Source organism: Erythranthe guttata, chromosome 10 (genome assembly GCF_056151865.1).
Source record: "Erythranthe guttata isolate IM_541 chromosome 10, IM_541, whole genome shotgun sequence".
Classification (NCBI taxonomy): domain Eukaryota; kingdom Viridiplantae; phylum Streptophyta; class Magnoliopsida; order Lamiales; family Phrymaceae; genus Erythranthe; species Erythranthe guttata.
In genome coordinates, this window is record NC_142542.1 from 11,417,493 (window position 1) to 11,489,581 (window position 72,089).

The 72,089-nt window shown below is 34.3% G+C and overlaps 4 protein-coding genes, 2 long non-coding RNA genes and 3 other non-coding genes across 9 annotated transcripts in view; 2 read left to right on the forward strand and 7 right to left on the reverse strand.

Annotated features, from left to right (window-relative positions):
- The window catches only part of LOC105976944 (phototropin-1-like), a 7,454-nt gene extending 7,337 nt beyond the window's left edge, over nucleotides 1-117 (reverse strand). Inside the window, exon 1 of the mRNA XM_088824648.1 lies at nucleotides 1-117. This exon is cut by the window's left edge and continues 41 nt beyond it. Within this exon, the coding sequence (XP_088680774.1) occupies nucleotides 1-117 (117 nt within the window).
- Nucleotides 118-3,092: 2,975 nt separating this feature from the next.
- On the reverse strand, nucleotides 3,093-5,383 carry LOC105949848 (uncharacterized). Its single transcript, XM_088824069.1, has 5 exons — nucleotides 5,142-5,383; nucleotides 4,862-5,004; nucleotides 4,661-4,775; nucleotides 4,440-4,554; nucleotides 3,093-4,322 (listed from the first exon to the last, which is right to left on the reverse strand). The coding sequence occupies exons 2-5, from the start codon at nucleotides 4,960-4,962 to the stop codon at nucleotides 3,478-3,480; spliced, it is 1,176 nt and encodes a 391-aa protein (XP_088680195.1). The 5' UTR covers nucleotides 4,963-5,004; nucleotides 5,142-5,383; the 3' UTR covers nucleotides 3,093-3,477.
- Nucleotides 5,384-21,109: 15,726 nt separating this feature from the next.
- Nucleotides 21,110-25,097, reverse strand: ARP6 (actin-related protein 6). Its single transcript, XM_012973165.2, has 7 exons — nucleotides 24,278-25,097; nucleotides 22,183-22,384; nucleotides 22,021-22,084; nucleotides 21,830-21,914; nucleotides 21,663-21,713; nucleotides 21,506-21,568; nucleotides 21,110-21,392 (listed from the first exon to the last, which is right to left on the reverse strand). The coding sequence occupies exons 1-7, from the start codon at nucleotides 24,967-24,969 to the stop codon at nucleotides 21,263-21,265; spliced, it is 1,287 nt and encodes a 428-aa protein (XP_012828619.1). The 5' UTR covers nucleotides 24,970-25,097; the 3' UTR covers nucleotides 21,110-21,262.
- Nucleotides 25,098-26,080: 983 nt separating this feature from the next.
- Nucleotides 26,081-26,161, forward strand: LOC148767512 (small nucleolar RNA snoR118). Its single transcript, XR_016034164.1, has one exon. It is a non-coding gene; the product is annotated as a small nucleolar RNA snoR118 (small nucleolar RNA).
- Nucleotides 26,162-47,472: 21,311 nt separating this feature from the next.
- On the reverse strand, nucleotides 47,473-48,585 carry LOC148767513 (uncharacterized). The gene is made up of 2 exons (XR_016034077.1): nucleotides 48,298-48,585; nucleotides 47,473-47,691 (listed from the first exon to the last, which is right to left on the reverse strand). It is a non-coding gene; the product is annotated as an uncharacterized LOC148767513 (long non-coding RNA).
- On the reverse strand, nucleotides 48,080-48,177 carry LOC148767514 (small nucleolar RNA R30/Z108). The gene has a single exon (XR_016034168.1). It is a non-coding gene; the product is annotated as a small nucleolar RNA R30/Z108 (small nucleolar RNA).
- On the reverse strand, nucleotides 48,253-48,346 carry LOC148767515 (small nucleolar RNA Z107/R87). The gene has a single exon (XR_016034172.1). It is a non-coding gene; the product is annotated as a small nucleolar RNA Z107/R87 (small nucleolar RNA).
- A 2,094-nt stretch (nucleotides 48,586-50,679) lies between the features above and the next one.
- On the reverse strand, nucleotides 50,680-59,622 carry LOC105949828 (RabGAP/TBC domain-containing protein). Its single transcript, XM_012973141.2, has 15 exons — nucleotides 59,342-59,622; nucleotides 58,890-59,063; nucleotides 58,185-58,236; nucleotides 57,986-58,093; nucleotides 57,664-57,748; nucleotides 56,801-56,855; nucleotides 56,275-56,667; nucleotides 54,844-54,903; nucleotides 53,892-53,990; nucleotides 53,666-53,776; nucleotides 52,376-52,447; nucleotides 52,152-52,268; nucleotides 51,911-52,060; nucleotides 51,252-51,352; nucleotides 50,680-51,125 (listed from the first exon to the last, which is right to left on the reverse strand). The coding sequence occupies exons 1-15, from the start codon at nucleotides 59,402-59,404 to the stop codon at nucleotides 50,798-50,800; spliced, it is 1,968 nt and encodes a 655-aa protein (XP_012828595.1). The 5' UTR covers nucleotides 59,405-59,622; the 3' UTR covers nucleotides 50,680-50,797.
- A 2,757-nt stretch (nucleotides 59,623-62,379) lies between these two features.
- Nucleotides 62,380-64,192, forward strand: LOC148767516 (uncharacterized). Its single transcript, XR_016033859.1, has 3 exons — nucleotides 62,380-62,722; nucleotides 63,639-63,678; nucleotides 63,947-64,192. It is a non-coding gene; the product is annotated as an uncharacterized LOC148767516 (long non-coding RNA).
- Nucleotides 64,193-72,089: the final 7,897 nt, after the last annotated feature.

Below are 72,089 nucleotides of genomic sequence, written 5' to 3' on the forward strand. Positions count from 1 at the left end.
TGACGATGGCAGGTGGGGTCGTGGTGGAGAGGGCTGCGGCTGTGGTTGTGCAGTGCGGAGGGTTGTGGTTATATTTGCTTGGGTTGAGTTCAAAATAGCAGATCTAGGGTTTCCCATCTTCTCTTACTCGTTTTCTCCAGTAGCAACGAAGGCCGACGATGGCGGGTTGACTCGTGGTGGAGAGGGCGACGGCAGGTGGCGGCGACAGTGGTTGTGCGGTGCGGGGGCTGTAGTTATGTCGTTGAAACCGTATGTTTGACTAATTGAATCTGATTTTTTTATTTTTTAAAGTGATTTGCTTGGTTTGTGTTCAAAATAGCAGATCTAGGGTTTCCCAAAGCTAGTAGGTGAGTATAGATGCGGCGGCTGCGATTAGGGTTTGGCGGCGGCCGCACGAGATGCTAGGGTTGGCGACGGCTGGGAGTTGTTGGCGGTAGGGTTCAGAATAGTACACCATAGTATATCGTAGTACATCATAGAACACCATAGTATACCATTGTATTTTTAAAATCCATAGTGTATGATAGTATACCATTGTATTTTTAAAATATGATGTATTATTTAACAAAAACAAAAAATAATTTTTTTCTTAATTTTCAATAAAATATTAAAAATAAGAAAAACATATAAGTTGTTTATAATAATTAAAAAAATTTGAGTGAAAAACGAAAAAAATAAAGATGACAAAGTGTGAAAAATTAAAATAAAATATGTTAAATGAAAAAAATGAAGATATTAAATACATAATAAAAAATGATAAATGCAGTTCGAATTTTACTTAATGCAAATTTTGAATTTATGAGTAGAGGTGCACTTTTGGAATGAATTTTATAAATGATATGAAGCAAATGTTTAATTGGACTTATCATTTAGTTCTAATTAGATTTATCACTAGGGACCTATATCTTAAGACCCTTTTTAATAGACACTCAACCACCTAAAACGATATATAATATGGATTGGAGGGAGTAATAAATCAAGCAAATAAAATTTACCAAGGGAGATAAGTATGCATAAAATTTGGAAGATTAATATACATTAATTACAACATCTAATGCACAATTAGGGGCGGAAGTAGAACGGATTGATCTAGAATTGGCACTTTTAAGGAAATCCTATTTTTCATAAGTGAAAAAAAATACTTCTAATTATTTTCCAAAACAAAAAAAAATTGGAACTTGAAACTTCAGAAGTAAGAATGCGTAAGCGTGTTCTAAAATCAGAAATTTTGGATCAGAATCGGCGAATCATAAATTTAAAAAAAAAAATGTTATGTTAGGAAATATAATAATAAAGATTCGGAATTTTTTTCAAAAAAATAAATTGAATCAGAAATTAGAACTTTTGGAATTCAAAAGGAAAAAAAGATTGCTTCAAAATCGAAATTTTTTTCAAATCGAAACGGCGGAATTTGAGAAATCCGTTCGAGTTTCAACCCCTAGGCATAAACCCAAGTAACAAGAAGCGAAAAATAATGGAGTGAATTTCTTGAAAAGGAACTTGTACAATCGTTGTGAAGAATAAAATTTGTCCAATTTCAATATTTCATAGTTGAATTATGATTTAATAATAAGTTGTTTTTTAATGCATAAATCGAAAAGACAATAATGGAATAATGGAAGAGTAGAGGGGGAAAGAAAGAATTGAAGAGTGAGTGAAAATAAAAAGAAAAGCACATCGATGGGATGACAAATGTAATGTTGGGTTGCATTTAGGAACATGAAGTGACATTTTAAGTCAGTTGCCAACCAATCTTTTTTCCGGGACCACTTTTATGAGCCAACCCACTCCACTCTCACTCTCCCCTTATTTATTATTTGTTTCACCTTTTATTTATTTATTTATTTTTTTTTTTAAATTCTTTTCAGCATCACTACTAATGTCATTGTGCTAGGGTTCTCTTTCAAACCTTCACCACACCATGCCAAATTGCCAAATTGCCAATTGTCAATTGCCAGTGCCAATACCAGCTGAATATATATTTGCAAACAGTGGGGAAGTCAGTGTATAGGGCCGGGGCTATAGGACCCCCTCAAATTATATATTTTTTTTACAAATATATAAAATTTATTCTATTTGTATTGTGCTTAGATAATTTTTAACAATTTAGTTTTATTTAAAAGTTGGTATTTTTTAAGAAAACAAAGAAAAATAATAAATCAATCTAAAAAGTAAGATACGGAAGTTATAAATTGTGACTTGGAACCAGGGCCGATAAATCATTGTTCTACCTGAAAATGGAACTTAGCTTTCTTAGTAATAACAAACACATATCTTCCTTACCTTAGTAAGAGCAACTTCAGTGCTAAATATCAAAGTTGGATTATCAAATGCTCATTTGATATTTAAGATAATATGTTAAAATACATTTAAAATTCACCTACTACAACCATAGTTATCAAATTTTATTATCAATAGGAAGTTTTTTTTATAATTTTATATGTAACTGCCACATGTCAATTTGTGAATGTTGGTTAGGGGGTTAATTTTTGGGTAACTCAATCTGCATGAAGGATTTTTATATTCAAAGAAATAAAATATCAAAATACAAACTCATTTTAATAACCCTTTGGAGAATAATTTTTAAAAATTTTAGGAGTCAAATGGTAGTTAAGAGATTTGATAATTCATTTAATAACTCCAATGGAGTTGCTCTAATATACTAGGCAACTCTTGAGTAATGAAACTAGTATAAAACAACTAATCAACATGTGCAACTATGTGTTATAGAGATTCTTGCACAAAACTTACTCCAACAATTCATATTACATTTTATTCGTGATAGATCAACAAGGCATAGAATGCAACACAGCTCTCAAAATTAATTAAGTATGTTCAAAACTACCCTACACAGAAGAATCTGCACAATAGCCAAGTATTAGCAGTGGCTAATGTTGTTCTTATGGAAGACAGATCTTATCGAAGGCAAACACATTTTCAAGTATGTAAAGAACCAACTAGTCAAAAACACTTCTACGTCAAATAACTCGAAACTTTCGGGAGACGAGTACGATTGAAAAATAATTGAACTGCCTCCTAGTGAAACTTAAAGTTCGACAGCTACAGTGACAATATATACTCATGATTGCTGGTTATGATATGAAGTCAATTTAAATTGCATTAGAACCAGAACACAATTTGGTACTGAGTATGCCATAATTTTTAACAACTTACTGCTGGCAATCCTATCATACTCTAAAATTCACCATAAACAGAAACTAACTCCTAAAAGCTATAATACTTAGCATCATTACCGAAATCGAATTTTGCATACCATCGTTCAATTTTGCAGAAAACTGAAATACATCACTCCGGTACGAAATTCGATGCAAGCCCGACTTTTGTTTCGCCAACTTCTTCTGGTACGTACAACAAGGAATCCCTATGCATGCAAATACATCTGCCATTTGTTTTTCTCCTACTTTCTCAGAAAAAAAAGATACAACTACGCGACGCGAATAAATGAGGCGATTTTTCCTACCAACCGGGTCTTCTCGTTTGATCAGCAAATTTGTTAGACGACGAATCTTGCGACCATAAAAATTGATCATTTTCTATATCTGCTGCATTAAAAGGTTGCTTACGTTTCCTAGAAACAATATCCACACTCTGATTCTCACGCTCCCTGCTTTTAAATGCGGACTCCATCGGAAAGAAAGAAAATTGCTTCTCTTCATCTTGCGAAGACTTTTCCCTGCTCGAATTCGAATCAGAAAAGACACCCAACCGTAACGACAAGTCAAAGCCCATGTGAGGTCCCTTCCCTTTGTCGTCGTTATTTGAAGATGCTGCAAACGTTTCTTTTGCAACAATATTATTATCACCACCACAAGGGAATAGATTCTGCAAACACCCCGCTTCAGCATTTTCCGAAACTGACGAGAATATCGGCACCCCGACAATTATAGTATCAGATTTTTGAGGTGCATGGAAACCCAATTGAGAAACTTGGGGTTTGAATCCCATTCCGTAGTACAATGGATATACCGAGCCTCGGTTCGATGGAGCATTAGGGTTAATGCCTATGGAAGGAAGTCTCTCGCAAGAAGAAGCGATGTGATGGTTAGTATTTGGTATAATACTTTGGTTATTCTCCCAAACTAAACGAGGTGAATCCATACTCGGGCCCATCTTCAGCATTGACCTGTTGGATGCATGCAAAGGCGTCACATCGGAATTTCTTTCATGGGCATAATTCTCGTTCGGAAGTTTGGATGACATGTCACTGCCTTCTTCGTGCGACGGCCTTAGGTAAGTTCTTGGATTGTTGTGCCTTTGGCTCCTGGATGCTCTTACTGGTACACAAGCCAAGTTAAGTGCAGCTGAAAAAACACAACCCCATTGCACAATTTACAAGTTACAGAGTGGAAATAAATCAAAAATGTCGAGTAACATTAGCATAAAGTTTCGAAGATTCGTTCCTACTAAAATTAGCACACCTTCAACACATGGAGGCAAAAGGTCCCCGGTCTCTGTGCTCTCGTCTTTCCGGATGATGGTGTCGACAGCATCATTAACACGGATCCACAGCGTTTCGACATTCGAATATTCAGCCTACTCAATGTGTAAACAAAACATAAACACAGAAACCACAAATAATAATTAAATGAAAATCCAGCTTAAACAAGAGAAAATTTAAAAAGAGGGACGAAGATTAAACCTCGGAGTTGGCTTTGGAGTACATGATTTCCTCTGCTTTCAAGACCACAATAGGCAGCTTCTCTTGCCATTCTTTATTTTTCTTAGTGGCAGCAGAGTGATTATCATGTACAAGCCTGTTCTTCACCCACATGGTCAACAATTTTTACATCGAAAAAAAAAAAAAAAAAAAAACCCATGAAAAAGAAGCAAAAACCCATACCTGAAAATCTGCTGGATAATCAACCCTCTCATGGGTTGGTGTCTTTCGCTATGCCAAGCTCTTCTAACACACTCGTACGGTCTAGGACCTGGCCTGGGCATCTTCTTTTCAGCTAAACCCAATTACAAACACTTTGTGTGCACCTTTAAAAAAAGAGAAGAAAAAAAATACAGCAAAGAGAGAACCAAAAATTTCTCAACAGAGCAGCAATTTCTTCAGAAGAGGGTTTGGGGTTAAATTGAATATAAAAAAAAACCACAAGTAATCGCTCTCGCCGTACCTTTCATATAGACAATAGGGAGAAAGAAAAGATGCTGTTCTTTTTTAACATTTCTCTGGTTGGGGTTTGGTTACAAATAATAATTGTTTCAGAGTGGGTTTTCAGCTATGGAGAAGTGGGGTTGTTTTTTTTGATGGTGTGATATGCCCCCCCCCCCCCCACCCCCCACTCCTCGATATCACCCTACCACCCACCCTACCCCCCCTACCCTACCCCCACCCCCCTCATGAAAATGTCTGCACAAATTTGATATTCCTTAGTAAGTAAATAGTAGTGGGCCATAATAAAGAAGACCGTTGAATTAGAGAGAGAGAGAGCTGGGGAAAAAAGGGATGGTTTGGGTTTTGGGTTTTGTCTCCATAATCCCTAATCCTACATGTGCTTGCCACACTGAAGTTGATGTGTAAATGCTGGGGGAGCAACCTAACCTAACTTCTTAACTCTCTACTAATTCTGTTTTTTTTTTTTTTTTTTTTCTAAAGGGACTCTCTCTATTTACGATGTTCGGCAAGGTATTAGTAATTTAGTACCGCGCCGATAATATTCGCGAACATAATTTACCAAACGTATGGTTATATCTATGTTAGGCAAGGTATTTGTACCGCGTCTACTAGAGGAAAAACGGTAGTTAGTTAGGTTAGTTATTACTTAACGGTACAGGATTCGTTTATAGTTGAGTAACCTAGGGTTTATAGGTGTTGTGGTTAGGTTAGTTAGTAAAGTCTATGGTATAAATATATGTACAATATGCGTCGTAAACTCACTTGAGAATATTCAATTATCTTGAATTAATAAACACCATTGTTTCTCTCTCGTTTCAACTCATGAATCAAGATTCGGTTTTTAATATGGTATCAGTTTGACGGTTTTTATCTTGATTGCGGTTTTTGTTTTCCTCTCAAGTTCTTTCCTTTTCCGCTGCTTTTTCAATGGCAACTCATCCTGATCATTTGCCGGTCGATTATCTATCGAGTCCGTTTTATCTCCATTCCCCCGATGGTCTTGGGATCGTTCTGGGTTTACAGTTGCTAGTTGTTGTCAATTCTCGGTAATGGAGCGGGGCTATGTCTATCTCTCTCATTTGAAGGACAAGCTTGACTTCATTAATTGCTCGGTAACACCTTGCGCCATTAGCGGAGTCGGGATTTTAAGTCTGTAGGTGCCGAATGTATTAAAAATATTCTAAGGAGAGCCATTAATGCTATTGTATACAAAAAGAAATATATATATATATATATATATATATATATATATATATATATATATATATATATATATATATATATATATATATATATATATATATATATATATATATATATATATATATATATAATAGGTGTTTAAGAAATGTTAGGGGGCCATGGCCCCACTAGCTGTATGTTGACTTCGTCACTGCTTGCGCCGATGATCCTCAGTTTCTCATCTCAACACATGAATGCGTAACAATAACATTGACATATTATGGATTATGAATTCCGTTTCCAAAGCGATTCAAGCGAGTATCATTTATGGTAATAAATGCCCAAACATTTTGGGATGATCTTCGCACATATTTTCAGCGATCAAACGGCCCTCGTGTATTTTAATTACGCCATCATCTTGTGATTTTTTTTCTCAAAATCGGCTCTCTATTAATTTCTACTTCACAAAGTTTAAAACCATTTGGGATGAACTTACCAATTTCCTTCCCATGTGTACGTGTGGGGGTTCAGAAGCTTGAAAATCGTTATCGGATGAGTATATCATGGCGTTCTTGATGGGCCCGAAGAACACTCTCTTCATGTATATCTGAACTTGATTATATCGGTTGTGATTATGTTTCTTGTGTTTCAAATGCTCGCAAAATGTCTTATATTGATTTTTTTATGAAAATATTAGCGAGATCCTCCTCTAGTACCTTTTTTTTTTTTTTTAAATAAAGGTGGGTCAAACCTCTTTTTCTTTAGGATTTGTCTAGGGTGAGATACTTCGTGTTCTAAACTTAGAGGGTGTTTGGCTAAGCTTATTTTAAACAGTTGATAAGCTCTTACATCTGATAAGATGTTTTTAGAGCTGATAAGCTGTTATATCTTATTTTTAGGATTAATTTATAGAGTGTTTGGATAATGAGCTTATTTCCTATTTTTACTCATTATAAGATCTTAAATAAAAAGGTGGGGTAGAGGTACTTATTTAAAAATATCTTATTTGGTCTTCAACAGCTTATTTTTAAAAAAATTAAGATCTTTGTTTAAAAATTTACCAAACACTTTGGAAGAGCTTATAAGCTCTTAAACATCTTATAAGCTATTTTTAACTTCTTATAAGCTTAGCCAAACACCCTCTTATATGGGATATGCCTCAATCACCATTAATTTTGTAAGAATAAATTTGGACCCTAGAAAAATAACATGACTGGTGTTACAAATAATATTGGAAGCATTTTACCAAAGTATCCTTCCATTATTTTTTTATTAAACCAATATAAAATAAATTACTATCGAATTGTCTAATTTACCCCTGACTATATTTTAGTAAATAATTAATTTAAATATGTTTTAAAGATTCGAGTCGGGTCAACTCAGTGAGTTGGGCCGAGTTTCATTTGATGCAGTCTGGTCAACTTAGTGACCCAGTTTCATTTGATGAATAATAATTGCCCAACAATGCATTAGTTGGGAATTGAACTTAAGACCTTTCACTACATTTAACAGCTAACCATTGAAGCATATTAACTTTTACTAATAAATCTAACAATCATTTTATATATTTGCAAGACGCAATGTAAAGTGATAATAAATACAAGTATTTAAAAAATGTTAAATAGAATATTAAATGCGACATTCATTATTTTTAAACAATTTTAAATAAATTATTAACAAATTTAATATAATAAAGTTTAAAAAATATATATATAAATTAATAAACCCAGCTATTGAAAAATATAAAGAATGCTCAATTAAAGGGTTAATTGCAAATACCACCCCTGTGAAACTTCTAATTGTCAAATACCCCCCTGTCAAAAAAAAATTCACATATAACCCCTTGTGTAACATGTTTTGAAGCACACTGCACCAATTGTCATTTTAATCTTTGACCAAGCATAAAAAGACGATAATGCCCTGGGCTTTATTGCAATTAGTAAATCATATTAGTGTTTTAAGATTTTTTTAATAGTTTTTCAATTTTAAACAAAAAAATTCAAAATATAATAATAATAATAATAATAATAATAATAATAATAATAATAATAAAATATAAAAAAAATGAGAATAAGTCTGTTCATCTTATTCCCAGCAGCAGCCCCCACCCCCCACGCACTACCCCCACCCCACTGTGCCACCACCAAGCTCACCACCACCACCACCACCACCATCACCAAGCTCACCACCACCACCACCACCATCACCAAGCTCACCACCACCACCACCACCACCACCATATCTTCTTCAGATCCACTCCACGAGCCACAAGCAAAAAAATTTCAACATTTTGAATACATTTAATCCGCTCATTTTAATGGCCCGATGAAAAAAAAAATTGGACCTAACTCTCGATTTCTTCCTATAAATCTACCAAATATGGAGGATTGAACAATCTTCTCACAATTGAGGTCGCTGCCATGCGACGGCGGTGGGTTGTGAGACCGGTGCGGCGGCAACGGTGATCCTTGGAGTTGCAGAGTCTAGAAAGTACTTATGTCAGTGGTTTCTACAGATTTTTTGGGCTATGGGTTCTACAGGAAGATTTTTCTACATGTTTGACAGGGGTGGGTTTGAGGAAGATGATGAAAAGAGTGGGTTTGAGGAAGACGAAGAAGGAAGGAGAGGAAAGAAAGAGAAGGGGAAAAAAAAGAAGAAAAGAAAAAAGAGGCTTTGGGGGTGTTTCTGACATTTCATACGCAAAAGGGGAGAAAAAATCGCACTAGCAGCGCGTGAGGGACACGATTTGTTCCGAGGGGTTTCCATGCTTTGACTTTTGATACACAGGGTGGTATGTGTGAATTATTTTTTGACAGGGGGGTATTTGACAATTAGAGATTTCACAGGGGTGGTATTTGCAATTAACTCCTCAATTAAATATAAACAAATGCATGACTTAATACAAGCTCGCGTAGGTTATTTAATCGATAGTGTTACAAATTCGAATAAAAAATAGGGGAAATTGGCTAGACACCCCTTATTCTGGACTTATATAGGTAGAGATCCGAGTTGTTAGATCAATATAGGCATAGGTCCTTTATCACAAAAAAATAATATAAATAAAATAAAACAATTAGTATATGGACATAAACACCCTCAATTAATAAGAAAACAAATCTCATATATCACTACCTCTCTCTCCAATCTTACGTATCTTTCTTCCTATATAATCTCTCATCTTTCTCTTCCTCTCCATCTCGTGTTTCTCGCTTTTTCATCTGATTTTTTTCTTTTCAATCAACACTTTTCGATATTTTTTTTCCGATCAACTTCTTTCTTTCTCTATACACTTTTTCGATTACATCAGTTCGATTTTTTTCCTTTTAGAATTCGAATCCTTTTGGATTATGTTGTAGGGAAGAAAAAAAATGGGAGCTTTACATTATTAGATGATTTTTCGGTGAAAGAGTTAAAAGCGGACAACAAACATAAATCGATCTTTGCTTGCACACAGTGAGTTTTTTTTCTCTCGTTTTGTATTTATCTGTAGTGAGTTTATAATGTATGTATGTATTTCTAATTGATTTTGGTTCAATAAATAGCAAAAAACAAAAAAATGAAACAGTAAAATCAAATTGCAGCATTAAACATAAACTGCAAATTGCAATCGATAACAGTAGATTTTGATGGAAACTGCAAATTGCAATTTTTGCATTGATAGAATATTTTTTATAATTTTATTGTTGTGTTTTGCATTTTTATGATATGTATGATATTTTTGTTTTGTATTTTTATTTTTATTATTAGCATTTAGATATTGCATATCATAATTTCATTTTATTGTTTGTAATTAGATGATGCTGATTTTTACTTGTTCAGTTTGCTGTTTGCATTTGGCAAATTCATAGGTAGTTTGTTGTTTTAAATTCAATAATGCAAGTTTTAATTATTAGTTTGCTATTTGCATTTTATATAGTCATAAGCGGACACGTCGGCTGCGGCAGTGGCGCGACGTTCGTAGCGGTGGTGCGTTTATTACAACCTGAGTTGCTACCAAACAACAAATAATTTTTAAACAGCAAACGGCACGAAGACAAATTGGGAAACAACAAATCGAATGAAGGAAAACGGAATGAAGGCAAACTGCAAACGACCTTGTAAATTGCAAACGCTCAGACACCCAAACCTATGGAAGGCTTTAGAATTTGTCGAGATTTAGTTTTGAAGAAACAAGGAAGAAATCAATATCAAGAGATTTGCAATTTTAATTTTCGGATTTGCAGTATAATAGGGAGGAAAATAAGGGATTTGATTTAAAGGATTTATTTTACCATATATTGATAAAATATATGGGCACTTTTGACAAATTACAAATAATCAAATCTGCTGAAAATTAGAGTTTGTTAGATGGATTTTAACACATATAATCTCTTATAGGAGGACCTATAGCAAATTGCCCCTAAAAATAAGATTAGATGTTTATTTAGAAGAAAAAAAATAGATTATAACTCATTCCAAATAGTTTTCTTACTTTAAAATAAAATTATATATTCAAAATACTATATTGGAAATTTTCTTTTACTTAGGTTAATCAAATAGTAAGATTTGATTGATTAAACTCAAATCCTTTCAGTTAGTAAACGTTAATCAAAGATTTGATTAATCAATGAAACTTAATAATTTACAAGAACGTATTAATTGAAGTAACTATTTATAATTAAAGTCTAATATCTTTTTAATTCTATTTTATCATAAAAATAATAAATTTAATTCCTAACATACGTAAATTTAAGACTTGAATCGATTAAGCTCAAATTACACCGTTAGTTTTCAGACCTTTGACCTTAACACCGTTTTATCCCTTACTTGAAAAATTGTCTAAATGTGGCCATCGTCGTTAGTTTTCAGACCTTTGACCTTAACAACGTTTGATTCAAGTATGAAAATTACTAAAATGTCACCCCTCCAGTTTAAATAATTATTAAAAAATTAAAAAAAAAAAAAAAAACAACAAAAAATAAAATAATAAAAAATTCAAGACAGCGAGAAAAAATAGTCCACGAAGCCAGCCACAATTTTTTTTAATTTTTTTTTATTAATAATTATTAAACTGGGAGGGGTGGCTTTTTTTTTTGTAATTTTCAAACATAGATCAAACGGTGTGAAAACTAACGACGAGGGACACATTGAGATAATTTTTAAAGTACATGGGGCAAATCGATGCAATTGAGAGTAGAAGGGGGTAAAGTGATATCGAGCCAAAGTACAAGGGGGCAAATCGATGAATTGAGAGTAGACGGGGTAAAGTGATATCGAACCAAAGTACAAGGGGGAAAATCGATGCAACTGAGAGTACAAGGGGGTAAAGTGATATCCAACCAAAGTACAAGGGAGTAAAGTGGAATTTACCTTTTTTTTAAATAAAGGTGGGTCAAACCTCTTTTCCTTTATTTGGGATATGTCCATCTCTTTTTTTTTTGGAGAAACTACAGATAAATCTCTAATTCAAAATATAAAACACAAATCAGTCTCTAGGTAGTTTTCCCAAGCAAATCAGTCCATACTCACGCGCCTAACATGCAGATCAATCCCTGATAAAATGTGCAAATACTAAAATACCCTTTACTTTATACTATTTTTACTTAATTTATTTTCAACATCCAACGCGCCGTTTGTGTTACACGCTCTTTGCCCGTTACATTTCAAAAATCAAACAACAAGAAGGAAGCCAAAAAGGCGCAGAAAAAACCACCGTTATCAGTTTCTACCCATTTCCAGACAAAGAAGCAAAAGAGAAGAAACAATTAACAAAGAAACAACAAAGAAGGAAGAAACAATAACGCATCACTCCAACTTATGAAACAATTAAATCTTCAATACAAGTACTTGAATTTTTTTTTACCCCAATACTTTTCAGGCGTAGAGACACCAAAGACAGTAGACATACTACCCATACACCAAGCACGGATGAGCACAAGGAAGACGTGGAAGAAGAATGAACTCTTATAGTCACATACATTACTTTTCGATATTTCGATTTATTTGTTTTTTACGAGTTATTTCCCTTCGCCTCACGGAGGCTTATGACAATTCTCATTTCCTATTAATGATTAAATCAAGTTTAAAGATAAAGGAAAAGTAAAAATAAACAAACCCATTTCTAGACAATGGTGAAGCAAAGGCAACCACAAGGTTTGATTTTTTTTTTTTTTTTTTTTCATTTTCTTGGAAACATTTGGGTGTTGCTTAAGTTTGCAAAAAGGTTTATTTATTGTAGAATTGCATGATTTTGAACATATCCACTCGTGGGTATTATGCCTCCACTTTATTCGGTGTTTCCCCTAATCATTAAATCGGTTCCAATATCTGTTGTTTTGTTGTTTGGATTTGCAGAGATCATTTATTTGTTGTCGAATTTCATGATTTTGTAACACTTTCCTCCTGGGTATTATTCTTCGGTGACATTAGCATGTCCCCAAAGCATTTTGAGTCCTAACAAGGGTTTCATATAGGATATTGGAAATAGGCTTATTGTATTTTTCGTACTGGCTCTATAGTATGTGTCATGCGCAGTAATGGTATTAATAGTGCATTTAGATGGTATTGACACAGGGTACTCGAAGTACTGTACCGAAAGCATTTAGTCCTAACAAGGGTTTGATGAATAATGTTTGATGGTTCTGTAGTATCTGTCATATGTAATAATGGTATTGCTCTTGACTTCGGACGGTATTAACACAGGGTACTGGAAGTTTAATGTTTGATGGTTCTGTAGTATGTGTCATATGCCATAATAGTATTGCTAGTGCCTTTGAATGGTATTGCTAGTGACTTTGGATGGTATTGACACAGAGTACTGGAAGTATAATATTTAATGGTTCTGTAGTATGTGTCATATGTCACAATAGTATTGCTAGTGCCTTTGAATGGTATTGCTAGTGCATTCGAATGGTATTGACAAAGGGTACTGGAAGTATAATGTTTGATTGTTATGTGTCATATGCAACAATGGTATTGCTAGTGCGTTTGGATGGTATTGAACGAAATTACTGAAAGTACTAGTAGTGGAACTTTATAGTACGTTGTATTTGTTATAATTGTACTTTTATGTGTATGTAATTGCAGAAATTGATGTAAAAGAAGATAGCAACAAGCTAGCAGTAGGCTGAAGGTGCTCACCGATCGCTTTTCAAGTAACTATGGGCATGTTGTCATGCTGTAGACAGTACATATATTTGGTTTAAGGCAAAAACTTGCGATATCAAAACACTTCGCCCTAAACTAGCAATTATCTTTCCGAGGCATCGGGTAGTAGAAGTGGAAGTTAGAGATGAAATAGATATAGCATTATTGTGAAAAATCTGGGAGTGGAAGTGTTTTGGGTTTTTTGTGTTTTTTTCTTTTTCGTGAACAGATGAATGTGTTTTTGAGCCATAAACAATCTGTCCTTTTGTTGTAGAGCTAATAATACTATTGGTTAACTCTACTCGTACTTTTTCATTGTATACATCGTACTATATGTTTCGATGAATTGTACTTACCTTTTGAACACATGGTACTTTATTTTGCGATGAATTGATTTTGTATAAAGAATATAAGCGTACCATAAAAATGAGCAACAAATACTTTCTAATCTATTCGAAGATACCCTGTCAACACTAGACTTGTACTTACTTGGTGAACAAAGCATACTATATTCACGATACTTCACATGTGTATTCACGAAAAACTTATATTTTCCTCAAATGTTACCATAATCGATGTTGATCGACTCCCACATTGTCTCTATTCTTTTTTAGTAGTCTTAAAATGAAAAATTGTGTCTTAAAATGCGATTATATGGATGCATTGGCCCCACAATAATATATAGAGTGTAAAAATACTATATGAATGTCAAACATATACTTTATCAATGAACAAAGTGTACTATATTCACGAATAACTTGTACTTCACCTGTGTATTCACTGTACTTACTTGATGAACAAAGCGTACCATATTTTGTGATAAATTTAGTTATACCAATTTCATTGACACTTTAACGATCAATAAGTATGGGAGATGCATAAATTATGTTTTAGATGATTATTCTAAGGTAGGTGAGCATTATTGTTGCGTTTGGAATACAAGATCCCATAAATATGTTGAATTTCAACATGATACTCATATATTATACAAGATACTCATATAAGTGTACAATGCTCAAGTGTAAAACTAATATTTTCCTCAAATGTTACCATAATCGATATAGATCGACTCCCACATTGTCTCTATTCATTTTTAATAGTCTTAAAATGAAGAATTGTGTCTTAAAATGCGATTATATGGATGCATTGGCCCCACAATAATATGTATAGTGTAACAATACTATATGGATGGCAAACATATACTTTATCAATGAACAAAGCATACTATATTCACGAATAACTTGTACTTCACATGTGGATTCACTATACTTACTTGATGAACAAAGCGTACCATATTTTGTGATGAATTGAATTGTACCAATTTCATTGACACTTTAATGATCAATAAGTATGGGAGATGCATAAATTATGTTTTAGATGATTATTCTAAGGTAGGTGAGCATTATTGTTGCGTTTGGAATACAATATCCCATAAATATGTTGAATTTCATACATGATACTCATATACTATATAAGATACTCATATACGTGTACAATGCTCAAGTGTAAAACTAATATTTTCCTCAAATGTTACCATAATCGATATTGATCGACTCATACATTGTCTCTATTCATTTTTAATAGTCTTAAAATGAAGAATTGTGTCTTAAAATGAGATTATATGGATGCATTGGCCCCATAATAATATATAGAGTGTAACAATACTATATGAATGGCAAACATATACTTTATCAATGAACAAAGCGTACTATATTCACGAATAACCTGTACTTCACATGTGTATTCACTATACTTACTTGATGAACAAAGCGTACCATATTTTGTGATGAATTGAATTGTAACAATTTCATTGACAATTTAATGATCAATAAGTATGGGAGATGCATAAATTATGTTTTAGATGATTATTCCAAGGGAGGTGAGCATTATTGTTGCGTTTGAAATACAAGATCCTATAAATAAGTTGAATTTCATACATGATACTCATATATTATTCAAGATACTCATATAAGTGTACAATGCTCAAGTGTAAAACTAATATTTTCCTCAAATGTTACCATAATCGATATTGATCGACTCCCATATTGTCTCTATTCATTTTTAATAGTCTTAAAATGAAGAATTGTGTATTAAAATGCGATTATATGGATGCATTGACCCCACAATAATATATAGAGTGTAACAATACTATATGAATGGCAAACATATACTTTATTAATGAACAAAGCGTACTATATTCATGAATAACTTGTACTTCACATGTGTATTCATTGTACGTACTTGATGAACAAAGCGTACTATTCATGAATAACCCTAACTTTACTAGTTTATACATTGTACTTACTTGATGAACTAAGCGTACTATATGCACGAATAACCCGAACTTTACCAGTATATACATTAAACTTACTTGGTGAACAAAGCGTACTATATTCACGAATAACCCGAACTTTACTGGTTTTGCATTATAATTATTTGATGTACAAAGCGTACTATATTGACGAATAACTCGAACTTTACTAGCTTATACATTGTACTTATTTGGTGAACCAAGCATACTATATTGACGAATAATCCGAACTTTACCAGCTCATACATTGTACTTATTTGGTGAACAAAGCGTACTATATTGACGAATAACCCGAACTTGACCAGCTTATACATTGTACTTATTTGGTGAACAAAACGTACTATATTCACGAATAACCTAACTTTACCGTACTCTTATGTTCACTAATTAAACAATTGTACATAGGTTTTGCATAGCATGTAGACTGCAAATATTACTAGATTCAACACTATCAAACTATGAACTACTCCACCTTCAAAATTGCAATTCTTCACTTCACTTTCTTGATGGATTTGGTTCGTCGACGCACTTGTAGCTTCATTTTCTTCACGATTTGAGTTGTTGTGGGAAAAATTTTTCCCAACTTCAAATGGTTCACACCAATGGGAGTAGCCATGGTGTGGGCTACAGTAAAATTCAAAAAATGGATTACAATAGAGTGGAATCCAAATAACAATGTACACGAAAATATCATAACAATGCACTGGTTCCATACTGTCTTCTCCATTATATGATACTAAGTTTTTCCACAAATAGTACCAAATTTACCTATCACCCATACTGTCCGAATAATAGTTACGTACTGTCTTCCCCATTATATGATACTATGTTTTCCCACCAACAATACCAAATTTACCTATCACCCATACTATTCGAATAAAGGTTATGTACTATCTTCCCCATTATATGATACTATGTTTTCCCACCAACAGTACCAAATTTACCTATCACCCATACTATACGAATAACGATTACGTACTGTAAGTACTATACGTCCATACCATAACTATATTAGCATGATACTATTACGTGTTATATTCTATACTATGTATCACACAATAATTAACAACCATAAAGAAATGCATTTAAGGAGTACAGAAAATGATGGAGACCTACCAGCCATGGGTGCGAACCCACACGAATTAGCTTCATCTTTGCGGATCACGTCAATGTCGGCCACACTCATCTTCATTATCAGATGCAATGCAACCATATTCTCCACATCTTCACCACTACCCAATTTCACATTCAATATTTCCCGAGGAGCCAAGTATTGGAGGATATGGATGGATATGATTCCACTTGTTGATAATAGCACCATATATCTCCATTAAGGTCGAATTACTTTTGATGAAAATAATGTGAAGTTGATCTTTGTATCGACAACTTCCAAGAATCACAGTGGGCACATCATTTGGTACATCATTGGTAGCCATTGTGGGGTGGGTGGGTTTTACAGTGATTTTTTCGTCGGAAAAAGAGGAAACTAGAGGAGAGAAAGAGAGAAGAAAGAGAGCAGATATAAATGAAGAAAGAGAAGATGAAGAGAGAGAAAATGATGAGAGTGAAAAAGAAGAGAGAGAATATAAAAAATATATTAAATTCACAATGGGGACTGATCTGCATGTTAGACGCGTGAGTAGGGACTAATTTGCTTAGGGAAACTACCTAGGGATTGATCTGTGTTTTGTGTTTTGAATTAGGGATTTATCTAAAGTTTCCCCTTTTTTTTTCAAACTTATCTTCTGCAACTATTTACAACACATTATCTATTTACAACACATTATTCATTTTTAAATAACACGACTTGATCCGCATTTTCTTAATAATAATAATAATAATAATAATAATAATAATAATAATAATAATAATAATAATAATAATAATAATAATAATAATAATAATAATAATAATAATAATAATAATAATAATAATAATAATAATAATAATAATAATAATAATAATAATAATTATTATTATTATTATTATTATTATTATTATTATTATTATTATTATTATTATTATTATTATTATATGAGAATAAGTAAATTTTTTTATATTATTTATAAAAGTTTTATAATCATTATACACTGTAGCGTTGCAATATATATGCTTATTTACAACACATTATCCATTATATAAGTTTTTTCATTTTCTTTCTCTAATTTCTTTTTTGTTTTATTTACTTAAGAATAATAATTTTTGTACATATATTTTTAAAATATTTTTTTTTAATATTTTTTTTCCGCAAATTTTTTTTCCAAAATCAATTATATAATATTTTCGAAAATCAAGAACAATTGATAAGGTATTTTTTTCATTTCATTTTTTTAATCCATTTGTTTCGGGGGTTTTCTCTAGTCGATTTCCCAAATTGAAAAATTACTACGTATTATTGAAAACAAATTATAAAAGAATCTAAATCAACTAAAAATAATTGAAATTAACTAAAAATGTCAAAAACCACTCAAATTACATCAACTACAATTTTGTTTGTTAATTTCAATTTTTAATTTATTTTTTTAATTATCTTCTTTGATTTTTATTCTTCCTTTTTTTTTGATAAGGATTTTTATTCTTCCATGTGGTCAATTTATTGAGAAAAAAAGCTATAAAAAATTGAAAATCAACTAAAAATGTCGAAAACAACAAAAAACTATCGGAAACAGCTTAAAAACAACAGAATAATGAAAAGAACTGTAAAAAATAGCAGAATAACAAAAACTATTACGGTGAAAAATATCCTACATTAAAACCATCACAAAAGGGAAAAAAAAAATCAAAAAGATGGAGACGGTGGGTAGAGGTGAAAAGGGGAGGAGGTGGCGGTGGCAGTCGCGAGGTCACCAGATTCGGCGGGCAGAGACGAGGGGTGGAGGTAGAGAAGAATTTATAAGTTCTTGTTGTCGTGTTCTACAACTAGATCGAGAACTGTAACGATGGCGGCGGCAGTGACAAGGTCTCCAGATACGACGGTGAGGACGAGAATTTTTCATCATCGGGTCACTACGGAGCGAGCGGCTTTTGGCGGCGCCCGACAGAGATGGCGACAACGATAGTACTGAGGCGGCATCTGGCGGAGGTGGAAGGGGCCGAGATGGCGGCGGCTTGTGAGGCAGGAAGAGAAAGAAGAAAAACGTGATTGATGAGGGGAGAAAATGGATGGTTGTGTTAGAAAATGGTTAAGGTTGTGGTTATAAGTAGGGATAATATAGATTTATTATTTATAAATATGTAAAGTATTTATTTAGCTAAACAACGAAGGAGATTTCACTAATAACACAAAAGGGGATGGATCCACCCTCACCATGGCGGATCCACCCATTCTCAAGGGTGAATTAAATTAAATTAAATATAATAAGATTTGGATGTTAAGAAATTGATATGCACGATAGATGTAACATTGTTCAAAACTCCATCTTAACAAGTATTTAGTTTTTACACGCCACTCTTTTAACATTTTCAGAACTTTTCTCAAAATCTTCATTTTTTTCTTTTACAAAACTCTCCCAAAATTTACAAACGATTTTGTTAATTTTGAAATTTCTAGATATTTGTAATATCTTGTATGTATAGTACTATAAAAAAAAAAAACCTCATTTCCAAGTATTTAATTTTTACACATTAAACAAAATCAATTTTTCATGTCTCAAAATTTTCAGCAATTTCTTTCTCAGATTCTTTCTATTTATTTTTTCTCCAAAATTCTCCCTGAATTAGCAAATGATCTTGTTAATTTTGAAATACTTGTAATATTTTATGTGCATACTATTATAAGAAAAAAAAATTAAGGGCGCCGCCCCCGAAAGCCTTGTCAATTTTTAATCCAACACTTTTATCAAGTGTTACGTGTATTTTTACTATATTAAATTTTGGACATCTCTTGATACCTAGGATTTTAGTCCATCTCACATACTTGACTTTCCCTTGTAATAGACTTCAATTTACTAAAACAAAAAAGGGAAAATTAGCATCCTTAAATAAAATTATGAATTCGCCACAGCATCCTCGTGTACCCAAATGAGTTAGGGATCTCACTAGTAACCCTATCACTAGTAACCCTATCTTTTATTGCAAAGAATTGGGATATTTGCCAAATCATTCTACTCTCAAGTTTTCCATGATTGGTATTGTTCTTGCTAATTCTAATATTGTTCTCCAAAATATTTTTTACATCATCCAAGAAATCTAATATCAAATGAGTTTTTCGATGAATTCAAGAGTTATGTACCCATTCTTTTTTTTTCTTTTTTTTTTTTTTAATTATCTACAATTAATTGCATCCCCTTAAAAATATGTAAGTTGAAATGGTACCCTGTAAAATTAAAACGACAAACAGCAACTCCATTTTTTCATAAATATTTTGGTTGATCCTCCTCGTCAGTCGGTGTTGAAGGGGTGACTGAAAGTTGAAACATTGGAATGCTTTTTTTCAGAAATCTTCCTCAACCAGACTTAGGAATCTCTGTCTTGTGTAGTTTCAACAGAACGAAATAGACATACATGCAATTATTGGAGGAAGAATCAAACACCACAACTACTGTATGTTGTTTCTATAAGTATACATCCCTCTTAACTTAATTTCTAAACTATTAAGATGATTTGACGGAAATTTGGAAAGAGACCTGTACATATTCAAACAAATAAGACGGTTTATTATACGTTACACCCGGTGAAATCGAAACCGGGGTAAATTATTACCATTCATTAACACATTACTTCGACAAAACTGCTCATCAACAATGAAGACGTCTTCTACTTAGATCTATCATGTAAAAAAATAAAAAATAAAAACAAAATAACATGTGGAAGACCATTTAAGCATGTTCTTTTGACCTCAAATCAATATTATGTAATTCGAGTTTTTGACCGAGTAAAAATTGAACCGATTTTCAGCAATTAGATGATCCGAAAGGGAAAACAAAAGACACTACACTACTAGGCAAAGTTAGTAATGGATCAGTTATTCTTAATGCAAACCCAACCATTCAGCCACGCGGGATTCCTTTACATATATTAAAGAACATATGATATGAGCAGCATATATAAATTTTTACAATTCCATTTTCGATGATTCAAAAGTTTTATACAAGTACGAAAAAGAGACCTATTTGGTCTATAGTAGTGTATACTCACAAAAAAAAAAAAAAAAAAAAAAAAAAAAAAATTATCGAGTATATTAGGATACCATACAAGAATTCACGTTCGCATGACCGCATGACTAGGCAATGAATCAAGAAAATTGGATAGTTGGAAATGTATTATAGTAGGTACCATCAAATTTTACGAGGATAGTGGTTTTATTTTATCCACTACTATCATAGTTATAATTTGTAAGAAACAATGAATAGGGTATACTTCTCTTTTCATAATTGGAACAAACAAATGAAACTCATTCTTTAAAAGTATCAAGTGTTTCGAATCAATCGAACAGAAGGAGAGACGATGGGAAAAAATCTATATATATTGACTACTGAATAATTACCATAAAGATCTCCATACTAGTGAAAAAATCTCCTGCGACACCTGGCGGATCCGAGCTCCTCGTACTCAGCTTTGGTGACACACATTGTTTCAAAATCAGGACTCGATGCTAATAGCGATCCACCACGCCAAACACCTAATATCGGGCTGTAAAAAACAAGACAATCAAGTTCTAATTACGAATTAGCAAAACAAAAAAGAAAACAAAATAATAATTGTTTGTTTTAGAACAAAAGCTCGTTGATGAAAGTAGACTTTACTCTTCTAAAGTTGTTATCTTCAATTTGTATTCATCGGGGACAAGAGGTCGAAGCTCCTTTTCTCTGCTTAGATAAAATATTATTATTATTATTTATTACCTGGCTAAATCAGAACAAAATTCAGAATCTGAATAATGCATAGAACGACGATACTTACAGTCGTTGAGCAAATCCAGGAAATAACGTGTTCCCACCAGTCAAAGTAATACTGCATACGAAGATCAACAAGCATCAAAATAAATATCGGAAAAATATATTAAATGATATGCCACAACTACCACGCAGAAATGTGCAGTTGACATTCGAAGAAGAATATTCCATCACCTTTCGTAAAGCACGGGGTGAAGGAGAGGATTGCATGAATTAACAGCTCGAACGATGCATTCTGCGAGTCCTGCTTGGTTCATTCCTACGTAATGTACGTTTCCCACATAGTAATCTTAGTCAGCAAATAGTTACTCGATTTGTTGTTATACAGTTGATTAAAGATTCAAAAAATGGATTAGCACACATACCCAGATCAGCTGGTCGAAATATCATCTCCGGAACAAGGAACCGTTCATTCGACAACGAAAATTCCTGCAAATTGCATACTACTTCAAAAAAAAATTTAAAACTTAAAAAAATAACCAAAAAAAAAAAAAAAAACGAAGGAAGTAAGGAAGGAAGAGTAATACAGTTTTTGTAAGGTCCATGTTTCTCTTATCCTGGGGTTTATCGTTAACAACTTGCCGCTCCATATAATCTGTTTCTCCATGATCCAAGTTTAGGGTTTGGTACCTGTTTGCTTCATTTGGATCTTTCACAAAACCCTTCATATATGTGATACCATCAGGAAGTACGTACGTACACCTTAATATATTGTCGTTTCCAGGTTTCCTGTAAATTCATTTTTAGGGTAAGAGAGAAAGAAGAACAAAAAATAAGCTAAACAACAGAAAAAATTCAAGATACATAAAAGTGCCATGTCATCTGGTTCATACTGCAATTATAACAGATATTACGAGGTCAGGCTTCAATTACTTTTGAGAGAATGGAAAGATATCAAAACCCCTGTTACTTTTGCCTCGGTAGTGTCCGATAATTCGTCAGGCTATGTTCATGTTAAACTCTCGTCAACTTCTTCATTAAGCATAATTACAAGGCGTGAATCGTGATACTGAGTTTAATGCTTTAATACATTTCTACATGGTACCCAAAGGATTCCTACAAGATCAATCCATCATCGTATTTTACAGAAGAAAGCTCTTAATCCAATCTATAATATAATAGAGCGACCAAAAAGGTCAGAGCTAAAACCGTTTAAGAACAGTAGCTTACGAGTTGCTTTGGTCATAACGAGATATGTGCCTATTTAGTCACGAGCATCCGGATAATATTACTTCTCCATCCGAACCAAATGAAGCATGAAACAGTAGTAGGCAGGATGAGCATATTACACGAAAATGCCATCTAATGTATTGCATACTTTTCATGCAGAATCTATTTTACGATAGTTTTCTATCGTGGTTAAAGCCGCCGAGATACAATTTACCATCAGAGCTTTGACTGTGCATTACATGGTCAACCAACCACTTTGGCAGCATTTTGGTCCCCCCCCCCCCCCCCCCCCCCCCCAGTGGATGCTGCAAGCTACCAATTTCGTTACAATTAAGCAAGCTATCATAATAAGCCACTCATTCTGATTATCCACAATTCAAGACAACAATCCTTCCACTAAAGTTTGCATACCATTTTGGCCGTCTCTATTTCGAGGAGACTGTCTTATATACATGTAAAGTTGTGATGGCAAGTTTCATAATTGCATCTAGCTTAACTATACAATTCTCCTCTCCTTCTACATGGAAAAAAAGGAAAAATAACAGATAGGAAACAGGGAAAACTATTAGGCACTTGTAAAATTCTTTGGAGGCACGATTGCTTCAATGAAACCAATCGATATCCACAAATATGTTCAATAACATATTGGCATAAAATCGTCATTATCAGCTCATCTGATCCTTCATATCTTCAAAGCTTATGTCAATGTCTAGATTACTGTAATTGAACATGGAGCTTTTACGAGGAATAAGTTCATCTCAATTCTCAACTCATTCAAGTACTCACTCCTAAAAGTTCATCTACATTACTTATCTATAATTTCATTTCTCGAGCAATTTATTATGGCGCAATATTATGCGTAATCGGGTGGTCATATTGGACTCGGTACACAGTCAAACGGTCAGTTTTTAGATTGTCTGCATTCAGCCATCCAAAAACATCATTTCCCACTCGGAAAAAAACATTACTCCACTATATATCTAAGCTAACAGTTTCGAATTTCCTAACTACTGAAACACTAAATCATCAAATTACTAAAACCCTCATCATAAATAAGACCTCCAAGACTAAATCAACAAACCAATCAAACTTCCAAAGCCAAAAGGAGTGACAATAGCAGGGAACACAATAAGGCCTCGTTTGGTTGGGTAGATTAGCCGTGATTAACTAAATAATCGGACTCCGTTTCATGTTTGGTATATTCCCAATAACTAACTTACCGGGTCGACCCAGAAATATTATACTATCATGTTACCTTGCCTCTTAAGGAGCTTTTTCATTGGACGTTCGATAAACCAATCGGGTTTTCATTAGATTGTTTAATCTTATCATGGCTAATCTTATCTTGACAACCAACCAAACGAAGCCTAAACATACAATATAACATGTAAAAATACCATAGAAACGAAACAAAAGGAAAGCTAAAAAAACATACAGGTACAGCACAAGCACCTAGCCAAGTTGAGGTCTCTCTGCACATCGAGAGAAACAAAGCAGAGCTTCTCCTTCACATCATCAATAATGAAACTCTCATCCATTACATTCACACTTCTGTAGCTAACCAGCTCCTTCAGATAATTCGTCAACGCCTTCCCGCCGAGATCCATTCTCTTCACGCCGTAGTTCAGCGTGAAGTTCTGGAACACGGGTGCCGCGTGTGTGAAGCTAAAGCCGGAATCCACCACCAAGCTACACTGCGCTTTCGAGACCAGCCCGTAAGGCCGTCTCGAGGCTTCGTACAGATGCACCAGCGACGGTGAATCGGCGACGAAGAGAGCTTTGAAATTGAATTCCTCAAAGATGATTTCGTCGACGGAGCGCTGGATGGAGGGGAGAGTGAAGAGGGGTTCGGTGAGGAGGAGGGCGGAGCTGGGCGGGTGGATTTTGAGAAGGTTGGTGAAGAGGTGGGCCCATAGGGATGACTGGAGATCGGGGTTGATGAGGTGGCCGCGGTCGATGGGGCGGCGGAGAGTGGCGGAGGTGAGGTCTTCGGTTGGGGAGAGGAGTTGGTCGGCGAGAAGCCATTTCTTGGAGGAAGGGGGGCGGGCGGTGCAGTTTGGGACTACGCATGTGGGGTCTCGCTCGCCGCCGTTGCCGGCTTTTATGAGGCCGCCGCCGTTGTCCAACACTACCACGTTCGACATTGTGCGCCGGGGGTTTAGGAATTGGTCTTTTATGGTACTTTGTCACTGAGGCTTCGAAATTCGCTGCATAACAAAAGCAGAGATGGAAAAGCCAAAAATTGCTAATTTCAAGTTTAAGGTTGTGTTTGCCAAAGCTTAATTAAAAACAAAAATTATGAATTGCGAGTTAAGTTGATTTTAGTGTTTATTTGTTGGGTGTATTCAATTTTAGGTGGAAAATTTAGGGTTGTGCACGGGTCGGTACGGCTCGGTTTTTCCAATAAACCAAACACCTACCGATAATATCGGTTTTTCATATTTTTAAAACTGAATATGTCGGTTTTTTTCGGTTCGGTGTTAATCGTTTTTTCGAACGGTTCGGTATCAATTCGGTTTATTTTCGGTTTCGATTTCGTCTATTTGTTCGAATCGGTTCGGCATAAAACCAATATATTTGGACTTTCATTATATTTATTTGAGAAAATTAACAAATAACAACCGAAAAGTAACTAATAATAAACACGTCACAACCAAAATTAATTAGGGATAATTTGACAAACACCCCTCATTAGCCCCCTCTAATTACAATAAGTCCAAATTTTTTTCTTATTTTTGAGTTAAATCCAAAACAATTAAAATTAATAAAAGTTAATATAGTTTGACAATTATAACCTTTTCTCTTATCACGTTTCTTTATATTTTATATTTTATATTTTATACTCAGTTATTCAATATTTCTCTGTTAAGTCCCATACCCAAACCCTAGATCTTTCGTTCATCCTTTTCTACACAGACCACACCTATGCTGCCCTGCCCTGCCCTGCCCCGCCACCACCACCATCACCTCTGTCCAACGAAAAAGTTCGCTGCGTCGGCAGACAGTGGGGGAGCAAGGCGGAGAGGATCTAGCCCAGAGTTGTGTCCTGCAGTTCCTGCAGCAGATGCATACAGGACACCGGATCCAAATTTACTCCGGCGACTATCTCCGGCAGTAACTCGGCGATGGCGGCAGGAAGGAATATTGAATACCCCTTTAACATTTTTAAAACCCCTATTTAAATATTGTTTTTCTCTTCTATTTATTTTTATTTTCACGATTTGTTTTATTTGGTTGATGGAAAATTGTTTGTTTTGAAATGATGATCGCACTGGGCTCTGAGCAGTTTATCTGCCAATTGATGGATAATGCAGCCTAGAAAGCTATGTCTGATCTTTGTTTAATTTTGTCATATTTAATTAACTAATTTGAAAAAAATATATATTCTTAATCTGATCAATTTACACTTGTTGGCTTTTTGTAGGAGTGTCGGAATTGGATGTTGGTTGCTCAAATTCACCGTCGAACTGCACCATTGTCTACTTTTTTTTCTTTTTTTTTGCTGGTGTCAAAATGCACTAATATTACGGCGCCGGTGTTTTTGGTCGGAGAAATAGAGAAGAAAAGATTGAGAGAAACAAAAAGTTATATATATATATATATATATATATATATATATATATATATATATATATATATATATATATATATATATATATATATATATATATATATATATATATATATATTCGATTACTTTAATTCGTTGTGAATTACGTAGATTTCGATAAGTTTGTAGTGAATTACATCAATATTACAGAGTCTAGGAATTTGTAATTATACAGTGGTTTTCGTTAATTACAGAGTGGTTTTCGTTAATTTAATAGTGGTTTTTGAATATTACAGAGTCTAGGAATTTGTAATTATACAGTGGTTTTCGTTAATTACAGAGTGGTTTTCGTTAATTTAATAGTGGTTTTTGTTAATTGATAGGTTTTTAGTGAATCTTTGTAATGAAATTTGTTAATTACATAGTGGTTTTCACTAATTACATAGTGGTTTTTCACTAATTACATAGTGGATTACGTTAATATTAATGTGGATTATGCTTATTTTATAGTGATTTTTACTGTAATTTCATAGTGGTTTTCGATAAATTTAGTGGTTTTCGATGTGTATGTAGTGGATTTTATTTTTTTTAAATATGAACCATTTAAAAAAGTAAAATAAAAAAAAAACTTATGTTTTAAATTAATATAAAAAAAACTATTTAAAAACTATTTATACGGTTATGTTTTCTACTGTGATTTGGGGAAGAGGGGCGAATTATATGGCAATGTGATTTTGGGATTGATTTGGAATTGATTTATTTTTGGGAGGGATTTGGTATTAATTTAACTTAATATTTAATTTAATAATTATACTAATAAGTAGGGGCATATATGGGTTTTTAAGTCCAATGGATTTATCTCAAATACCATTAATTAATTAAGGATTTATCAAGAATAAAAAACCCAATGGAGGGTGTTTGACATATTCCCCCAATTAATTAATAGAAAAACATGTCATATGGAGGCGCTCAAAAGATAGAGGCATGCTAGGGTACGTATCTCTACTATATATATAAAAAACATCATTTTGTATAATCAGTTCGGTTCAGGAAATCGGTTCGGTAATTTTTTTATTTTCCATACACAAACCGATGTTTTCGGTTTTTCAAAAAAAAATTACTGTATATGCGGTTTTAAGTCGGGACGGTATATATCGGCTCGGTTTTTTCGGTTTTCGGTTCGGTTTATCGGTTTCTCGATTTTTTTGCTCACCCCTAGGAAAATTAACTTAAATAGAAAAATGGGGTCATGTGTGCTTAACAAATTATAGTTTTAAATCTGTTTATTTTAAGAGAAGTAACAATATTTGTTTTTGCAAACACCTAAAAATAAATTATGTGAGGAAAAAAGCTCATAATCAATTTCTAAAAGCTTTGGCAAACACAACCTAAGACCGGTGTAACCTTACAAGCGGTTAAAAAGAGCTTACATTATGTTTAAAAGCTTATAAATTCTTTTAAAGTGTTTGGTAGTTTGTTGAAAAAAAATCTTAAGAATTAAAAAATTAAGTTGTTGTTGAAAAAAAATCTTAAGAATTAAAAAATTAAGTTGTTGAGAATTTTTACCATCTATTTAAAAAAGTATATATACCCCCATCTTTTTATTTAAGATTTTATAATGAGTTAAATTAGCTTATTAGTTCATTATTCACACATTTTAAAAATGGGGTGTGTTAAATCTCACACTAAAATTTACTACATCTCACACATAAATAAATAAAAAAAAAATTCTCTCTCTACTAAAATTCTCTCTAAAATGATTTTATCCAAGTCACTCAAAATTCAATAATTTTTTACGTGGATAATGATAAAAAATGAGTTCCGTTTTATTTAATATTTATTCACTTTCATTAAGCCTTTTTAATTATTCAAATTTATATCAATTCGATTTTTTTCCTCAAATTCCAAATTTATTTTAGTTTGAACATGGGAAGATTTTTGTCAAATTCGAACTTGGAATGCTAGAGATATTTTTAGTGTGTGATTTTGTGAAAAAATTAGGAGGAAAAAATAATGGTGGGAAAGGAGAGAGAAGATTGTAGAGAGAAAAATATTTTTTATTATGTGCATGATTTGGTAAAAATAGTGTAGGATTTAACATTTCAGTTTAAAAATTAATTCTAAAAATAAAAATAAGACGTTACAGTTTATCAACTTATCAAATATAAGAATTTATCAGCTATTGAAATTAGCAACCAATTAGGGCTCTAATTTTTTCTTTCAAAACAATTAGAGCAAATAACACATCACACTCTTAAAAAGTTCAGTTTTCACACTAAAGTTGCGTTTACAAACGCTTTTTCAAAGTAATTATGAGCTTTTTTGTTTCAAAATCATTTTTTTTTAAAAGCTTATAATCATTTTGGAAAAGCGTTTGGAAACACTACCTAAACCCCTTATAAATATTAGGGGAAAGTACAGTTTGCACCCTTAAACTATGGGTGTTGTCGCAAACACCCCCTTGAGCTACAAAACGTACCAAAATGGGATTTCCGTTTCAAATCCGTTTGTGTATGAGGACGTAGCAGGTTGACTTTCTCCTCTTTTAATTACTTTTGTAGCTGCAACATTTTTTTGACCTTTTTTCCCTCAATACACTACATCTAAATAGGTATCTATATATACATACTTATACATACAAGTTCTTATATCACACACGTTCTTATGATATATATACACGTAAATAATTACCGTATGTTCGAATGTCCGTGAGTTATATATAAATAATGTAAATATACATAATTTAATTACAAAATAAATTAATTATTAACTCATATTTTACCAACAAATACAGTAAATTAACCAAAACAAAAGTAAAAATTTGTAAAACTTTGCCTCGAGAGTACCCTAGATCAGTCAATCAATACTTCTATCTTCTCTCTTACAAACTTTGGTACATGATATTTCTGTCGGTGTTGGATCCCATCATAAAATAATTGCAGAAATCAGCGTTATTGGTCAGCCACTCGTCGGTGGTGGTTATCGATAGAGACAACCAACAACGGGATTTTATCGGTGATTTGAGAAGGTAATAGAAGGCGTGGAACATGATTGTTTCACCGCTGCTTAGGATGAATCCTCCCTTGTGATAGTAAATGACGAGGGGCAGTTTGGAATTCGGAGCGGGGAAATTTTTCAGCGAGGGGAGATACAAGGATGAATCTTCGTTGGTAAATGTGCTTGCTGGGGACTGGAGATTTGGGATCAGAATAGGGGGCGCGGGTGGGAAGAAATTCCGGCCGACGTGTGATGGAACCATCGTAGTTTTGGGTTTATTACAGGTGGGAAGAAACGTGCCCATTCACGTTAACTCAGAGATACCATTACCCAAACCCTCTAAACTTCACTTTCATGAAGGCCAATTGAAGAAGAGAAGAAGAAAGAATTGACTAGTCCATTTTTTTAAATTAAATACATTTAAGGGCAATTAAGTAATTGCCATGAAAAACTAACGGTGTTAGTTTGTCTGATGTTGACCATATATGACACAGGTTGTTTTGTCGCGCTTTATAGTTCAGGGAGGTGTTAGGGACAAACTCCATAATTCAGGGGTGCAAACTGTACTTTCCCCTAAATATTAAAAACACAAGAAACCCCTTCCAGCCTTAATTAGTTGCACATTGGTCCCAATAACCAAATTTTAATAGAAATTGACTGTTTATGAAGGACAAATTTGTCATAATACTAGTGGTCACTACATTACATGTAGGGGTGCAAGTTGGGACGGAATTTCCAACTTCCGCCGGTTCCGAACTGAAAAGTTCCAATTTTGGAACAACTTTTTCATTCTGACTTCCAAAATTCAGATTTCCGATTTTTTCCGATTTTTTTGGATTAGAATTGGAATTATATAAAATAAATTTGGAATTTCCGATTTCCGATCCGATTTAATTCCAAAAATTTCCGATTTTTTCCCGAAAAAGACACCTATAAATAATATATATTATATAATACTTCATTTCCGAAAAATACACTTATAAGTTTTGTTTTAGGATTTTGACATATGAATTGTTGTTAGAAGTTTTATTGGATATTGTGTTGTGTTTATTTATTTTTATTTTTTTTGAACTAAAATTTAGTAGTTATTAGTTTTACTTTTATTGACGTGGAAGTTCTCATTTTTTGAAAAATTATGAACATTTTAGTAAATTTTGGCTAAGGTTTGAAATTTTAAAGCTTATGTGATTTCCGATTTTTTTCCAAAATTCCGAAATTTCCCGGCCTTTTGGAATTGGAATAATTTTTAGATTCCGAAAATTTTGGAATTGGAATTGGAATTGATTTTGTACTTCCGATTTTTTTTGGAATTTTTCCGAAAAGACTATTTCCGATCCGATCCATCCGACTTTCACCCCTAATTACATGTGAATTACAAATAAGGCAGCAAGATGGTGATGCCAGGCCAGCCATATTCACTTTCCTCATACCAGGATTTTAAGTTAATTGCACTTTGCAGGTAGGTCTCCAGTGTGTAGTAGAGAAAACTTCGAGTACACCCGCTCCCACCCACCCAACCACACCCCCCCCCCCCAAACCCCGTAGTTTAGGTTCATTAATTGTCTATATAAAATGATTTACGCGGTACTAAAATTATGAATATCGTGGAAATCCTTGACCCGCGCCTGGATCGGTAGTCCGATTTAGATTTTTTTTTTAAATGTATTTAGCTTAACAATCTTTTCTTATTATTTCATTCATTAGTTAATTAATTTGCATATGTTCACTTTTGCAAATGTCGACGAGGTGGTCACACGGACTAGGCAAGGGTCTGATGACACGTGGCATGAGACCAGATGGATTTGCTGGAAATGAGGGATCCGCAGGGCAGATGAGACTACTGCACAATGAGAGGGTAGAACACACAAGCGTAACTGGATCTAAACGACGGGTCTAGTGCAATTTGCGACCGGTCGAGTCTGAGGCACAGACGAATCGATTGCATGACGAGGATGATGATGCACATGTAGGATTCCAGGGCCACTATGTTTTTCCGGTGCCAGATTTTGGATAGATGGCAATGACGATGGCAATGTCGTTCCCGCACCCCCGACTACTTTGACCGGTGTTGCTGCTACTTCACCTAGTGTTGCTACTCATCGTCGAGGTGATACTTCGTCCGATGCTGCTACTCGTCCGTGGAAGTTGACTGGTTTGGCACCCGGTAGACCTACTGACTATCACTTGATACCGAGTTTCGGAGCGCACGTCGCCTATGGAATTTGGGAGGGAAAGGTAATATTTATTATTTTTTATTTTCTTTTTTTAAATGCCTATAGTATATTGTTGAACACTTAAGATCGTATATATTGTACAAGCGCGATGTATGGTTAAATTTCAATCCCGTACGAAAGCGGTGACTGGTTGACGTGGCCCAACGGATGCTCGGTCTAATGCATTGCTGGAGGGTGCAGGTTTGTACCAATTGCAGCATTAGAACATGTTTCGTATGCCTTTTGAAGAGATGACGATTACACTCCATGATGTGCATTATATCATGGATTTACGAGTAAGTGGACATCGTCCTTACACTGATACGAAGAAGAGCTTAATGATTGAATCTGGCGCGAGACCATTCAGACTCGATATTCTCCAGATGGAGAGTTGGTGGCACAGTGGCGGCCCCCGATTAGAGGACTTGCAGGACCTATACAAAGATATGTCACCAGCTTCGTTCGAGTGTAATGTGCGAGCATACATCACCTACTTGATGGGATCATCTTTATTCGCCGATAAGAGCGGAGTCAGAGTGAAGCCTGATTTTGCCTACTTATAGAGGACATCGAGCAAATTGGAAAGTACTCGTGGGGCTCTGGTACATTGGCAATCTATACCGATAGTTGGGCATGGCTTCACGAGCTGAGGCGAAGTAGATTTTCGGATGTCTGACGATGTCAGAGGTAATTATTTATTTGTGTATTTTCTTTAATTATTTAATATAATCAATATTTGCACTGTTTTTAAATAATGTTTCATACGTTGATATAGTGTTGGATATACGAGTATTTTCTGAGTTTTCAATCCCCGACGGCTAAAGCACATGTTATAGGAGAGCCGTGGTGCATGAGGTGGAGTGTATAAGACGTGGTTCGGAAGGATAGCAACCAATTACTTTAGTATCGTCGAATGCTTGATCATTTATGTGCAATGAATGTAAGTAACTTACATAAATTATTGTTTTATTTCCCTGAATCAACTGTATTATTAATATGTATATTTTATTATAATAGGTATATTGAACACCGTTTGGTCCGACGCGTGATATCGAGAAAACACTCCATTACGGTACTATCAGATTCATGGAGACGATCGAGCCTTACATGTCTGATAGAGTCTTTGTAGCACCCTCCTCGGGTCGGGAGATAAATCGAACCAGTTTATCGGAATACTTTATTTAGATAGCAGAAGCAAAATGATCTCTTTGTAATTTTTAAAACTTTCGAGTAGGACCAAAATGTAATTAATAAAAATCTCTTTTTAGGACATTTGAACTTAAGAATTTCGAAAACTTCTTAGGGTTATTTTGGTCGTTTAAATTTTTCGTAAATAACTTTGGAAAGGGAGATTATTATTCGAGTGCTACATTATCTAACTATAGGTTTTATTTTCGGTTCGAAAAGAAATCAAAGTTTAAAGGCATTTGGTGAGTAAGGATTTTCGGGTGAGAAACATAATTACTAAAATAAGTGGACCAACTGTATCAATATTCCAAAATAAGGCCCATACTAAAATAAGAGTTTAATTCCCCTAGCGAGGAAATAGTTAGAGTTTTAGAGAAACGAAAATACGGAAATTGTTTTTTTTAGTTTACATCACCAAAAGAAAACAAGCGTAATTTATAGACCCCTCGTACGATCATCAAAAGCTCCGGCCAAGACTTCGATTCACTACTCGGTCCATTCTGGCGAGGGATTACTACTACTACCTGCAATCAAAGAAGTATCTATATGAGCTATTCAGCCCAGTAAGAAATCCGAATGGATAACGAGGTTTTAAAATATGGTTTTACGTACTTATATTTATATATACACGTAAGCATCACATCTTGCCATTCGTCGGCAAACGAACACACGCACAAACACTTAATTTCAATTTAGCACGTAAATCGACTCAAATACTGAAAATTACCAAATTGCCCTTTTCGTGCAAATGCAAGAATGAAAATATTTTCTGTTGTTCGGATCCGTGAAAAATTAACTTATTTACTTGGATGATAAGCATATTATTCTGAGGCCGTTCTTTTAGTGGAATCAAACCACCCCTTTATCTATAGTAACTATGGTTCGAATACCGGCCCCCCGTATCCCGACTTATCCAACCCAAGCATTCCATTAACCTTTCCTTTCGTAAAAATGAGATCTCTTTTTATGCATGACCATGAGACGAATGAGACTCTAATATGAAAATGACCACTTTACAACATCACAAATATCAATCAATGAATCTACGAACACAATATAATTATTCACCTAAATATACACATATACACGACAATCACACACATATTATACACACACATATATATAACCACTTAAGTATAGCACATAATTCACAAAATTATTATAGCATCATACTATATATCCATATATCATAAATCACACACACACAGCACACACACGGCATACACACATAAACATGCAGCCCCAAAACACACTTAAAATAGCATTAAATTATCAAACCATTCCCTTAAAGCACCAACATCTTTATCCTTTCATTAATGGGATTTCTCCCACTTTTATTCACTAAATGTATTAAAATTCTTACAGCCCCTTAACATAGTTCAGCTGCAGATTTTTAACTATAAATTCACATTCTCACAATTAATATTCAAGGCATAATGATTAAAACACAAAAGTTCCATTTATGACACATGCACAACCAATATTTTGAAATAATAGCAAATGAACTTTAAAAATTCTCAAATTCAATTATAGGCTTCCTAACTGACTAAATGAACAAATGCAGAAAGAATTTTGCAGTTTCCTCAAAAACTGAAGTTATAAAAATTAAAATACTCAGCAAGTAGTGTTTAAGCCAAAAAGTGATTTTTCCAACAAATACTAATTCCAAATTATGGCCAAATAGCAAATAACAAAGTTCCACTTACTCCTACTGAGATTTTGAAGATTCAAACATTTTTCATGCTGAAATTTTGAAAAAAATTGCAGATTAGCCCTAAATATTCATAGATCTACACATGCAACCCCAAAAATCTTGAAAACTCGTTTTCTTTTTCCAAAATTCCCAAAATTTGAAATATTAAATATGTAACCACAAAATACTTACATTCACAGATTATAACATGGATTAGACATGCAAGAACACAAATAGCTAGATTAGCACAAGATTTCGGATTTTTCACAAAAAGCCCTAATTTTCGAAAAGTGAGGAAATCTTTTAAGTAGTTTCGAAAACTCTTTTTCCATATTATGATACCCTTTAATTGCAGCAAGAAACTCGAGATTTCTTACCTAACAAAAGAGTGTTGGGAGAAGAAAAACCTTCAAAAGAAAAGAGGATTTTTTAGAGGAAGAAACGAAGGAAGAAGAAAAGGGAGAAAATTGAGATACAATGTTACCTCCTTCAAGAAGTGGCTCCAAAATCGAACCAAGCTAGTTGGATGGAGAAGGTGAGAGCTCTGATATCAAGTTGGGAGGAGTTTTGATCTCCCGTAAGAGGGCAAGTGTTTTTTATGGTGTTCTTGGCATACTCAAGGGTGAAACTTATATAGGGAATTTGCATCTTAAATTTCTCTATTTTTCTTGAAGAAAAAATGAGGTGGTGACCGATGGAGGTGGTGGTGCTTCGGTGGTGATGGTGAAGGAGAAACACGTGGGAGTGTATATAGGTGTAAAATGATGAAGATAGATGGGTGTCTTTTGAGATTACTTAGCATGCTTGAGTGTAGGATTTAGCGGTGGTTTCGGTACGGTTGCCGGATATTTTGATCAATACCGTGTACCTACCGAATCATATGGTATTGGAAAATTCCATACCGTTACCGTACCAATAATTGCGGCATACCGTTATTCGTTATACCGTTACTTTCGGTACGCTATATCGGTACGTGACACTTTACCATTGATTATAAATTGTTATCCTTTGAATGATATAAATTATAATAAAACGATCTTTATGAAAATTCAATAAAAGATTTTAACGTTGTAACCATAACAATGGTTATGTATACTATCTTATTCAATTTCTCATACCTCTCCCAATATTTATCAAACTTCAACTTCATTTGTTTAGCCACACTTTGCAAAATAGGATTAATAGAGTCATGAATTTTCTTTTCAATCTTAATTTGCAGCTCGACTATTTTAGTCAAAATCAAACGAGATCACATTTTTTGTTGCACTAAAATTCAATGTTGTCTCATAAAACTTTTTTGAGGAACTTAACTTTGTAAGTTTTGACCTATTTATTTAATGTAGTAATTTTAAAGTTTATTAATTATTAACCAATATAAAAGAATATATATTAGTTAAATTATAAAATTCAAATTTGACGTACAGTACGGTATTACCGTGGTATTGAAAATACAATACCGCTATCGTACCGTATAATAGTGGTACGGTACCAATACTGTACCAAATATAGTGGTAACCGAAGTTTCGGTAATTTTTCGGTATTATTTGGTAGGTATACCGTGGTATTCGGTAGGTGGTAATTATTTTCCAGCCCTAGTAGGATTAGTATAAATCCTCACTCTTTGCCAAGTGTCATGCATCTTTTTAATTTATTTACTAATTAATAAAATCACTAATTAATTCTCTCACACACACACATCCGAGAAACACACACACACACACACACACACATATATATATATATATATATATATATATATATATATATATATATATATATATATATATATATATATATATATATATATATATATATATATATATATATATATATATATATGCATGCATGTATTACATTATGTATTATAAGGCACTTAGAGAATTTTCAGCATTTAATTTATAATACCACAAATTGAATAACTTAAGCACACAATTATAAAAATAAAGTTGGCACATATTTTTTTCACAATTATATTTTTAGCACACAAAGCACATAATTATCAATCTAATCGGCATATAATGATTATTAATCTAAGCAAATTAAGCACTTAAAGCAATTAAGTTAGTAAGGTAAATAAATTCCTAATAATTCCTACGCGAGAATTTTCGGGTTACGGAATCTCGGTTAAGGATTAGGGTTTCGAAAATATGGGGCGTTACAGTCTTGCGGCAGTTTGGCTTTCGATAGATTGTTCCGGTGTCCCCTATTCAACCGATGGGTGGTGCTAAAAGGGAATGAAAACTTGTTTCATATAAAGTACATCACGAGTCCAATGACCAAGCATGAAGTATCCCGCACTTCCACAGCCTTGAACAGACTTACTACGGTCATAGGGCACATCCAGCTTGGGAGGTGGCTACCGATTACATGGATTGGTATATACCTCGTACTCACCTCTGTGTAGATCGCATTACCGATTTATTGGAGAGAGCAGAGCCATCCCCAGTTCCATTCAAGTACGACATCACACGATTTTTGATCCATACTACTAGATCACTTGCCGTCATCTTATATTCGAGGATATCATATCGTACTGGATGATGTGTTCAGACAGGTTCAAGAGTTGTGACGCCATCGACCGACTAAGGATGAGCCCACATCAGATCAATAACTTCATGCGTAGGCGGATCCACTTATAATATTTATGTTCCTCAAGTAACCCAACCAGATGCCGTATAATTGTATGCCCACCCCTAGTTTGCTTTCTCATTTTCGCCTTTTCATTGTATACTTGTCTCAAATATACATCATGTGCCAAGTTCTTCTCTTTCAAATGTATTAAAATCTTCTTCGGTGGCACATGGTTTTTTTCCAACATTTCGAGTAATGTCCACTACTTCTTGAGTCATTTTCGAAGATCCATGCCCCCACAAATATATGGGATCATGATTGTGCTTCCCTTATAATATTCTAAGTTCCCATATATCCTCATAGTGTTGGGCTCCCACCAAGTAGAATTTACAATGATATTTCTTTGTGCCAATCCATCTCTTATTTTCCACATCTATGCTCGTTGTACTTACTCGCTTTGCCCAAATAGATCACAAGTAAGATATACTCTATTCCAAGGGCTACTACGATGCACCAACTTTATACCAAGATTTTTTGCGGTCGCTTTTCCCAATCTACCAATTCAATCCTCTAGTTAAATAGTTTTTTTGTATTACAAAATGTTCACTATGATCAACTTCAAACGTAGAATAATGTTGTTGTTCTTCCTGAAACAGTTATAAACAATTGTGCATTATTGGATAGGTTTATACTATGCTACATCAGGTAAAATATACCAAATAGATCATTACCCAATGTTATCAGAACCAAACCGGACATAAAACCGGCGAGACATTTGGGACACGGTTGGACCGGTTCAACCGGGTCCACTCGGGTTTTTTACTTTTTTATTTATTCTATTTATTTTTTAATTTTATATACTTATAAGTAAATCCACACAGAAATTTAAATCATTAGACAATATACGAAAAACTTCACTTTAATCCAAAAAATTTCCATAATAATAATGTGTCACATCAAAATCATCCTCGTCACATAATTAAAATATAAAAACATAGAAATTAGTCAATTTACTTAAACAAAGTCACAAACATCTAATAACGTTTATTGAACACTAATTTTAATTATAAAATAAAACATCTCATAATAATCACCCTCGTCACTCATCAACGTCATCATCGTCCCTATCTGCATTTCCATCTTCATCTTCTATTTGATAGTCCTCCAAGTCATGCTCTCCTATATCTACATACATACGTAAAATTTCGCATCAAGCCAATAAATTAAGAATACTATTGTTTTGAATAACTAATTCAAATATAATTTTAAACTACTCTTGATCATCATCATCAAAGCTAATTAACATTAAGAAGAAAAAAAAATGCTTGAGCACTTGATTCTCCTATATCACTTGGAAATTCTTCTAGCAACATGCTCTCAACCTCATCAAAGTCAAGCTCTCATTCTCCTTCCTTTTCCACTATCCAAAATTCAGTTTTTTCAAGTGATTCGTAATTAACTGGATCATAGGATCTCTTAGAATTCGCCAACTTAGTAAATTATAAGCACTGGTATAAAGTTGAGGAATAAAATACAAAAATAATTTATTGAAAATTGAAAAACTCACATATTCTTAAATCGCAAATTATAGTGAGCATAGACAACATCATTCAATTTTTGATGTTCAAGCCTATTTATTTTCTTTGTGTGAATGCGCTAAAATACATTCCAACTACGCTCGCATCTGGAAGAGGAAGTAATTTGACCAGGGATCCTATAACCGATTTTTGCAAATTTGGCACATCAAAACCAAATAATCTCCACCAATCATTTGTTACATTTGTCAACATTTGCATATTAACAAATTAAAACAAGTACAAATGCAATACTTGCAAAAGTTTAAAAATAAAAATTTAAAGAAAATATCATCATAAATTAATATTTACCTCGTCTAGTGGTTTAACAACAACAAGAAATCACCTTTGGACGAGAAAAGCCATCCTCAAGCTTTCGAAAAATTCTTAACTCATCTAGTATTTTTAGCCCATCGTCGCTTTCCACCTTATCCAACACATTTAGCACTCCACACATAATCTCAGGCTTATTGCAGTAATAAGATTGATCGTATTGAAAAGTAGGGTTCAAATAATATGCTGCTGCATGGAGATCTTTTGTCAACATAAGATCCCATCTTCTATCTATAATGTCAGTGTAGGGAGTGTAGAATTTTTTCTTCTATTTAAAACTATTCATAACCCCCAAAAGTGCCATGTGCATGCCCTTATATATATAAGCCAATGATGGTTTCTCATCAATATCGCACAACCGCAACAAGCATATCAATGGTGTCATAATCTTCATGATCATCAAACAACTATCCCAAAATTTCTATTAACTACAATTTGTTTTACTTATTTAGATATTACCAGTATCAAATATTTCTTAAACCTAGCGTCAATGACCAAATCCTACAAATCATCCTTATACGCATGTAAGCTTTGTAAAACAATAAAGGTAGTAGCAAAATGGGTTGCAGGACGGATAATTTCTCACCATCTGTCTCTCTTTCTTAGCCTATTCAATGTCACTTTGTGATTGTGGACAAAGACAGTCAGTGACCTTCGAAGCAAGAATAGCTAAACTTTGGACAGTGTCCAGCTCTCCAGCATCTTTCAATGTCAAATTTGCATAGTGAGCTCCACATGGTGACCAAAAACTAAAAGGATATTTATCCGCAAGCTTACGACCCGCAGATTTATTAATAGCTCCATTATCTATTACCATGTGTACACATTACGAGGACCAACCCATTTCACAATTTCGCTAAACAACTTACATAATTCTTGAGCAGTTGAGCAAATATCAGAAGCATCGACAAATTTGACGAATGAAATTCCCTTTGGACAATAAACTAAAAAGTTAATCAATGATCTATTGTTTGTCCATCCATCTGCCGTTATAGTGCAACATGTGTTCTCTCAAGCTTCTCATAGAATCCATGATCAATTTAACATGCATCGTAGCATCACTCAGTAATTTAACACGCAAAGCATGATAAGAAGGATGTTTATAACCAAGACAGATATTATCTATTTTATCAATGGCACCTTGAAAGTAAGGTGAATTGCAAGCATTAAATGAGATACATACATCATAAAACCATAACGCAATGGTCAACTGAGTCTCTTGCCACTTTCCTTATTTTGCACGCATGCTCTAAAAGAAGATTGGGAAGAATGAGTTATCTTAAGGCCTTTCTGAAAAAATGATTCAATCCCATTAGATGCTTTTCTCTTGCCCTTTGATGGCTCCTTTTGTGGAGGAATGTCGTCACCTTCACTTGATGAGTCTTCAAGCACTCTTTTCTTCTCCTTATTTTTTTTTACATTAGAATCCAATAACTTTTTCATTTCGAGCTGGACTTCTGGGTCAACCTTATTGCAAGCAAAAATATTTCATGTAGTTCCGGCAAGATGTTGTTTCCTTCAGTTAATACCTCCACCCCTTATTTTTTTTGTTGCGGAACAAACAAATCAACATATTTTTTCCTTCTGCACTTGTTCCCTCCAAAACATAATTTCATGCCGCTTCCGTTATTTTCGTAATTGAAGTAGCTCAAGAAGCTTATGCTTGTAACGAATTGTATTACTTTCAAACTCAGCCATAGTCTCCTAATAAATTAAGGGGGAAAAAGTTGATTTAAAAATCTTTTCACAGTTGAACACGACATACTCGAAAAATACTTCAATTAATTAGTGAACCTAGATCAAATTATCAATGTCTTTTGCATTACAATCATTTCTGGTACACTAGATATGTATTAGAAAATAACATAGTTTGATATATACAATATTAAATGGTGAAAAAACCACAAGTTTAATCTGAAATTTTAAATTCACATTATAAGACTCAATACTTGCAACAATCTTATATGACTGGTTAAATTCTATGATTTAAACTATAGAATCCGAATTATGATATGAAAAAGTTCTATGATTGGCAAAATAAAACCAAACAAGAAATTCATTTGAAGAATTTAAAGTTAAACCAAATTATCATCAAACGAAATAAAAAAGAACTTAAAAGTTGCACGATTCACCTAAACGAAAGAGGGTAGTGGCAATTGGCGGTTTGCAGTGGTAATTTGTTTGTATATTTATCAATGGTCTGTTCATTGGCTCCCGATTTTCTTTCAGTTGGACCCGGTTTTGGATTTCTCCAGGTTTGAGGGTTTGAGGGTTAGATCGGACCGGTTTTCCAACGGAACTGGTCCAGTTCTTATAACCTTGTCATTACCATTTATACACACACAAACACACACATACACCACATTAAGGTATAGATCAACATTAAAAATCTACCACGTTTAACTTTCACCGAATATAGCAGGCACGGCCCGCCCGGACGGTTTGAAGGCCGTGGGTGAAAAAATAAAAATGTGCCCTTAGTTAAGGAATTTAATTAATTTCCTGTAAACATATACTAAAATAATGAAACGTATAATTTACTTTCATACGTCGTAGGTTCATTACAATAAAATGAGTTTACAGAAAAATGGGTTAAAATTATTTGGGCCTAGTTAAAACCTTCTTAGTGAAAACCCCGTTAGGACAAAACCCCTAAGAAGGAAAAAAGAGTACCCTAATCCAAAAAAAATAGCAAAAATCGAAAAAATAATAGTAATAATAATAATAATAAATAAATAAAACTAGTAAGTTCACACGATACAAAGAAGCAAGCAACGTCAAGTTATCATCTATTTGCTTTGTAGCTTGATCACCGCAATTAAACATCACCTACAAAATAATAAGAAAGAACAAAAACAATCAAAGTATCATTTAAAATGTCTTCTTGTTGCACTTTTAGAAGTAAAATCATCAATTATACTATCATATGAAATATTTTCCAACATATTTTTTTCAATACATAGTATTGTTAAAGCATTAAGCCTTTCTTGAGCCATTGTACTTCTCAAATAAGATTTCAACAACTTTAATTTGGAAAAACTTCTTTCCGCGGATGCATCAGTAACATGAATAGTCAACAATATTTTATAAGCAACCATTACATTTTGAAACATATCCATACTTTTTACAAACTCTAATATCTTAATGCAATTCTATGGTTTATTTATTTCATATGATTCACTTGGTAACATTTTTTGCAACACCTCTAATTCAGAAATTTAATCTCTAGCATTAACATCAGAAACATCACTTTATATTAAAGCATTTTCAAAATTCTCACCATGACACTTCAATTATTTACTATCTAATGAAATAAACTTTTTGCATTGAATAAAAACCCGAAAATAAATTGAAACAATTGCAATTGTTCAAACCTACTCCTCAATTGAGAAAGAGCATTGTCTACTATTACAAAAAAGTAATCCGTTCTAAAATATTCTTCTGCTGATGTATGTTCTCTCTCATTATTAAAAGTCTCATCAAGATGCCTCTTTCTACTAAGTTTTTTTTTTTTTTTTTTAACAAATACAGGCTCAATTTCCATATCAATTGCTATTTTCTTAGCATCCATAATGGCTGAATTTAATTCATTTAATCTATAATTCTCAAAAAAATCAATCATTCCAATTGTTTAACAGCAACATCAAGACACGTATCTTCAGATTGTAATTTCTTACTAACTACATTAATTCGAAGCAAAGCGTCATGCCAAATAACTAAACATAGTATAAATTCAAAATTTCAAAGTTCTCCTAATGCTAATGATTCAACATCTCTACTCAGTTTGGCATCATCACTAATTTCTACCAATTTAAGCAATGCTTCTCTAATTTGGGAAACTTGAGATAAAATTGCTTTAACACTTTCAATATGACTTTCCCAACGTGTAGTTGACAATGATTTTAAAGTTAATCCATCAATATAATCAAGTAAAATATTCCAACATTTTGTGAAATTAGCAAAAACAGTATATATGCATTGACAAGCTCCAAAAAAAACTTTTTGTTTTGATACTAGAGTTTGCCATTTCACAAAGAATCAAATTAAGATAGTGAGAAGCACATGACATATAAAACGCTCTTGGATTAATGTCGAGCAATCTTCTTTGGATACCTATATTTTTTTCTTTTATATTAGAGCCATTATCATATCCTTGCCCCCTAACATTATCAATATCAAGTGAAAGAGATGTTAAAACAGATTTCAATTCATTAAAAAGCCCGAATCCAGAAATATCAACCACATTTCTATATTCTAAGAAGTACTCTTCTACTTTTATTGGAGTATTTGACTCATCTACACATCTTATAATTATTGTCATTTGTTCTTGATGACTTGCATCTGGAGTACAATCAAGGATTACAAAATAATATTTTGCCTCTCGTATTATTTCAACAATTGCATCTTTGACTTTTGAAGTTAGAATTTGTATCAATTCATTCTGTATTTTATGGCTAAGATAATGATAATGAATCTTTTTATCTTGAATTAGTCGAAAATGATGTTGCATTACCGGATCAAACTCCCCAATCATTTCAATTAATCCCAAAAAATTTCCATTTGCATCTTCATTAAGCCTTTCATTTGTGCCACGAAATGCCAAATTATGTATTGCAAGACATTTTATAGCACCAACTATTCTAAGCATAACTTGTTTCCAATGTTGAGTATCTTCCTTAATTAGCTCTTGTATTTCTTTGTCAATTGTTTGATTTTTGCTCAATCGAATTCGCAACTCAACACAAGTTCTTAAGTTAATGAGATGTTCATTACTATTTTCATGTTGTGTAAGTTTCTCGCTAAGATGTTTCCAATCACAAATTCCTTCGCTTCCTAACAAACTTCTACTCGGCATTGTTTTAAATAACTTACAACAAAAACAAAAAACTTTATCTAATTGTTTTGAATATACTAGCCACTTTCTATCATGTTTTTCCCCATTGGATAATACTCGCATATAAAAATTTCAGGAGAAATGCCTACCAAGTTTATCAAGAGGATATTCTACATTTAATTCTCTCTTAGGGCCTTTTTCTACAAGCAAATCTCTAAACTTTAGATCTAAACCATCCCATACCCTTGGGTCATAAATATCCACATCCAAATTTGGTTCGTTAAATGCATTATCACCTTTTCATTTATATTAACTTCGTTCTCAGATTCAATTATATCACCAATTTCTTCATTCACACAATTTTTATTCTCTTTATTCGTCTCGTTAATATTATCTAAATTCTCAGTCACCTAAATTATCATGTCTTTGAAAATCCATTTAGCCATAGATTTTCTTAAATGCACATCTTCCTCATCTTGCTTTTTTCTTTTTTTCCTTTTTTTTAAATCCAGAGTCTTTTTTTTTAGGACTCATATTAAATTTTCAGTGAAAAATTAAACTCAACAACAATACTACTAATCAAAATATAAATAGTTGTCCAGAGGCTTCTTTTCTTCGTTCTGCAATTCACAGGCTTGTTGACATCTATAGACTTGTTTTCTAATTCAAAATTCAAATCCTATAAGTACCTGGAGAAAGAAATATAATTTAATAAATAACCTATTGTGGGTTGAAAAAAATAATATAAAAAAAAAAAACTCTACTGTAAGAACGAAGAAAATCGTTGGAGACCGTCCTTCGACCGGAAATAGGATAACGGGAATTTCTAGAGTTCTTCCGCCCGAAAATATGCAACCGTTTTCTTTAAGGTTTATTGATTCACTTTGGGAAAATGAAATTGAATAAAATTTCTCTTCAATAATATTTTTTGCTTTGGAATTGAACTTGAAAAATACTGATGTAAGAGCAACTCCGATGATATGTATTAAAATGAGACATCTAAACCATTAATTGATGCTTGAAATAATACTTTGGTACTTCGAAAAAACTTATATGTTACAACCACTAGGAAACAAATAAATATTTTATTTTAAAAAATGTATTAAACATAAATTAAAAGATATATTTGGTCCCTATTCCATAGGAATTTGTTAGAAAATTTATTTTTTTTACGTTGAAATTGCAGTTCCTAATTTCTAGGAATATTTGATACTTGGTTTTTTTGGGTGCATTTTTGCACCTCTAGGAGATAAAGTATCAAAAAAAAAAATACCCCTTTGGTGTTTCTGTTGGAGAAGAAATTTTGAGTTTTGGGAATCAAAATGGAAGTTTTATCATTTAATACTCCATTTGATTCCCCCATTGGAGTTGCTCTAAACATCCAATATATCGACATTGTGAAGAAGAAGAAGAATTTGGAGAGGCAAATCTTGGAAATCCAAGATCTGCTTTGAGAAGCTAACTTTGGGGCTTGAATATAAGACTTTACCATTGAGTTGATTGAGAAAGAAAAGGAGAAATAAATTGAGGGCTTGAAGATAGGATTTGTCGTTGAATTGATTGCGTAACATAGGAAGAAAAAAATATTCTTGGAATTGAGATAAAGATACGGCGGATTCATTGAGAAGAAAGGAAAATTAGAAAAAAAAAAAAAAAAGAAAAAAATGAACATATACCTACATATATCAAGAAAAAAAAAATTTGTGCCCCATCCTCTTATGGGCCCTGGGCTTGAGCCAGCTCGCCCTAGGCCAATGCCGCCTCTAATAGTAGAAAATAGGTGTACTATATAATTCAAGGGTCCATTTGGATGAATGGATTTAGAGTGGGGATTTTAAATCCATAGTAAAACAATCCATTTTACTTGTTTGGATTGATGGATTGGGGTGGACTTCAAATTCTCTCAATTGAAGAATTTCAAATCCTTCCTTCAAAATCCATCTCCAAATCAAATCCTTATATTCAAATGTACACCAATATTCTTTTTCCTTTTAACTTCAAATAATAAAACTTAGTCAATTAATTTATTATATTTAACATAGTTATTTTTACTTTATCTTTTACTACAAATGAATATATGTTAAACCTCACTGAAATGATTTACGCGGTACTAAAATTACGAATATCGTTCATTGTATTCTTACCTTTCTCTCTCTACAAACACCAAACCCACCCAAACCCGCCAAATGCCCCAAAATGATCAAAAACCCTCACCAAATCCGAAATTCTCTCAAATTGAAATGTAATTTCTTATCTAATCTAGTTATATGTGTGTAATTTGTGTTTACTTTGTGGTTAAACATGTGAAAACCCCAAAAATTTGCGATTTTTGGGTTGTTTTCATTGTTGGTGTGTACCATTTCCACGCTCATTTTGGGCGTGGAAATCTGGTTTTGACGACCGTTTTTTTTTTTTAATTAAGTTATACTTAAGTAATAAAATAAAAGAAGGCTTAATTCCACTTTGCACCCTTGAAATATACCATTTTGGCACTTTGCACCCTCGAAATAAATTAATAGCACTTTGCACCCTCGAAATACAATAAATCATGCATAATGCACCCCAAATGATTTTTTAAAGCTAAAAAATATAAATTTAATATTTGTAGTGATATTTTTTTAAGTTGCCAAATGTCAAATATTTTTTTTATTCATCAATCATTTTGAAACTATAAAGTTCAAAAATAAAAATACATTCCATCAACATATTTCAAAATTGTATTGTTTTATCAAAATAAAATATTTTACGAAAAAAAATCATTCAGCTATTACGTTATCAAGTTATCTGAAAATTATTTTTTCTTCCAAATATTTTCACCTAATATTTTACAAACAGTGACATAAAAGATCCACAATCGATTAATTTAGTGATAAAGATTTTTTTTTTCTTTTGTAAGATAATGTAGAATCCGGTGTAATTTTTATTTTTTCGCACTTTGTCCGCTCGAAATTAGGTTTGAGGTTCAAGAAAACAATTTTTTTTTTTATTTTGTACCCCAAAAAGAAAAACACCGATGAAAAATAAAATTGCCTTTATTATTCAATTGAGGGTGCATTGTGAATGATTGATTGTGTTTTGAGGGTGCAAAGTGCTATTATTATTTTTCAAGGGTGCAAAGTGCCAAAATGGTATATTTCAAGGGTGCAAAGTGGAATTAAGCCATAAAAGAAAGATATAAGCATTTAATTTGTTGTAGTCTAGCAACAAGATTATAAATCAATTTTTGCCCAACATTCAACAAATGACAATAATTAAATAAGTATTAGAGTATCAAATTTGTTTTAGTCTAGTTGGTTAGGATATTCGGCTTTCGCCCACGTGTCGAAAATTATTATTCTGCGTAATGAGGTACGTTTTTCCAATTTATAGAACAAAGACGAACAAATTTTATCTCATGGGGTTGTGTATCTCAATCCTCATTCAATGTACTAATTTTTCTTTGGGTTGTGTATCTCAATCCACATTCAATGTACTATTTTTTCTTTGTAAATCGCTACAATAAGATGGGTTACAGGACAATTTCCGAAAGAAAAAGGTAAAAGTGTGAATTATTTTAAAACCATATTCGTAAAAATGTTACCACAAATATCACCTCCGTAAACCTCATTAACACGCAACAGCGAAAATCTACAAGACATGTTCAACAAGCTTCAAACAATATTCTATTTTTATAACTGAGTAAGTCATAAAAGAATCAGAAAAGACATCGAACGATTCTCTAATTATAATGAAATAAGAAAGTAGATATTTTTATACAATTCAAAAACTATTTAATACAAAAGGTAGAATAATAATCAATTAAACAAAACAAATAATTAAGCTTCTAAAATCAATATCTGCCGCTATGTCCACCTAACAACATCACGCATCTAACCATTCCTGTAACAGTATGGCCATCTATGAAATGCTCTACCTGGTAAAAAAGTATCAAAAAATTTTGCACAATAAAAAATCTACACAAATATCCATTAACTACACGTACATATAGAAGTATGTTTTATATTGTATAGATTAATGCTACAGGGTCATACGGTATATTTCACCGATGGGTAAAAAATATGTGAGAAAATTCTTTAAAATCAACTAAATCTTTTTGAAATTTTTACTTATTTGTACCTTCTCAAATTATAAATCAAAAATAGAAATAGGGAATTAGAGAATTAGGTCATCTCATCAGAATAAGATTCATTTTCATTCGCAACAGCGTCCAAAGGTGTCCTAAGATTAATGAAAATATTCATCACTTGATATTCCCCCCATTCTTCATACAACAAAAATGTATAATTAGAGGGAAAATATATTAACTCAGTGGTGGCAATTATGTAATTGGTTCGATTCTGCCGCAAAGTGTCCTCACAATATTCAGAAGAGGGAGCTTATTATCCTCATCGCAATATATTTTCCCCAAAATTTTCAATAAAAAATCATGAACAAAACAAAAATAATAAAAATATATGTAGGTAGGTAAAAGAGTAAACGCTCAGTTCAGCGGGTTTATCGACACGCAAGTAATCAAAACCTGCAATCCGGTCTGTTGAGCTTGAATTTTTTGAGTCGTCACTGCGATTTACTCATTAATCCCTTTTTTTTCTTTCGAAATTAAAAATCATAAGAAAGTAAAATAAAAAATGAAGGAAGATTGAAATAAACAATTGAAATATCTATTGAACAAGAAGAGAAGAAGGGTGCTGATACTGAAATATGTTGTGTTTTTGTGCGTTATATAAAGGGTCGATTAGGGTTTGTTTACTCATCCGAGAATGGAGGAGGCTATTATTTACTGGGCCGCCTACTTTGTAATCCAAAGTCCAACTTTTTTTTATGGGTTAATTATAGGTCCTATATTTTCAGAAAATTAGCCAAAACTCCATTCTATTTGTGCCAAATTCTGAATTAAACTGTATCTAAATCAATTATTTTATTGGGGGCAATTTGCTATAGGACCTCTTATAAGAGATTGTATGTGTTAAAATCCATCTAATAAACTCTAATTTCAAGCAGATTTTATTATTTGTAATTTGTCAAAAGTACCCCTATTTTTCTCCCTATTATACTCCAAATCCGAAAATTAGAATTGCAAATCTCTTGATATCGATTTCTTCCCTGTTTCCTCAAAACCAAAATCTCCACAAATTCTGAAGTTTTCCATAGGTTTGGGTGTCTGAGCGTTTGCAATTTACAAGGTCGTTTGCAGTTTGCATTCATTTCGTTTTCCTTCGTTCGATTTGTTGTTTTCCAATTTTGCCTTCGTGTTCTTTGCTATTTAGAAATTGTTTGTTGTTCGGTAACAACTCAGGTTGTAAAAAACGCACCACCGCTACGAACGCCGCGCCACTGCCGCAGGCGCCGTGTCCGCTTATGACTCTGTAAAATGCAAATAGCAAACTAATAATTAAAACTTGCATTATTGAATTAAAACGACAAACTACCTATGAATTCGCCAAATGCTAACAACAATCCGAACAAGTAAAAAAATCAGCATCATCTAATTACAAACAATAAAATGAAAATATGATATGCAATATCTAAATGCAAATAATAAAAATAAAAATACAAAACAAAAATATCATACATATCATAAAAATGCAAAAAACAACAATAAAATTATAAAAATATTTTATCAATGCAAAAATTGCAATTTGCAGTTTGCAACAAAATCTACTGTTATCGGTTGCAATTTGCAGTTTATGTTTAATGCTGCAATTTGATTTTGTTTGTTTCATTCTTTTTGTTTTTTGCAATTTATTGAACCAAAATCAATTAGAAATACAAATATACATTATAAACTCACTACAGATAAATACAAAACGAGAAGAAAAAAAAAACTCACTTTGTGCAAGCAATAGGAGCGATTTATGTTTGTTGTCCGCTTTTAACTCTTTCACCGAAAAATCATCTAATAATGTAAAGCTCCCATTTTTTTTCCTTCCCTACAACATAATCCAAAAGAATTCGAATTCCAAAGGGAAAAAAATCGAATAGATGTAATCGAGAAAGGGTATAGAATAAGAAAGAAGTTGATCGGAAAAAAAAATCGAAAAGGTGTTGATCGAAAAGAAAAAAAAAATCAGAAGAAAAAAGCGAGAGACACGAGATGGTTATGTCTATGAACTAATTGTTTTATTTTATTTATATTATTTTTTTGTGACAAAGGACCTATATCTATATTTATCTAGCAACTAGGATCTCTACCTATATAAGTCCAGAATAAGGGGTGTCTAGCCAATTTTCACATTTTGTTGGTGTAGTTATTTTATTAATAGACTATCATGATAGTATAGTTGATTAAACTATCAAAATCGAATACTATACGTCAAAAATAATGAATCGATTACAAAGAAATTTAGTTGTGTATTATTTGAAGAGTTATTTATATGCATTATTAATTTATATATTAGATGGGCCCTATTATAAATTTAGCCAATTATTAATTTAGCACGTTATTCTTGAATTGGAACAAATAAAATTTATTATTTAAGCGAAATTATTAACTTATCATCGAGGTTTTAATTTAAGGTGATAATCAGGGGATCTAATATGAACGGAAGTGTAGTATTGAAACTATTTTTTAAAGTAGAAATTGCAACATGTTTTTGCAGAATACGTTACATATGTTGAAGTTCCAATTCCATACACCAATTTATCTACATGATTCTCACTTTCATAATGGTTTGATGTATTAAAATATAAAAAAGTGTGTTAAAAGTGGCTTGTCAAAATGTAAACAATCACTGCTGGTATGAGTTGTAAAAAGTGGTGTTTTAAAACACTATTTCCGAGTTATAATTTGAGCTGAAGTGATAAATTTTACCACACCTGCCGGAGATAATGAGAATTCACTATACATTATATGAATGCAGCAGATAAGTCCGCACTAATTAGATTCAAATAACAAATGTTATGAAATGAAATATGTACGAATATTCTGAATTAAAAAAAATATATTTACAATGTTGAAAAGATTATTGACCGACAAGTAAATGTTCGAGGTGTTTCGAATGTCCCTTCAAAGGGAAAATCTATAATACATCATCATCCAATTGAGGATACACGGAAGCATCTTCAAGCGGGAGTGAAGGCGGAGTTCCAGGAGGAATACTAGCTTCACCGTTTTCACCAGCACATATACACAGCGCCTCGGCTTCTCTAAGTGTCGCATCGAGGTCAATCTGACCACTCAGTTCATTAATAAACTTTAGGAGTGTGTCAAAATCCATCTGTTCCCCCATTATCTTATTACGGTATCTCTTGAGAATCGCGACGCAGACATAAAGGTGCAGATGCTCACTCAGATAGTGAGTCCACAAAACTTCCCACAAGAGCAATGTCTTGTCGTATTCGAATTCCCTGCACAAACACGAAGCTTTCGTTACATGGAATAAACTGGTCATGTTTCTTTAATCCACAGTCTAAAGGACGAGAATTTTTTCGAGTAAATGAAAAAAATGTAAAAAGGGCAGCAGTTAAACTTGCCTCTTGAACTGTATCAGAATCCAGCGGAAACAAAAGAAATAGTTCAAACAGTCATTCTGCTTAAAGTAGTCGTGTAATGGGAGGTCTAACAACTCCACCAGCTGCATGACATTAAAAATTAATTATTTGCTATGTTGAATGACACCTGTCAGTTTATTTCATAACATGCTACTTGGAAAAGAATATAAACACTAGGAAACCATGCAACGCAAAGTGTGACTAAGATTCGGATAATACCGTAGCACCAACAGACGTAACAAACATGACCTATTTAGAAAGTTAATTTAGAGAAATTCTTAATATGATGATGGGGATGTAAAAAGAAAGCCAGAAAACCATGTCACTAATGATTTCCCAACGAGCACAAAACCCTAAATCATGACAGAAAATGGAAGGACAAACCCTGATCGATGAACCTACAAAATCTTTCAGATTGTATCTGATCAAATCCAGAGGGAAGTTATGCAAAATTCCTCATGTTAAGCCGATATTCTTGTCTATCAGATCAATTTTGTATCCCTCCACAAATCTGGTTCTATCCCCTTTGCAAAGGTAAATGGGAATTGCTTTGACGACTCAGTAAAGAGGCTCATAACATCAATGCAGATGTATGAGTGTGTGCATAAGTACATGAGAGAGAGAGAGAAAAAAAAAAGAACCTTCGATAATGCAAAAAGTTGAGAGTGCATTCCACTTTGGTCACGATTAAAGTTAGGTCCAAGACGCTCCATAAGTGAAACAAAGCACCAAAAGGATTTGGATTCATCTCTCATCACATACAAGATCGGGGATAGCAGATCACTCATACCCTGAAGTTAAAAACAAAAAAAACAAATAATGTCTCAAAGTAGGTAGAGTAGTGAGATGCAGTATTAATCCGAAAGTAGACCTTGAGAATACCTGACAATATCCAAGATCAAAGTTGTAAAACGAGTACGTCAACAGTATATCACGTAGGAGATAGACATTAGGATTGTCATCCCCATCATAGAATGATAGCGACCTGTCAGTCCTCACCTTGAAATGGAAATGAAGAAGAATGGTGTTATTTAGTAAAACATACTGTCATCTAATATCTTGATAGAACATCCATGTAGGTCAGAAAATGTGGTAATTGAATGTACCACATCTTTGTCGATAAGGCCTTTTCTCTCTCTGAATTTTGTAAATCTTTTCGCCTGCTCTGGTGAGATACTCTGGATATACACAATTCACATTATATCTAGTAATATATGTCCACTCAATCAAATAAGATGAAATCTTCATTTAACATATCAGCCGAATGAACAAGTTGAAGTTTACATGGAAATAAATTTTAGAAAATAATGCAAACACCTTTAATCAAGTGAACATTTTTTCTACCATAAAATCACTAGGGCCAAAGAGGCGACTAAAGAGGCACGGTGAACTTCCTATATAGCAAAGTTCTTAATGATGTATGGTACATTGCCCTAATTACGGCTGCAATAAAACTTTAATCCAAGCTCTAATCACGAGCAATCTGATCGATAGAACTCGACATAACTGAACTAATCAGATACTTGTTCCACACGGGATTATTCTACCATCCAAACCGAGAGAGAGCCTTCGCAACCTCAATTGATATCGTTGGCCTTAGGAAAAAGATGCTTAACCGATACCGCTAAAGCTCCTGCTTTGGGGTTTCATCCTTAACACAGCAGTAGTGTTTAACTTGAAATAACAGCCCACATAAAACATCACGTCAAATTTTAGACATAAAAATACTAGCAGTAAAGATGAACGGAAAAAGACGTCATCTCCACTACCAGAAGCCAACTCAAGGTCTTAAAAGCGTGTGTCTAAACTTATTTTAAAGACCTACCTCATACATCTTACAAAATATTTTTTTCACGCTTATAAAGATGTCAGGTATTATTTAAAAAATAAGTATATAAGTCGTGGAAGTGTTTAGATAAAAAGGATAATTGAGTTTTTTCAAACGTAAGTTTATAAACTCAGGACACCCTCTTATTTCCTAATTCTCAACATGAATAGCAGCTTCAATTTTTGGCAAAAATCTGCAGTAGTATCCTAACAACAATGAACTCAGCCGTCTGTGCCTTTAATGAATACATAGTGGAGAGATGGAATAAGGCATCATGACATAAAAAATGAAAATTTAGAATCAATCGTTACAGACTTTGCTATTTTCTTAATCCAAGAGCATAAAAGAACATTAAATATGGATGTTTTTGTCACTTCCTATAAGATAAAGATTAGATTGTGCATATGAGTCTCAGTTAAATATGCAAGAACCTAGTGGCTAATAAAATGTATCATTAGAGAATATATAACTAAGAAAAGGAAATTGTAACCAAAATACATTAGCAAATTCAGAACAAAATCTTTGAATTTTGTTTTTTTGACATAATCAACTTTTACTAATGATATACCTGCCACTGCTTTTTTATTGTATCATACTCTGTTTTCTTTACCGACATGAGATAGTCTCTCTCTGCATACGTTGAATCATATGCGTGATATCCTAATAAGAATGTCCAAACCTGTAAAAGTAATATGATGAATTCATGTTACCAAGAAAGAATAGAATAAGTAAATTCACAAACTTATATCAAATAGATGGAAGCATGAAACAAGAATCATCTTCCAATGCACAACCTCTTTCCGCAAATTGTGCTCTAGTCCCCCATAGAAGATTCTCTTTATTAACGCTTTTGAATCCATTACTCGTCCTTCTGCATCCAAGAAGGTGGCCCACTGCAAGTAAAATATCATTTCAGATAGCATATAAACTAAGCAGTACAAGCAATTACATTAACTTTTAATACAATTTATTCACGTCAAAAGCATTAGATGCTGGATGTGACAAGTCAGTTAGGGGAAGAAAATGAACACTCAACATATTTTTAATATAGAAATTACATAGGAATCAGACATGCTGCTATTCTATCAGAGCAAAAACAAATTGGCATGGGTTATGACCTTCTCCGGCTGTTATTTTTATTTTGTTTTCTTAAAGAAGTTAAATTGCACTTTTTTTAGAAATTGAAAGTATGTTAATTGTCTCCCATTCTTGTGTACCACAATCTTTAATTTCTTCCCAATATTGCATCTTATGCTTCTTGAAGTTCGTTTAATGCTTAGATAAATGAATAGAATTAGGCAAATTATGTTGCTCTAATAAGAAGAAAACGCCAAGTTGGTCATACCTCATGCTACTGAAACAATAGAAAATTATTACTTCAGGCACTTTTCATTTATAATCATAGATAGAATAAACTATCCACAACACCCACTGCAAAACCAAAGAATCATGTAACCCACTAATTGGCATTTGCCAGTATTAGTTCTTTTTCCTATTAAAACTCTAATACGTAAAAGACCAGTTAATTTTTGGCATGTAGACGGAGAAAAATCTTATGAGTTATTAATGTAGTTCTTATGGAATGATACCTTTACATGAGCATTCACACCAATTAAAGTAGTGTCTCAACTTTTCAAAAATGTCAATAAAAATAACAACTGAAGACTGGAGAGAACAGAGGTAAAGTTTTATATTAAAAAGTATAATATTTTGATCTTCACCAGTCTGGAAAAAGGGCTTACATACCTCTTGCTGCCCTAAGGGCGACTGACGCGGTTTTCCCCATACTAGTGATATTTTATCAAACTGCAAAGGCAAGAAGAAACATATCAATATATTTTAACATTTGAAATAAGAAGACACAAGAAAAGGAAGAGTGTTGATTTCTATTAGAATCATAGATATAATAGCTTGATGTAACGCTCGGAACATTCAATATGATAATATTAGCTTGTTTACTAGATATGATCTGTAAGTTTCTAAAATGCATTTTCATAATTTCACAATAGAAAGGTACTTGACACTCAAATAAAGGGAAGGTGGTAAAATAACAATAGCTTGATACTACTGTGATAAGATACGCAAGTTTCTAAATGCTTTATCATGATTTCACAATTACAAGGTATTTTAAACTTGGATTGAATCATTGTCAAATGAATCAATACAAACAAGTTCAATGAATTTGCTATTGTGGATTTGAAGCCCTTCCTTTAGATCCTTGCATCCCAATATAACCTTACATATACTCCATCCACATGATAAAGATCTGTAGAATATACTTGCTCATGGCAAATAATTCTGCACTATGTTACATTAGCTTATATGCAAAAACAAAACATGGCTCCCATAAAGAAAAGTTAAATATTTAATTTCTCAGTGTTTTCAAACAACAGGGTAAAACCTTGTCTATTTATATATCTTATACTTTTTGATCCACGGACCCAATGAAAGCAATCTTTGCCATAATAATTTCCTAGCCACAAATGCAACCCAAAGGGTTCTTCTCCCAACCATCGTTTCCATATTCAGAAAAAGATTACCTCCACTAAGTTCTTCAATAATTATGCATATACAACTGACTGGATAAAATGTACCAGGATCAAACATATTCTGATAGGACCAGTAATATGACAAATACACTATGTGCGCTACTGATAACTATAACTTGGAGCATCGACCAACTTCAAATGCTTAAGACATCAACCAACATACATCAATTGCCAGCGAGGGACGTATGAGTAAGAGAAAATCAAATCATCACCCTATACTTGGTACAACTGATAAAGTAAATTCATTAGAAGTTCCCTGACTCATAAATGAAGTATGTTGAAACTTGAAACCAGAACATGATCTGATTAAAAGAAACTTAACATGAGCTGATTAAAACAAACTTGCAAAGAGATTTTGAGATACAATCTGAAAGGAGGTATCTCAGGAAAATAATCTTTCTCCACAGACAACATATTAAACTTACCAAGATACATGAAATTTCTTAAGGGAATTTTACAATACTAAATTCCCATCTCATACATAATGGAAAAAACAAATAAAAGAAATGCACAAAAAATTGTCCCCATTATACTTGTCAAGAAACAATTGGAAACCGATAAACAATTGACCACAGTAGATAAAGGTTATGGGAACTAGAAAACGAGGAACTAATGAAGAAAGAATTACCTCAATTGGATCGGATGGTACAGAAACCTCATCATGATATTTTGGAGAATCAATTGATGACTGAATGTGATTGTAAGAAGCTGACGACTGACCGTGCTTCTTCCCTTCATTAGGATTAAAGCCATCAATAAGATGGCTTTCCCGAAAGAGTTGGGAAGTTGTTTCGCGAGCAAATCTCGTTACAAGTGAGAATTTCTCCAATACTTGAATTGAAAGATCACGAGCAGGATCATGATTTTTTTGCCTCTGCCTACTATTTTGATTAAAACTAGCAGAGCTTTTATCTGACTCAAGCCTCTCTATATCAGCACTGGAGGGGGAGTGATCAGCTGTAGAAGAAGAAACATTTGCAACAGGAACAGCCCTAGGAAGCTCCAAGGAAGATAGAGTTCTCTGTAGATAGCATACTTTAGCAGTTATTATGGTAGATCAGCATGTTCATAGGCAAATACGTAAAGAGCTGGACAAGAACGGACCATCATCGCATTAAGCAATTAATATACTTATAAGCCACTAAATCACATACCTGGAGAGGACTTTGAAAGTCATTCACAAGAAATACATTGGCGTCTTCTGCTGACCTGGAAATATTAAATCAGGTAACAGTATAAAGGAGTATACCAACTGAAATAAAATGATCTTACATTCAGCTCGGAGTTAACCCCCACAAACCAAGGGAAATGTTTTTTTTTTTACTTGATAAAGAGGCTTGTAAAGTTAAAATATTATCTGGGTGGAAATAGCATTAACATTTAGACGAAGCATCATAGAGTTAAATCCATTCAAGACCCCATGCCATAAACAGAAAAAAAAAAAAAAAAAAAGCTATATTTAATACTGGCTCACACTGTTTATGGGCATCATTCGCTAATTCATACGAGTTTTGAACCAGGAAATAAAAGAAACAAATCCTTTTCACAATATTGTTATTTCTCAAAAAGACTGGCAAAGAAGTAGAGTACAATATCAAAAAACATTCTACGTTGTTCTTTCCCTCTTTAAGCTGTCCTCCATTTCAACTAATCAAACACGATAAAGCATAATATTAAGAACATATCAAATCCGACATTTAGACTTCGGCTTTTTTAAGATGAAGGCTGACTAACAGAAAAATATAAAAGATAATAAGGAATAAGTGCTCATGATGTATGTCACTACTAGATTGAATTTTGAACTACAGAACGACATTGAATACTTCTTCTAAATCTCAAAGTAGTAAAAGGAAAAACAATTCTCACAACCTCTGCAAGATAGTAATGTAACTCGGACGAATTGCAAAATTAATGCTTCAAGATGGAAAAAGAAGAAATTCTTTCACCTTAAAAAAGAAAAGACGGGGAAAAAAAACATGATACAAGCAACAAAGACATGTAGCGGGCAAGTACATACCTCACAAGAGAAACATGCTGCTTGATAGTGACAAGAAATTCTCGGACTCCACCATTGTAGAAATAGAGTGGAGGAAAGGCCAGTCCTGGAAGTGATACAGTGAGTAAGTTAGGAATTGGAAAATTTTATCCACAATTCTCTCAGTCAGAAATGTTCAGTATCCACACAATTCAACAAGTTTTATCTTCAACTGATGCATAAATACATATACATATATATCATAAACAATAAACCTAAAATAAGACAACACAAATACTATGATGTTAGGATTCATCACACTGAAGTACCATACTACAACTGAGGATATCAGACAAACGAGTACCTGATGACATAACTACGATAATGTATTGCCAACCCAATGTTGGAGTGTGCCTGCGTATTGATCGAATATCCGTAAATGGCACAGCCCTAATAGTATAAAGATTTTTATCTGCACGAAAACAGTGGAAACATTAGCAACAAATTCATGCACGTGACAACAAAAGCATCATATAAGAGAAATTATAGTAATTGAGGCCTACCTTTCTCAGACAACCTAGCATTTGAAGTTTGCCCCTTATATGGAATCCATGTCTGCATTAACAAAACCTCAATTCAGAGTCATAATTTAGAAGAAACTAGTTATACTAAAAGCATGTTCAACTTCTTCCAGAGTAAAATTTAAAACCTAATCTCATGCTTTTGAAGCCAAATGGAATCCTTACACCTTCTACTGGATTAAAAAGACGCAATTAATAAAGATTTTATATAAGGAAGCCAAGTCTAAATCTAACTCATAGATGATTTTGCAAAAAAGAAAAACAAAAAACAAAATAATAGATAAATTATATGACTAGAAACAAACACTTTCCATCAGGAGAAGCCTTTAGTTGTGCTCAAACTTAGCCTTTCAGTAAAACATCACATCATAAATAGTAATGAAACTTATTAGATTTTGACTAAATTTATAAGAAAGTTTCAAACTTACAAATTGAAATATTTATGTCTCTAAAACCAAACATTCGATTTATTCCATAATGGTCCCAAAAGGCATAGCCGAAGTGATACATATTTTTTCAATATGGGAAGAGGCCGGTGGTTAGAATTTTTATGGGTGCAAATGTATCGTAACCGGCCATTTATGAGGTCAAGCTCGATTTAAAAAAAACAAACAAAAAAAAAAAAGAAGAAAAAGAAAAGAGAAACATAAAAATAAAATTCTCATAGGTTGTAGTAACAATCAGTACCATGAAAAGAGCATTCCCTTGCTTAATCAACTTCAACCGACCACTGATTCTCTCAGAAGCGTACTGCGTCGGATGAATGGTCACATTATCCTTCGTATACACAATCTCCGCACCATCCGGCTCATTAGATGTGCTCTGTCTGCGGCTTTCATTCTGACTGATGCTTGCGGAGCCCTAATAATAACATACATTTTGAGCTGAATATAAGGGAATCAAAAAATTCTTGGATCCACAGGCAAATTCAATAAATTCTCAATTAACTAAATAATAATTCAATTGAGCTCTTGAATAAATCGTCAAATCACAGAATACCGAAGCAGGAAGGAATGAATTTAGCAGAAATCAAGTGAATAGCTATTGCATAAATCGTCGAATCACAACATAATGAACAAATAAGGAATGAATTAAGAAAAAAAATCAAGTGAATTTACAGTGCGAGTGAAATAGATCACCTGTTGAATCGACGCCGCATAATCGGCGTCATCCGATAGATCATGAAGTTCCGGTTCGTGCATCGCTACGACTGTGGTTAGAGAGAGAGAGAGAGAGGGATTGTTTCCTTGCAGAGTAAGGAGAAGGAAGATGATTTATTTTTATTTGTTTTCTTTTTAGCCAATTAATAAATGAATGGGACAAATGAAAGAGTGAAATAAGAGAACGGTTAATGACACCTATATTCCCTTAGCATAATTACATTTCTTCTTCATGTTTATAAACAACTCCAACGCTAAACATTACAATTGAATTATTAACTACTCATTTATAATTAAGATAATATTTTAATATCTATTAATAGTTTATCTATTTCAATCATGGTCAATTAAAATAATAATCAATTGGAAGTTTTTTAGTGGTCTTATTTATAATTGTCACGTGTCATTTTGTAATTGGATATTTAGGTGGTTGTTTTTTGATAACTCAATTTTGAGGATGTATTTTTACATACAAAGAGATAGAATATCAAAAACACTTGGCCATTTTAATACTCCCATTACAGTAGAAAATTTTAATTTTGGAATATAAAAATGTTTGGATTTGATAATCCATTTGATACTCCTCACATTAAAGTAGCTCTAAGTACCATTGCTACCCACTCTATATCTTATACTATCATTTCTAAAATCAAAACACATTAATATAATTTATAAAAAAAAAAAAACACACACACACACACATTAATATAGGAAACAAACAAACTAAAACACATCGAGAGTACAAATCAAGAATAAAGTAACAAATTTGTATCTTAATTTCAATACGAAGTCTACATAAATATAAGCTGACAATGTTCTAACATTGTCCACGTCGAAATGCCACAACCAACGCCAAGACTGCAATCGAAACAATACACCACTCTTGCACATTAATCTGAATGTTGGTAGAATAGAACACATAACTATAGTCAGATCTACCACTAGAGGATGAATAACTTATTATTCTTCATCATTTTGAATATATAAGTTCAAAACATTACTTATATTATATATATAAATATATATATATATATATATATATATATATATATATATATATATATATATATATATATATATATATATATATATATATATATATATATATATATATAGCGGTGGATATATGCAAGTCCGATTTTTTCTTTGTTCAAATACACATAAAGGGGTTCATTAGTTTAAGCACACAAATATATCTAATTTCTAATATCAAGACCAAAGATGACGAATATGCCCTCATCCATAAATACTACCAAAATACTAACACAAACCTTATATCCATATTTTTAATTTGTTCAAGACCAACCAAGAAAAAAAATAAAACACAAAAAAAAATGTCTGACCCATCGCCGCCGCAGCGACGCCAACCAAGGAGATCGCCACCGCACCGGTGCCGACATACAACCCACCCACTTGCACACCATCACCACTCTACCATCACCAACCCACAACTTTTTACATTAAACTTTTTGTTGGTAAATTCGAAAACATTAATCGAGCATTGGTTCCTTGATAAATATGTGTGGTGAACATTAATCTATACTTATTTCTTGTTGGGTTGCAATGGTTTGGTCGATTTATGATTAAATTTTGAGATTGAAATCGGAGATGGGAAATCGGCGTGTACGCGCCGATTTTTTTCAAAAATCGGCACACTCATACATATTTTTTTTGGAAAAATCGGCACTGTAATACCGATTATTGTTTGTAAAATCGGCACGTGTATACCGATTGTTTTTGAAAAAATCGGACTGTGAATACCGATTTTTGGTATCGGTGATTTTTTTTTCCAAAAAAAAAAAACGACACACAAGCTAAAATAAACGGTTAACACATCTTATTACGTTTTCCACCCTCATAAACCACCATCTCCTTGTTTTACGACTCTATTTGTAAATGTTTGGTGATTATTTTGATTGTTTTGGTGTTTAGGGTTCCTGGTGGGTTCGTGAAGGAGGAGAAGAAGAAGAATGAAAATTTTAAATTGTAAGATAATGGGTGTGGTTGTAGGTTTATTTTAGTTTATTTGGACTTGCACAAAGGAAATGGTTTTTTTTTTGTGTGTGTTAATTTGGTCTTGAATTTCATTGACGGTAAATTAGTATTTTTACGTTGGTGGTTTTGTACAAAGAAATTTGTAAGTTTGCCTATATCTGCGTCATATATATATATATATATATATATATATATATATATATATATATATATATATATATTTATAATATTGTGTAGCACATGGACTTATTCTTCTATTGACAAGTGTCCTAGATAGGTGTCACAATTAGAATATAGGACTTATCAAGTAATAACATGCGCAGTGGTGACTAAGGCTTTCTCTTACCTAAAAATACATGTACACTCTTTGAATGAAATACATGGCCATGGGCCCATGAGCCTTCTTTTTTCTCCCAAGTCCTTATGCTTCTTTGTTTGTTAACTATCCCTCTAATTAGTGTGTTTCTCTAATTAGTGTGTTTTTCTATTAATGTTGTAACATTATTTTGCCTTTTTATGGGGTTATTTTACATATCCCATAACCACTAAATAAACTACAGATAACCCAAGCCCAAATCATCCTTTAACATAGCGAAAGTACTATATTACCCTTATATGCAATTTTTGGCCAAACTGTATTCAGCATTTCTGGTCTTGCATTTATCATTTTTGCTGATTTATTTATCATTATGTTTCTTTTTTTTTATAAATTTTATAAATTTGTTATATATATAAATATATATATATATATATATATATATATATATATATATATATATGGGATTATTTGACAAAACACCCTCATATGACATTTCCTATTAGAGGGGGTCCATTTTTTTTCTCCTCTTTAAGATAAATCCATAATTTAATTTTAAAATGGATAGTACAATTATACAAAACACCCTCATATGATATTTCCTATTAGAGGGGGTCCATTTTTTTTCTCCTCTTTAAGATAAATCCATAATTTAATTTTAAAATGGATAGTACAATTATACCCTCCACCAAACCCACCCAAATCTCACGTCGTTTAACTCTAGCCACGCCAGTTTTCTTTCCCTCACTCTTTCTCTCGATCCATATTTCCATCTTCCCCATCCGCCCTCTCTTTCTTTCGCTTTTCTTCTCTCGGCGGCGGAAATCGATATTTCCATCTTCCCCGTCCGCCCTCTCTTTCTTCCGCTTTTCTTCTCTTGGCGGCCGGAATGATGGACCATCGTGACATAAAATGCAAGAGAAGGCAGAACCAGAAAAAATCGATGACGACGAGACTTAATCCCGACGATCAAATCTGGAATCGACAAGCAGATCTTTGTGAGGGATTTTTCTGCAGAAGACTGCTTGGTGATATTGGTGTCCGATCAGGTACGGATTCATATTTGTGGGGAATTTCATTCCCATATATATATATATATATATATATATATATATATATATATATATATATATATATATATATACCCAAATGTTTATTTAGAAAAAAGAGAACTCCATGAAAAAATAAAACTTGACTCACATGAATAAGAATTTACAATCTTAAAAAACTCTCTGTGGGCGGTAGGGGATCATCATCTTTTTGCAATCATCTTTCTATTTTCTAAAACCATACATATATATAATAGTAATTAATCAAATCAAGAAAAGTGATTAATTATTAATTAACTTGCAGAACAACCTATCATTAAGATGGTGACTTTTATAGTGGTTTTATACTTTATTTTCCGCTAATGTTTGATGTTTCATTGTTAGAATTCATAGTGATTTTCGATGGAAATTAATGTTTTTGCTGTTTTTGTTAAATTTTGCATTCCTTTTATTTTTTATGGTGTAACAATTCATAGTGGATTACGTTTTTTGTAGCAGATTTGCTCTTATCTAATAGTGGATTTACGGTTATTTAATAATGGTTTACGTTAACTGCATAGCGGATTACTTTTTCCGTAGTGGGTTATGTTAATGGTATATATAGTGGATTTCGATAAGTTTGTAGTGTATCTCAAGTTATTGTTTTTGCTTATAAAAAAAATAGTTGTAATGGTGAATGAGTGCAAAATAGTTGTTTATGTTATCTTTTGTTGTTTTTTTTTTCTATTTTTCGTAATAAATTTTGTTATTTTTGTAATTGTTTTTTATAGTGGATTACGTTAATATTTTAGTGAATTTCGATATTTTTGTAGTGGGTTTTGATGAGATTGTAGTGGATTTCGAATTCTTGATTTGGAGACCCATTTTTTTTAATGGATTAAAGTTAATGTTGTTGTCTTCTTACTTTTTGGTTCAGGTTCTTGCAGAAAGAGCGTGATGGCAGAAAGTAGGACGAGGTTAGGTGATGATCGGGTGACTGTACTATTGTTTGTGATGGCGCCGTTTATTAAAGGGGATTTTTGTAGTGGTTTTATATAAGTTTTTAGTGGATTTCAATAAAATTCAAGTGGATTTTCTAATTGTAAAGTTGATATTTTGTAGTGGATTTCAATTTTTTTTTGTGGCTTTGATGAGCTTGTAGTGAATTTCAGATTTTTCGTTTTCAATATAATTTTTTTGGAATGAAATTAATTGACACGTTGTCTTTTGTTGCTCTTGTTTTAGGTTTTTGAGCAGACGAGGTGACGGCGATGCTCGAATAGTTATACTATTGTTACTGGTGGCACTGTTTTTTGGTGCTTTTTTTTATAAATAAAACAGAGTAATAGTAATAGTTTTGTTAATTTAATAGTGTATTACGTTATTTGATATTGTATTACGTTGATTTTGTAGGAAATTATTTTAATTTTATATCATATTACATTAATTGCATAGTGGATTTCATTAAGTTTGTAGTGGATTTCATTTTGATATGCATAGTGGATTTCAATACGTTTATAGTGGATTTCAATTTGGTAGCATAGTGAATTTTATTAAGTTTGTAGTGGATTTCATTTTGGTATACATAGGCCTCGTTTGGTTTGGGTTATGGGATTACAAGGATTGATAAATAGTCAAAGGATTGTACTGTTCAAACCTTTTCAAATCCAAGTAATCTCGTGTTTGGTGTGGGTGATTGATGGTTAGTTTATAATCCTAATATTTAATTTATTTATTGAAATTGCTTGGTAAAATACCAAAACACCCTTAAAAAGAGTTATAAAATTTAATAAAATAAAATAAACTAAAAAACGCCCCCAATTCGACATCAGTTGGATCTAGGGTTTTCTTCCTTCAACCTCCTGCAACAGAGAAACCTTGGATGCGAATTTCTTTAGGTAAATTAAATTTATTTTTCTATAGGATAATGCATTTTACATTCGTCAATCTGAAGTTTATTACAATGCTCATGAAATCTTTTGACATGATGAGTTCGAGTTACGGGTGTAAACGAGCCAAGCTCGAGCCGAGCTCGCCTTATTTCGTGAGCTCGAGCTCGAGCTCGATGAGCCTATAAGTTTTAGCTCGAGCTCGAGCTCCTTGTGTTTCTAATGAGCTCGCGCTCGCGCTCGAGCTCGTATACGAAACGAGTCCGAGCTCGCGCTCGGCACAACCAAAAATCCATCCATCAAATTTATTTTTTCAATTAAAAAGTAATTTTATTTTATTTTATTTATTATTAATAATATCCATTATTATATATTATTAATATGTACTGAAAAATATAGAGAAAAGGTAAAGCTCGCGAGCCTGCTCGCGAGCTGTCGAACAACTGAAATGAAGCTCGAGCTCGACTCGTCGAAAAGCTCGGGCTCGTGAGCTCGAGCTCGAGCTCGATTTTTCGAGCTCGAGTACGAGCTTTTTTCGAGCAAGCTTCGAAAGCTCGCGAGCCGACTCGTCTCATTTACGCCCCTAGTTCGAGTGCAAACAATGTGCGCAATCAGGCAAGTAGCAGTTCGAATCACAGTGGGGCGTCTAATCCAAATTATTATGGGTCAATTTTCCGTTGTCATTGCGGTTTGGAAACAACGAAGAAAACCTCGAGGACGGAAAAAAATCCAGGAAGACTTTTTTACTGTTGTTCCTCGACAAAGGCAAGTTCTTATAATTGAAATTAGAGGTAATTGCAAATACCACCCCTGTGTAATCTCTAATTGTCAAATACCCCCCTGTGGAAAAAAAACTCACTAACTCCCCCCTATGTTAACAAAGTCAAGGCATCCGGACCCCTGGAGGCAAATCGTGTATGTCACTCGCGGAATGTGCGATTTTTTATTCTATTTTGAGGGTGAAATGACATATATATCCCTTTATAAGAGGAAAAAAACCAGATTGATTTAATTATAAATAATCTAAAGTTATAGGACTAAATTGTAATTATCAAAATTGTTAAAACAAACATAAAGAATACAGGAAAAAAAAAAGAATAAAAAAAAATCCAAAGGAATTCATCGTCTTCTTCCCCAAATTTCTTCTTCCACCGCCTCCCCTTTCCTTCCACCAACCGCCTCCTCCACTCTTCTCGTCGGTGATACCGTCCGTAGCAGAGGTTATTCCCTCTTCGCCTTCATGAGTATCTCATCCTCCATCGCCAATTTCTCTTTGTCGCCGCAAAGTTCTTGAAGAACCCCACCCCTCTGGCATTCGTCGATAATGAGGATTTTCAGCCCTTGCGTCCTTCAACCACGGTTTTCTAGCGAGAACGACGAATGCGGGCAAGTTTTTCCGACGAGATCTAAGGGCGCGGGCTGGTCCAAGGTAGGTTCGATGGGGCAGGCTTTTCGGCCAAATCTTCCGACGAATTCTAAAGGTGGGGGTTTCGTTCGAAGTAGATTCGAGAGGGGCCAGTGTTTTCCGGGCAAATTGAACGGAAACACTTTGATTCCGGCGAGTTGTGAGGCATTAATATTGAAAAATATTAAGAATCAACGAAGATAAATGTCTTCTTGATGATTTAAATGAAGAATTATAGATTTGCCGCCGAGATCTCTCCGCCACCAGAACATAGATTCGCCGCCGCAGGTTGAGATTGTGGTGGTGGTGTAGCAGGGCAGCAGCAGGTTGAGCAGATGGAGAAGATGGTTGTGGTGGTGGGCACTGGGCAGAGAAGAAGAACTTTTTTTTTTTCTTTTTTTTTTTAATGATAATTGTTATTTAATATAAAATGTAACAAACAATTACAAAGCATATAAAAATACTATATAAAAAAAAAGAATATAAGAATTTTTAATATTACAATATATATTTAATTCTTGTTTAATTTTAATTTTAATTTTTAAGAATTAAAAATAAATACATAATATTTATAAAATTAAAGTGATTTTAAAATTTAGGTATTATACTTTACTAATTGGTAAAAAACCCCTAAGGGTATCTTTGTCTATTCACAGTTAGTCAAAACCTAAAATAAAAAAGGGTGCAGTGTGCTTCGAAAACGTTAACACAGGGGGGAGTTAGTGAGTTTTTTTTATTACAGGGGGGTATTTGACAATTAGAGATTACACAGGGGTGGTATTTGCAATAAGCTCTTGAAATTATTTAATTCAAATAATTGTGCCTATATTTTTTTTATTAGTAATTTTTCATTAATCCTTGGTTTAATAAGTATATTGGGTTTTTTTTTGTGGTGAAATTGGTTTTTGTAGGAATATCGTTGTTACTTCTTCAAATGGTGTGACGATTCCACTCGCGAGCCAACGTCTATTGAGGTAATATCTGGTTTGTTGGCAAAGATTAATGGATACGAACAAGAGATATCTACCTTACAAGGCCAGGTACTATTGTATAAAAGTAAAGTAAAATCAATTAAGCTATTTGCTTGGACTTCTATAATTGCTATGATGTTCTTCATGTTTATTATGATGACTATGTCATAGGTGGCGTGGTGTGTATGTGAATTAAAAGAACCTTGTTTTATTTATTTATTTCAGGATGTTGTTTCACATTTGTTTATATGTGATTTTGGAAATTGCAGCCCCTCCATTTTGTAGTATTAATTTGAGCATATCAACATGGATTTAGTCTATATTCATTGCATTGTTGTTTTTTATAAATTAAATTAGACTTGTCATGTCAAATTGATTTTATTTTTTGATTTACTGATACATAATTAATGTAATGTAGTTGGGAAACAACAAATTTTCCCCATTTATGCGTATAAGCTGAGAATTTGTAATAAATTTCTTGCTTTTATACGTTTTCAAGGAGAATGTTAATCATTTCACTTCTACTTGCATTAAGTGTAGTAATTTTTTTTCCATTTATGCGTTTAAAGTGAAAATCTGTATTAAATTTCTTGCTTTTGTACATTTCCAAGGAGAATGTTAATCATTTCACTTTATTTCACCTGTGGCTGCACTAAGTGTAGTAAAATTTACCCAATTATGCGTATAAGCTGAGAATATGTATTAAATTTCATACGTTTCCAAGGAGAATGTTAATCATTTCACCTGGTCCTTCATTAAGTGTAGTAAATCTACCACTCATTAAACTTCTAATATAAATAGAGCCCCATGTCACGGCCCGCTAGTTTTGACCCAACCCCTTGCCAGTTTCCCTTGGGTTGGGGAGGTTAGGAAGACCAAGACTTAGCCCAAATAGGGTTAGACCCAAGTTGGCCCAAATGTATAGAGGTAGGTAGAGGTAGGTGGAGGTAGGTAGAGACATTTTAGGGATTCTTTGGAGTGTTCCACTCCCAACCGTTAGATCATATCGATCTCCACCGTCCATTGAGGAGGTGGTCTTGTATAAATAGAGGTAGGGTCCTCATTTGTAATCATCCAACAAATCCAACAAAAATCCAAGAAATACAATAAACACTCAAGCAATAGAGTACTTTCTTACCAACTCTCTTATCTTCTTAATTTCTTTCTTCGTTTTCATCAGTTAGCATTCGCAACACATTTCGGGAGTGGCTGACTTAGCTATCGCAAGGGGCGAGAGGGAGCTAAGGCCGCACGGTTTATTGTTAAGGGAACAAGTTCGTGACAAGTGGTATCAGAGCCCGGCTAAGGGCTTTGTGTTGATCGAATTCTCGACGATGGCGAACATCGAAGATATTTCGTACGTAACCGAGGGACGTGGCAGGGAGGCCCAAGTAAACAACAAGAAGAAGAGGGACCACATCAAGGCTCGTGGGGAGAGTACCATTAATGAGGCCGTGCTAACGGATCATGGCGAAAGACTCGAGAGGCTCGAGAATAACGTCGCCATAGCGGAGCTTAGCGAACGATTCGAGAAGCTCGAGCACGATACGGAAGTGTTGGAGAATCACGTCGCCGAGCAACTCGATTTGTCTAGAGACAATGAGGCGTTGCGGGAGGAACGGTTGGATCGATTGGAGGCCATCATCCAATCCCTCCAAGAGAGCATCGAGGGGATGCGCGACGACTTGGCCTTGTGCAAAAAGGCCGCCGCTAACGGTAGCGTTGGTGCTACTTGGAGTCCAAGGGTGGACTATCCGAAGCCAACGGGATTTAACGGCGTAAGGGACGCCAAGGAAGTCGAGAACTTCCTATGGAGGATGGAGCAATATTGCGAGGGTATCGGTCTAGTCGACGAGACGACTAAGGTAAGAACTGCTTCCCTTTATCTTTCCGATACGGCGATGTTATGGTGGCGTAGAAAACACGCCGATATCGAGAAAGGCATTTGCCGAATCGATACTTGGGAAGAGTTCAAGAGGGAACTCAAGCGACACTTCTACCCGGAGAACGTCGTTTATGAGGCTCGAAGGAAGTTGAGGGAACTCAAGCAACGGAGTTCAATCCGCGAGTACGTGAAGGAGTTCACCACCCTCACACTTCAAATTCCCAACCTTTCCGATGAGGATCTCCTTTTCCACTTCACCGATGGGTTACAAGGCTGAGCCAAACAAGAACTCCACCGACGAGACATCAAATCCGTCGATGAAGCTATTGCCGCCGCCGAGTCTTTAACCGAGTATCAACCGAGAGATTCGGGGCGAAAAGAGAAGTGGAACCCTACTAAAGGCGGAGAAGAGAGACGGGACAATCATAGTCGGGACCATCGAGAAAACCGAGACCCAAGGCGAGCGTCAACCTCGAGGGTAGAAGACAAGCCATCATCACACCAACAACTTGAAGAGAAGAAGAGGTCGTTTGTGCCTAAGGGAGGATGCTTCGTGTGCAAGGGGCCGCACGCGATGAGTCAATGTCCCAAGATGGGGTCATTGTCGGCACTCTTACAACAAGAGGCCGAGCTAGGCACAAACGAGGGGCTAGGCAACATGGGATCGCTCAAACTTCTGAACGCCTTAAAGGCTAATCCGATGCTGGCAACATCAAGCAAGGGGCTGATGTACGTGGAGGCCCGCATCAACGGTACCCCTGCAAAGGTGATGGTAGACACGGGAGCGACCCACAACTTTATCACCGAGGACGAGGCCAAGAGGGTTGGCCTACAGTGGATCAGACGAGACGGTTGGCTCAAGGCCGTTAACGCTAAGGCACAACCGCTCAACGGTGTAGCACGAGACGCAGAGCTACACTTAGGCACTTGGAAGGGCCAAGTGGATTTTTCGGTAGCACCGATGGATGACTTCAAGGTGGTGCTAGGCATGGATTTCTTCCGCAAGGTAATGGCTATTCCGATGCCTTGTTTTAATTCAGTTTGTATCTTAGAGAAGGGGAAACCTTGCATGGTGCCGGCCACCACCGGCACCACTAAGGAATAAAGCACACAACCAAGGCAACTGTCGGCCACACAAAATGCCAAGGGAGTTCGACGGGGCGAGCCAACATTTTTAGCCGCTTTAAAGGAGGACAACCCACCCGTCAACAAAGAGGAGGACATGCCACCGGTCATCCAAACCGTCTTGGAGGCCAACCAAGAAGTGATGCCACCAACTGTACCCGACAAACTTCCACTTAGGAGGGAGGTGGGTCATGTCATCGAGTTGGAGCCGGGGACCAAGCCACCCGCCATGGCTCCCTATCACATGTCACCGCCGGAGCCCGATGAACTCCGGAAGCAACTTAATGAGTTGGTCGAGGCGGGGAAGACCCGACCCTCGAAGTCAAACGTTGTAGCCGATGCTTTGAGTAGAAAAGCCGAACTCGCAGCCATTAGCTCGACAAGGGGGAACTTGGCCGACATGATCCAAGAAGGGCTCGAACATGATCCTATGGCCAAGGAGCTAATTCGACTCGTCAAGGAGGGCAAGACGAGGCAATTTTGGGTAGATGATGGTCTACTCTACACAAAGGGGCAGCGACTCTTCGTTCCGAAGTGGGGCAGCTTGAGGAAGGACCTCATAAGAGAATGCCACGACACCAAGCGGGCGGGGCATCCGGGCCGAAGGCGGACAATGGCGTTGCTCGAGACGGCCTACTTTTGGCCTCACATGCGGGACAGTGTCGACGCATATGTGAAGACTTGTCTTGTGTGCCAACAAGACAAGGTGGAGAATAAACAGCCGGCAGGGCTACTTGAGCCACTTCCAATCCCCGAGCGACCATGGGAGTCGATCTCAATGGACTTCATTAGCGCCTTTCCGAAGTCCGAGGGGGCCGGATCTATCATGGTGGTGGTAGATCGCTTCTCAAAGTACGGGACGTTCATAGCTTGCCCGAGGGATTGCACCGCAGAGGAGGCAGCCCGGTTCTTTTTCAAGAACGTCGTCAAATATTGGGGACTACCGAGGAGCATCATAAGCGACCAAGACCCACGCTTCACGGGGCGATTATGGACGGAGCTTTTCAAATTGGGGTCCGAGCTTTGCTTCTCAACGAGTTTTCACCCCCAAACCGACGGGCAAACGGAGAGGGTGAATGCCCTACTCGAGTGCTACTTATGGCACTTCGTGGGAGCCAATCAAAAAGATTGGGCGAAGCTCCTCAACGTGGCTCAATTCTCTTACAACTTGCAGCGGAGTGAAGCCACGAGGAGGAGTCCATTCGAGCTCGCAACGGGACAACAACCGCTTACGCCGCACACTTTGGCTACGGCAACCGATGGAAGGAGTCTCGGAGCATTGAAGATGGCTAAGTCGTGGGAGGAACAAGCCGACTTAGCCCGGGCATGCCTTGAGAAGGCTAGACGACGAATGAAGAAATGGGCGGACGACAAACGACGACCACGGGAATTCGACGTTGGGGCCCAAGTGATGGTGAAACTATTGCCCCAACAATTCAAGGCGTTGAGGAGCATGCACAAGGGACTTGTGCGAAGGTACGAAGGACCATTCCCGGTGATCGCCAAAGTCGGTAAAGTTTCGTATCGTCTAGAACTTCCAAGTTCTTTGAAAATCCACCCGGTCTTCCATGTGAGTATGTTGAAGCCCTATCTTGAAGACAAGGAAGACCCGAGCCGAGGAGAGTCGCAACGAGCACCACCCATCATGACTAAGTCATACGATAAGGAGATCGAGGAAGTGCTCGGCCGACAATTGAAGCGACGTAGGGGAGTTCCACCGAGTATTCAATACCTCATCAAATGGAAGGGATTACCCGAGTCCGAGGCAACGTGGGAGACGAGGGAAGACTTGTGGCAATTTTAAGATCGTCTCCACTTGTTCGAGGCAACGAGGACGTTGCCGGATTAGGCGGAGGAGGATGTCACGGCCCGCTAGTTTTGACCCAACCCCTTGCCAGTTTCCCTTGGGTTGGGGAGGTTAGGAAGACCAAGACTTAGCCCAAATAGGGTTAGGCCCAAGTTAGCCCAAATGTATAGAGGTAGGTAGAGGTAGGTGGAGGTAGGTTGAGACATTTTAGGGATTCTTTGGAGTGTTCCACTCCCAACCGTTAGATCATATCGATCTCCACCGTCCATTGAGGAGGTGGTCTTGTATAAATAGAGGTAGGGTCCT

Bases quoted from the DNA above. Each gene is read 5' to 3' on its own strand.
- LOC105949848 (XM_088824069.1), bottom strand. From the start codon at position 4,962: ATGCCCAGGCCAGGTCCTAGACCGTACGAGTGTGTTAGAAGAGCTTGG. The intron at 4,776-4,861 runs GTATGGGTTTTT...GGTGAAGAACAG, and splicing joins ATTATCCAGCAGATTTTCAG to GCTTGTACATGATAATCACT. The intron at 4,323-4,439 runs GTGTGCTAATTT...GTGTTTTTTCAG, and splicing joins TTTGCCTCCATGTGTTGAAG to CTGCACTTAACTTGGCTTGT.
- ARP6 (XM_012973165.2), bottom strand. From the start codon at position 24,969: ATGTCGAACGTGGTAGTGTTGGACAACGGCGGCGGCCTCATAAAAGCC. The intron at 22,385-24,277 runs GTGCTTGTGCTG...ATGAATTTACAG, and splicing joins AGAGACCTCAACTTGGCTAG to GAAACCTGGAAACGACAATA. The intron at 21,393-21,505 runs GTAAAGTCTACT...TGTTTTTTACAG, and splicing joins AAGATAACAACTTTAGAAGA to CCCGATATTAGGTGTTTGGC.
- LOC105949828 (XM_012973141.2), bottom strand. From the start codon at position 59,404: ATGCACGAACCGGAACTTCATGATCTATCGGATGACGCCGATTATGCG. The intron at 59,064-59,341 runs GTGATCTATTTC...TGTTATTATTAG, and splicing joins ATGCGGCGTCGATTCAACAG to GGCTCCGCAAGCATCAGTCA. The intron at 54,904-56,274 runs GTAATTCTTTCT...TTGCCTTTGCAG, and splicing joins TACCATCCGATCCAATTGAG to TTTGATAAAATATCACTAGT.